The sequence below is a fragment of the Pipistrellus kuhlii genome, unplaced genomic scaffold (assembly GCF_014108245.1).
Source record: "Pipistrellus kuhlii isolate mPipKuh1 unplaced genomic scaffold, mPipKuh1.p scaffold_m20_p_13, whole genome shotgun sequence".
Taxonomy (NCBI): domain Eukaryota; kingdom Metazoa; phylum Chordata; class Mammalia; order Chiroptera; family Vespertilionidae; genus Pipistrellus; species Pipistrellus kuhlii.
In genome coordinates this window covers 35714704-35785731 of record NW_023425438.1, presented here as the reverse complement: position 1 = coordinate 35785731, position 71028 = coordinate 35714704, and the positions used below count along the sequence as shown (strand labels likewise).

Sequence of the window (71028 nt, the reverse complement as noted above, 5' to 3'; positions counted from 1 at the left end):
TGGGAGATCTTGAAGCTGAGTGTTGAAAGACAAGAAGAGGTGGGAGAGAGGGAGGAAAGTTAGGAAAGGGAGCCAGGAAGAGCAGGGCTGGTGCAGGCGCAGGCTCAGGCGCAGGCGCAGGCGCAGGCTCAGGCTCACAGAGGGCCGGCAGAGGGGCCCAGGCCAGTGTGGATGAATGACAGTAGCCAGGGATAGCCGTGCTGCATTTCTTCAGCTCTAAGATGCACTCAATTAAAACGTACACTATAAATTTAATATTTTTTTGGAGAAAGAAAAAAATAAACCCTGTAACATAAATGTATGTACCAACGGTACACCCTGGGTTAAGAAGCAGTAAAATGCGTGTGGGAGTGGTGATGGCGGAAGTGGGTCCTAACGTCCAGAAAATGATTGACATCAGCTCCATGGTGGCGCTGAAAGGATTCTGGGACTGTGTTCAGATGCAGCCAGAACGCTGCCATGATTGATTAGTGATGTCTGCCCTGGGAACAAGCGTGGAGCGTGAGTCCTGCTCCTCTGCTGTGTCGTCAGGGCCTTCAGCCTGGGGGAGCCGGGCAGAGTTGTAGGCAGGGATGTGACGTGCTGACATCTGTGCTTGTAATGCCTCTGAGCCTCAGTTCACAAACTCAGTGAGGTGTGAGGAATGTCATTTTAAAGTGATTTTCCAGAATTAAAGCTAATTATGTCCGACTCTCAGCCAGCCAGCAGAGATAGCCACTCTGTCTTCCTGGGGCCCTCCCTCCCTGCTCTGGGTTGGGGAAGGTCCCAGAGTCTTACGCAGCATCGAAGGGGGGCGGGGGGCTACCAGTCATGATGCCCAGATGCCCTCTCACCACGGCGACGCCCGAACTCCTGTCCACAAGATCCCTTCAGGCCTTGCGGCTGTGGTGCTTGTGGTGGTGGTGGGGGGGGGGCGAGGGGGGAGGACAGTGTAGAAGCTGCCCTCCCAGGTCCTGCCTTCCCAGGACACCAGCAGCCCCTCCCTGTGATGTCCTGCCGCTCCCTTAGGCTGAGCCGCTGGGTGCTGTGTGGGTGCCTGTTCTCTCTAGGACTGACCACCATCCATCTGCTCCAGCCGGACTGTCTGATCTCCTCTTACGTACCCCAAGGCCACCCCCCAAATGCCCCGACCAGGGCCCGTGAACATATTCTCACCCATGGGTTTAGGCAGAGAGAAAGGATGGGGAAGAAAAATGTCATGTCTTACAGGCAACCCTGGCTGGCTCAGCGACAGAGAGAGCCCGGAAGGCCAGGCTGCCTACTGAGATGGAAGAATCGGAGCAAAAGCACACGCTAGTTTTGTCCTGTCCCCTGGACTGGATGGAGGGAGTGGGTTGTGAAGGATTCTGACCTGGCCCCGGGGCAGGCTGAGGAGGCTCAATGAGGAAGGGCACGGATTCTATTCTGAGGTAAAAGGAGAGGAACCAGCAGGACCTGGGGCATCCGTCATGGGAGGTGAGAGAGGGGCAGCCTGAGGCAACAGTTCTCGCAGGGGACAGCTTTGCCCCCAGGGCACAGTTAGCAACATCTGGTGACAGTTTTGGTTGTCACAACCTGGGAGGCCATGCTGTTGGCATCTAGGGGGTAGAGGTCAGGGATGCTGCTGACCCTCCCACAATGCACAGGGTGCTCCCGTAGCTCCCCCGCTGGCAACACGGAATTCTCCGGCCCAAACGTCCGTGGTGCGGAGGCCGAGAAACTGGCCTGCGGTGACATGCAGGTTGCCAATTTGGCAATTTCTGATTCTCACAAAATGCCTGCAATGTCGGTGTTGTCCCCATTGAACAGATGGGGAAACTGAAACCAGGGGAGGTGAGTCTGCCCAACAGTCAATTGCTCAGATGGTCAGTGCTGAACCGAGGCTGGAGTTGAAGCCGACCTGACTTAGTGTTCGGTTCAGCTGCTGGAGCGGCCTGGACAGAGGTTCGCTCAAAACGAAGTTAGGTTGTTTTCAGCTGTCACAAATAGAGCAGGCAAGACAGAGTTGGGGACATTTGAAAGGCTTAAGTATCTAACAAATGGATCTTGTTTAACTAAACAGTGTACAAGGCATTTATAAAACTCACAAACATGGAGACATTCATTGTTATTTGATCAATTTATGAAAATAAAAAGTTCAGCCGAAACTGGTTTGGCTCAGTGGGTAGAGCGTCGGTCTGGGGACTGAAAGGTCCCAGGTTCGATTCTGGTCAAGGGCATGTACATTGGTTGTGGGCACATCCCCAGTAGGGGTTGTGCAGGAGGCAGCTGGTCGATGTTTCTCTCTCATCGGCATTTCTAGCTTTCTATCTCTCTCCCTTCCTCTCTATAAAAAAATCAATAAAATATATATATATATTTTTTTTTAAAAAAAAGAAGAAAATAAAAAGTTCATCAAAGCCCTAGCTGGTTTGGCTCAATAGATAGAGCGTGGGCCTGTAGACTGAAGGGTCCCAGGTTCGATTCCTGCCAAGGGCACATGCCTAGGTTGCAGGCTAGATCCCCAGTAGGGGGCGTGATGATACAGCCAATCAACGATTCTCTCTCATCATTGATGTTTCTGTCTCCCCCTCTCCCTTCCTCTCTAAAATCAATTAAAAAAAATATATATATATATATTTATCAACATCATCAGCCAAGCAGTGGAGACATGGCTGGGTAAAGAGAAGCTGGGAGGAAAGACTCCTGAAACCACAAAATTCAGGCCCCTCTCTCTGTTCCTTACTGTTGCGTGGTTAATTTTTCCATCACTTACATTCCTCTTTGTGTTTGTTTGTTTTGTTGTTCTTTCTACAAAAAGCAATGAGTGCCGTGTGTAGGAAAGCCGGAAAATGAGGTCACTCCAATTACGTACATAAATAAACCTCATGGAGAACGTGGCACCCACTCTCCCTCCGTAGGTCAGACGTGGCATATTTTTCCAGACCTTTCTCTTTAGACATTCATACGGATGTATTTTCCTTCTTTCGTTTTCTTTCACTCTCTGAATCTTTTTCCTTCTTAGCAAAAGTAGGATTACGTTAGTACTCTCTGTTTTATAAATACCCAGATATGATTAAACCTATCCCCCGTTTTTTGGACATTTCGCTGTTAGAAACCTCTCAGAGCAGCAGTGAGAGGAAAGGACTGCAGTCACGTACAACACACAGCCCACGGTCGGGCCCGGGCACGCACAATGGGAGTCTGTGTGTCATCCTAAAGCAAACGGGCCAAACCGAGCCACGTGCACAGAAACGCAGGCTCAGGAGGCAGAAGGATAAAGGCGAGAGTGGGCGTGCTGAGGGCAGAAGCTGGGGCGAGGCCGTGTGGGGAAGGGCTGCGGGGCCCGGGCAGCGTGTCTTCCTGCTCGCCTGCGCTGTGTTCTCCGTGTGATAATCACCAAGTGGCACATTTGCGTTCTCGGCACCGTTATGACACCTCACAGTACATTTTAAGGAATGAACAGGATTAAATAGTTGGCTGGAATATTAACTGGAAACTTAAAGAAGAGGGTAAAACACATTTAAGCCAACCACTTGAAGAGGCACAAAAGGATGCACTCCACCTCCGTGCTACATAAAAATCCCAATTAAAAACAAAACAAAACGTGGAGGAGAGTTTTAGGCCAAATGGTCCTTTGGGCTGAATTGTCTCTCCTGGCCCCCCCCCCCCCCCCCCCGCCCCGTTCTCAACCAGATTGTTTTCTATCAGGTAGCTTTTGCTTTTGACCAGTCACCTGGATTAGGCCTAGGGCAGTGGTCGGCAAACTCATTAGTCAACAGAGCCAAATGTCAACAGTACAACGATTGAAATTTCCTTTCAGAGCCAAATTTTTAAAATTTCTTCTAACACCACTTCTTTAAAATAGACTCACTCAGGCCATGGTATTTTGTGGAAGAGCCACACTCAAGGGGCGAAAGAGCCGCATGTGGCTCGAGAGCTGCAGTTTGCCCACCACGGGCCTAGGGTTTCCCCAGGCCCTCACTGTGGTGCTTTCCTACAGCCCTGATGCTGATCAAGTCCTTAATTTGCAGTGAAACCTCACTCACACTGTTTTACCATCTTCCCTTGGGGCCTGTGACATTGGCGATCACTGGTCTGCCTTAGCTCTGAGCCTGAAGTTGTCTCTGTCTCTCACCCACAGCTGTGTCTCCCTGAGCACAGCCTGTGCCCCCCACCCCCTCTCCCCACCACGTGTGGGTGCTGTTCTAGGTGTTGGGGCAGCCACAGTGACAAGTTCAGTCTCTGCTCTGGCTCAGCCCCGTTTTTTACACCAGACAGACTCAAACATAAATGCATCATGTGGTAATGAGGATGGAGTCAGGGCCAGGGGGATAGCAGGTGGATGGTGAGGAATGTACAATTATGCAAAGGGACTTAGAAGGCCTGGTGGAGAAGGGGACATCATGCAGAGACCCGAGTGAAGTGAGGGAACAGCCGGCTGTCATGGGGAAGGCATTCCAGGTGGAAGGAGTTACACGTGCAAAGGCCCTGGGGTCTGGGAACCGCACGGCCAGGGCTGGTGGGGCGGAGTGTGTGGGGGAGGGGTCAGAAGGTGACTTGCCCCTAGAGACTCAGGTGTTCTGCTGAGCGATGGAGCGCCGTAGGAGGGCTTTGTGTCAAGGGGGGCTGGGACTGACGTCTCTTTTCAAAGGATCTAGGCTTTGGGAGAGCCTGGGGGGGGGGGGGGAGGCAGAACCCAGGGGGAAGCAGGGAGACCAGCTCAGGCTATGTTGAGGCCCAGGGCTGCCCCTATCTGGGCTGGTGGCCCCTCTTTCACTTTGATTTGCTCTCCAGCTGTGCATGTGGCACAGGGGGTCTTCCCTCTGCGATGGCCCTTCACTCTTGACTCAGCGTTGAGCCCTTTTCTCTTTGACCCTCTGGCTGTAAACAGCTTCCCTTTGTCCATTCATGGCCAAGTGCAGGAGCCTCTCATCTCTGTCCAAGGGGCACCCTCCCATCAATCAGGCAATAGGGTGCCACCTTGATCCCTTGGGGTCACCCCCAGCTGTGGGGAATGTGCCATCCATACTGGACTCCAAATTACTGTATTCATGTCACAGAGGGCGTGGCTGGGGACAGTGGCAGATCAACCAACGCCCACTAATTTAATTTTGGTGGGGCCATGAGTGATTTGTTAATAAAATGCTGAAATTTGCAAGTCGCTTTCTTTTTTAAAATGTGCAGCAGAGTGAAGTCCAGGCTAGTCCTGTAAAAATGTTATTGTCGTTTATTTGCAACCCGGAGCGCTTTCTTGAACTGGGAGAAAGGGTGGTGCTCCTTCCGCCCTGCAGGTGACTCAGGCCCAGGCCAGCTCAGCGCTGCCCCCGGCCTCGGGCCTGAGGAAACCCCGGAGCCCGGTTCCCCCCTCCGGTGATCGGTGATCGGGGATTACCTCCAGCCCCGAGGCAGTTCCCTGCTAGGCTGGCGAGTTTGCTTCCCATACTTAAAAAACAAAATAACAAAACTAAACCAAAAAATCCCCACACTCTCCTTTCCTCTCCATACTCTCAACTCCAATTAACTCACTCCTGCTTAGTCAAGCTCACTTTCCTCTGCTTGTAGAAGAAAAGACCAGGAAAACAAAAAAAAAAATTGGTTTTTTTTATTGATTTCAGGGAGGAAGGGAGAGGGAGAGAGATAGGAACATCAATGATGAGAGCGAATCATTGATCGGCTGCCTCCTGGCCCCACATTGGGGACCACGCCTGCAACCCAGGCATGCGCCCCTGACTGGAATCAAACCTGGGACCCTTCAGTCCGTAGGCTGATGCTCTATCCACTGAGCCAAACCAGCTAGGGCCAGAGCATTTTTTTTTTTTTTAAATCATACACAGCAACGCTCTCATACAACCGCGTCTTCCTGTTCTCGACAAAGGTGGATTTGAGATTTCTTCCAAAATTACATGCGTTAACATAGGGGAAAAATGAAATAAAAATCAAGGTCAGAGAATTTCAGACAAAAATATACAAATCACGAGGTCTCACATCATTACCAAAGGTGAGGTGTGAATTTGGCTGTGAGCTTCCTGGCAGCCAAAGCACCAAGAGGAAAACGGTGCATTAATGATTCACCGTTTCCGAGGAAGGGAGAGCGATGGGATTCCCGGGCTGAGCTGTGAACGGTGGTTTTGCCCAACATTAAAGGACTCTTGCGATGGAGAGAAGGCAGCGCCTCACCGGGTCCCGCTGACCATCCATCTCCACGGGCGCCGAGTTGCCCCGTGCCCCATGCTGGTCTGCGCTCGGCTGGCAGCTGCTTTGACCAGAGCTGTTGACTGCAAAGTTGCAGAGATTTGTCACAACTTCTGCAGTCACTTGGAGTTGACACGTGAAGTGTGGTGTCTTCCGTGGCTGTCTGGCTGCAGCTGTCGCGACTATTGTTCTGAGTTTCCTTTCTGCTGGGAAGGCACATGCAAACGCGGGGACGTCAGGCATCAGCCACATGGCAGATGAAACACTTGGCAAATGTCGGCGTGTTAGCCAGGGTCTGTCTCGCTGAGCCACTCCTGCACCGCCTCTCTGAGAGTCTGAGCCGCCCTGCAGGGCTGGAGGGGTGGGGCTTGTGACTGTCTGAACAGCACCCAGATGAGGTGCCACCTGAAGTTGGCTCCGTCTGTCCCTGAGTCACCCTCTTCTCGAGCCCCCTTTCAGTTTAACCACTTCCTGCCCACGATCTGTTGTCTGAATAGCACAGTCAGAATGACGTATTTGAACACTCCCCTACTATCTGGTGTCATTTTCCCTTAAGGCTGATTACTTGTTCGAGTGTCAGAATTCTGTCCTCTGGAAACCTGTAGACCTGCCAGTGCTCCGACCCCTCTCCTTGTCAGTATCATCACGTAACAGCTCTGATGCACTGGGTGCGTCCTGATCGCCAGGCCCTGGGCCAGGCTCTCTCTCATCCCTTTCCTCTGGGATCCCCCTCCCCCAAAGCCCTGGAAGTAAGTACAGTGAGGCTTCTGGACGCACAGGTTTTACATCCACGAATTTAACAACCAGTATGAAAATACTCTTAAAAAGAAATCCCAGGAAGTTCGGAAAAGCAACCCTTGAGTTTGCCACGTGCTGAGCACTGCTCTGAGCCCACATGGATGAAGTGAGGTGTAGGCACACCTGCTCAGCCTGCCTGCCAATACAGGTTCACTCAAATACTGCGCCACCTTATATAAGGGGCCGGGGCATTCTTGGAATTTGGTATCCGAGGGGGAGGGTGTCCTGGGACGAATCCCCTTGGATACTAAGGGACGACTGTACCATCCTCACTTTACAGACTAGCAAAGCAGAGCCCAGGACAGTTGCCCAGGTCACCGAGTGTAAAGGGTGGAGTTGCCACTGGTCCTTAGATCCATCTGACTAGTCTGTGTGCTTGACCAGCACCCAGAACCCCTTTCCAGGTAGCTACAGGGCGTGGCAGCCATGGCACCCCTCCCCCCGGAGACTTTCATTCTACTGGGCCAGCTTGCTCCCGTTTGATCATAATGAGCTCCAGTGCTTTATGGTACCAGCATCTTCTGCCTTCTGGGGTTGGGAATATTGACGGGCAAGAGCCTGTCAGACATTCTGATTTTAACCAGATGACCATTTTAACAGATGGATATTGGGTCTTCCACTCCTCTGGCTACTCTGTGTGGCTGCGGACAGTCCCTAGGTATTACCCAGCCTGGCCATCCACGTGGCCAATAGGGCTGGTGAGCTGGTGTGTCTCTCCCTTTCCTCTGTCCCATTGGCCCTCCCAGGTGTTGTCTCTCCCAGGCCCATGGACTCCTTAAAGGAAGACACATTCTGACCCAGAGCTTTCTACCTTGGGTCACATTGCACCTCTGCCCCAGGTGAGGCCAGGAGGACCCTATACAAGGCTCCTCCCTCTTTCAGGGCCTTGGCCAGCCTCTTCGGCCCCTGGTCCCCCAGCTCTGTCTTGTCCTTGGGGCTATACCCTTTGCTTCTGTGCCCCACTAAATCCGGAGCCTGCCTTCCCGCCCACTGAGGGAAGCGCTAGCCTGGCAGAGCCCGCCCTCCTGTCTGCTGAGGCCAGTCACTCTCGCACCGTGCAGCTTTATTCCCCTCTGGATGGTTCATCCACCCCGAGGCAGCAGTCGGCAGCCCCATCCACCTTGACTGGTCTCCACAAGGACAGAGTGGGCAGGTATCTTACCACCCAGTTAGTGCCAAGCCCTGAGCAATGCTTCCTGTGCGGCCCCTGCCTGGGGGCCCTCGGTCATTGGGAGCCGAATGTCCCTCGTTGGTGGGAAAGCCCAAGAAAGCAATAATGAGGAGCTGCTCTTCCAGAGACTCTTGGTAGAGAGCCTTGATGTCCCTCCTCATCTAGGTCACAGTGACGTCAGAGAGGGAGACCGAAGAGGGACTCCGGGGCCTCAGGGGAAGTTGTGTTCAGTAAAGACCGGTTGGATAAGTAAAGGGTTGTCATGGGGTCCACAACCAGAAAGGTGCGGTGTAGAAAGAATGTCTTCAATCCCAAACAGGATGTCTTTGCCCAGGAGCATGCTGGGTGATTGCACAAGATGCCCAGGAGGTTCAGCAGCCCGGGTCATTCCTCACGATAGGCAGGGAGGGGAGTTAGGATAGAGGGAAGCGTGATGACTTAGCAATGAGAATCCACTGTTGTCTTGTGCTTTCACAATTTCTGCCCCATTAACTGAAACCTAAGGCCGTCTATGGTGCATGAGTAGCTGCATTCAAAGGCTTAAAAAAGGAAAGTTGCTTTACTTGGAAAATAGATTACAGTTGGACATCGCTCTGGCAGGAATGGAGGCAAAGGCATGGGGGTCTGGAGTCAGAGCTCGCTGGCTCTGTGACTGAGCAAATGCCTCACCTCTCTCCCGGCTTTGCCATCTGTGAAATGGGGTCAGGATGGCACTCCCCCACGCCCTCCCGAGGGCCGAGTGAGAGGTCATGGAGGCAACGAGCACTCAGGACGTGTGGGTTAGACAACATTGTGACACGGACCGTACAGTCGGTCGAAGGACACTCTTCATCAGGCGACTGTGGACAAAGTCAGGAAACCCTGGAGTAAGATTTGTCATCGTGTGGGGAGGCTCTCTGTACGTGAGAGCTGTCTCCTAATCATCTGTGGTTCAGAGCTTCCTCTCCTCAGCCGCAGAGCAGGGACCCCGGACCCCGTGGTAGAAGATAGTTTCTTCCATGTTCACTCTTGTAGTTCACTCTTTGGTGGGTTCAGTTTGGAGCCTGTCCAGAGGGGGATCCTAGAATTGCATCCTAGACAGGCCCAGCACGCGGCTGCGAATTTTTGGAGGAAGGAGAGCCAGGCACTTTCCCCAAGCAGAAGTCACAGCAAGATCCTTCCTCATAAGACCCACAGGCTGCATGCCGCCATAGTTAACTCCGAGGGCACCATAAAAACCTTTCACAAGTTTTAAGTGGGCCCAGCTGGTGTGGCTCAGTGGTTGAGCATCAACCTATGAATCAGGAAGTCACGGTTCGATTCCTGGTCTGGACACATGCCTGGGTTGCAGGCTCAATCCCAGTGTGCGACATGCAGGAGGCAGCCAATCAATGATTCTCATCATTTGATGTTTCCCTTTTCCTCCCCCTCCCCCTTTCTTCCCCCTCCCCCTCTCCCTTCTCCTCTGAAATCAATAAAAATGTATTTAAGTGGGTTTTAGGATAAGGCACTGGTCAAGGAGGAGAAAAACCCTTTCCTTCCCCTTAACTCTAAGTTTGTGCTCTCTCGGGTCAGCAGGCTTGCCAGGCTGAGGAAGGAGCTTCGTGCCCGGCAGTCCCACTGAGGCCAGCTCCAGAGAGCAGGGTTTCACGGTGTGTGCACCGGCGTGTCTTCAGCTGCGGCGCAGCCCAGCACAGAGCAGGTGTGCAGTCTCTACTTGCTAAATGAATTAATGAACCGAACGGGTTAATGTTGTAAAAGAACCAACCGGCTCCACTGGGTTCCTTCCCTCCTCTCCATGAGTTGTGTCATACACGAGCTCTTTCACAGTGTGGTGTCCTCCCTGCACGTGTCCCATCGCTCACCACACGCTCCCAGCCTCCAGGCCGCCCCGAGCACCTGCCTCTTCTTTCCCCGCAAAGTCTCCTTTCCTGGTGAATGCCCACTCTTTCCCCAGCGCCCAGCTCCAACGCCACCACCTGATTTCTCACAGCAAGTCCCTGTACAGGTTTGTTCCCCTAGTAACTCTCCTGGTGTGATCTTTCCCGTCAGACCAGCTGCCTACAGGTTTGTTCCCCTAGTAACTCTCCTGGTGTGATCTTTCCCGTCAGACCGGCTGCCTGTGTTGGAGGTGTCAGTGATGAGGGAGCCGAGAGGAGTGCAAGAGCAGGGGACATGGGTAAGTGGAGCAGCCGGTGCTGTTACTAATTCTGATCAACACACAGGCTCCACTGACGCCACACAACTGAAACTCTCAGCACAGGATCCGAGGGCCAGTGGGTTCTCCATGAAATGGAAAGAAAAAAATAAATCTGATGAACTCAGTTTTGTAAGTAAAAGGCATGAGAGGTTAAAATGGGGTACAAAACATCAAGACGACCCAGATTTCTTTAATAATGAAATAATTTATTATTTGTTAATGGTTGAACAATACAGACGTTTACATATACACAGCAAAGATTCTCTAAAACATGTAGTCCTTCTAAAAACGCATGTGCTAACTGTAGTAAAAAGCACCATTCTCTATGTCTTGACACAGGATTTACATTGGCGTCGTATTTACATAAAGAAACATCTGGAAACAGAATCGCACACTGCCATCTGCTCCCTGTTTAGACTGTGTTTATCATGAGGAAGATGGCCCCCAACACTGATGGCTCACAGCAACATTCCCAGAGCACCACGTCCAGGGACAAGGGGGAAGGCAAGTTTGGTAAAATCAAGAATGCCCCCTCCTCCCCCCAGCCCTCGAGAGAGAATAAGAAATCAAAATAAAAACCTGGATCAACATTACAATTGGGTGTCTTACTCATTCTCATCTTATGATTTTTTTGCGAGAAGACAAAGATACTTGATTTCTTCGGCCATTCAACAGCTAAGTAGCAGTGGCAGGCAATTATTTCTTCTTTCAGAAGAATGTAAGAAAATTGCCTATGTACTATTAATGATAAATCATGATCAATCACATATTGCAGCCCTCCCTACAACCCCCAGGTATCTTCAAAAACAAAGAGATCTGATCAAGTAAAATGAGAAATACCAACTCATCTAACAGGGCCTTTAGGTCATCTTCTCCCAGAAGAATTTTTAAAATCGTGAGTAGCCAGCTACCTAAACATACTGCATCCAAGAGTTAGACATAGAAAAAAAAAAAAAAATAGATTGCCATGCAGGAAACTACCTCGCAGCCTTTGGCTTCCTGGTGCTCAACACACAGGGCAGGTAAAAGGGGAAGACAAAAAAAAACAAACAAAAAAACAAAACAAAACAAAAAAACTTGGGAAAACAAGTAAGGATAGAGACTTGGGGAAATAGATGATAAAGCGATATTCTTGCCAATACCTTATGGTATAGAAACCTAAATGATAATGTATATGTATATTCTTTGCAAAAATAAGTTTTCTAATGGATGGGGAGAGGCAAGAAGAAAAAAACCACACAAAAATCCCTTAGCAAGCCCCCAAATATTGCTAGTAATTTTGAACATCACAATCCTACCTAGTTTGCACTTGTTTTTTCTCCCTACACCCTAGGATTTGCTCTTGGCCACCTGAGGGATGAAGAAGAGAGGCCCATTGGGAACCCAGGTAAGGTTCCTTTGATTCTTAAAAAAAAAAAAAAAAAAAAAGAAAGGAAATGCCCACCTTTAAAAAAACAACAAAAAGCATGTGGCCAATTGCAGGGTCAGGGCCTGTTTAGACTTAAGTGCTCAATTCTGAATGGAAAGTGAGATTATTTTAGTCTTGGGTTGACAGGGAGAAAAATCAAGGTCCTGTTAAAAAAAAAAAAAGTGATGCTCTTTGAAGCAGTCACTAGAGGAAGATGCCCGCAGTCGCTGTGAGCACCTTGAAGGCTTCATATCCCTGCTTAGCAACAGAAAACTCACACGAAACGCCCTGGTGCTCTGCCGCCATCCTAAGCCGAAAGGCACGGGCAGTTACGTCTCCTGGGTGTTGGCAGAAACACACACATCTATTCTCTCACTGCACAAAATGAAACCGGACGCCACACTCCTACTTTCCCGTTTGCATTGCAATGGTTTCCATAAGAATGTAGTTGAGATTTCCTTTTAGTTTTTTTAAAATCAATTTTCACATAAAAATATGCATGTGCCTATATTTATACACATCTCTATTTACGTACAATTGTCAAAATCTTAAAGGCTGGGGTTTATGTCTTTGCTCATCCCCTCCCCCCAACAACCCTAACGAAAAGGTTTTTCATTTTGCTTAAAAAAAAAAAAAATCAAAACAACCAAGAGGACTGTGTAGCTCTGAACAGTCAAGCTGGTGGGTCAGTGAATGAGAGGACAGACTGGCGAATGGTGCTGCCCATCGGCCGTGTGGGGAAGGGAATTAGCTGCCATGGGCTGAGTTTGCTGGTCCGGAAGGTTAGTTTTGGTCAGAGAGGCCCATCTAGCTCGCTGATTCTGTCTACCTCGAGTTCAGAAAGTAACGTCTAACCCTGGTGTCAGTTTATCAGTCTAGCAAGTTCCACATTTCTATGTTGTCAAATTGAAAAGGACCAGACAAACAGTGCAAAGGTAAAATAATTACTGTTTTATATCGGGACAGTACATTTCATATTTTAACCAAAAGACAAAAATGCAGTTTAACTCAAAGGCACAACAATTAAAACACAGAAAATAATGGCATCTCTGAGATGCCTTATTTCTAAATTAACAAATACACAGATTTTGTTCCCTTCCCTCCCCCAACGCAAGCCCACAAGCTTTTCCCAAAGTCTGGAGTATGTGATGCCGTCCGGCATCGTGGACTTGTGAGGCGCTTGAACGTAGCTATTACACAGAACGCTTGCGAGGTTTAGCGAACGGCGTTCGAAAGGGACCTCAAAGTGCAGACAGACATATCTTTTCAAACACGTTACAGGCTGAGCTGGCTCTTTGAACACTATCACTCTGCTTAAACTCAGGAAGCAGGCTTTAAAAATGCAGAAGGCATACAAGTTGTATTTCAGTGCAAATCTTCAGCTGGTAATTGGAAAAGATTCCAACGATAAAAAAATCCTTTGTGTCACCTGCCCCACCCCCACCCCAAGCTGAAATGAAGGAAAAACCAGAACAAAATAAACACAGGAGAGGTTCTACATGACTTTGGGATCACTTAGCAATCCACTGCTTCCAATTAAAAATTTGTTTTAATCATTGAGAAAACACAAAAGGAATCGGGCTTTGTTTACATTGCTCTCGTGTCTAGAATGAGCTGCTGTGCAGAGTGTGCGAACATTTGGTGTGTGGAGGTGGAGTGGTGAGGCGGTGGCATGCTAGAGTCCGCGGGGCACGGGGCGGCACCCGTTCTGGTCCAGCCGTTAGCCCTTAGGTTGCAGTGCTTCTGTGGATTTTAGGAATGTTCTCATCACTTTGTGACAGACACTCTGTTTCAGCATCACAGATTTTTACAAATGGTTTAAAAGTCAATGGAAAAGATTCGCCAGAGGCTGAAAATATCAAGACCTCAAAAATATGAATGCAAAAATATTAAGGGGGCATGGGCCAATTTGTAGATACCTACATACAAAGTTTCTAGAACATCTATAAAAGCACAAAGTCATAAGAATTTATTTTCCATTACATTAGTTTATATAAAATGAATAAATAGTCTTTATAGATTTAATGTGTCTTATGTACATATACATGTGCTCTGTTTTAGCTTAAATAAAAATGCTACAAAGTGGGAGTCCACGTAAGAGAGAAATCTTAACCAAGAAGAAAAAAAAAAAAAAAAATCAGCCTTTTAAACTATCAACCCAAAGCCTTCGTGAAGAAGTCCCGGGTAAGTCCAAAAATAACGAGGGATTCTGGTAACTGGTACCAGCCCTCCTGTTCCCCTGCCAACACAGAGCAGACACGTGGACTTACTCCTTTCTCTGGTGGTGGGCACCAGCTCAGCTAGTGCCAGCTCAGTTATTGCTGAAAGTTAAATAGGAAAATAGAATTGGACCAAATGTCACTTATTCGGGGGGGGAAAGAGGCATAATCGATTTGTGTTCAGTGGGAAATGGAGATCTAATTTATCTCTGAGGTAGGAAAAAAAAATGTTCCAGAGACAAGTAGCATAACAAACTTGGAGAAGAATGCGCATTGGGGATAGCAGTACACAGCGCAGCCCCAAAAACTTCACACAAAAATAGACGGTACTGTTTTGTTTGTGAGAACAAGCGATATTGGAACTTGGATGAGCTGTGCAACCCCAAAGCCATCTTCAGGCGCCCGTTTCGGAAAGACGCCCGTCCGCATGGGGTTCTGGGGCCGAGCAGGGGGTGCGGTGTTTCCGGGAGGTACTCTGACCCCTCCCGGGAGAGGTCTGCGGGGAAGTGCTCTTAAATGCCACTGTCAGAGCTGACTCTGGAGTTCTGAGAGCAGGCTCTCCACTTTGAAGCTTATTTCCTTCAATTTCCTAAGCACAAGACACAGTCAGACATTTCTGCTAGGCAAGTTACACAGTAAGCCAGAACACATTAAGCAAGGCCTGGTAGGCTGCGTGGGGACAGTAAATAAGGGGGGGAAATTGCTGAGATGTGAAAATTGCTTATTCGGTCTAAGAATTCTTGGGTGCTTCAAATTGATTGGAATGTACAGTCTCTCAGAGACAAATTTCTGTGGAGAGAAAGAAGCTAGTGGATGAAATCAGAAGCCCACAATCCCAAGCACTCCTTGCAAACGTTTACAGAGCTGAGTTGGTGAAGGTGGTACGCGGAAGGTGACGTGCGAGGGAACCGTGGGCGGGTCCGGTACACTACCTACTCAGATCGCCAGGAGCCCTCGGGCGGCCGCGGCGACCCCTCTTATAGGCCGAGGCACGTCTTGCGATTGTCCTGCAGCTTTATTCTCTTGATGGTGGCGCTGGAGTAGCCCTCGTCACTGCCCAGGCTCTGCATGCTTCCCCGCTCGTCAGAATCACTCACGCTGCTGCTGCTCCAGTCCAACTCGCCCGTGAGGTCGTCTGTGCTTTCCACATCCACATCGATTTCTTCTGTGGGAGGACGAGAGAGAGAGAGAGAGAGTGGTAAAGGCACCCTTCAGAGAACTCGGCCTGAAAACCCGAGGGACTCCGGGCAAGCCCTTTGGACACTGGGGCCTCGCTACTGAAGGTCAGCTCAACTTCCCGACATCGCACGCAGCCCCTCAGTTCCCTCTGTCCTGCCTGTGGCCATTGGGGGAGGGGGGCGGCGAGGACACAGACGGGGCTCACCCCTGTCGGAGTCGGAGCGCTCGGAGGAGACCGTGGAGCCGATGCTGTCCATTCGTATCCTCTCGATGCCCAGCTTCTCCAGCTGCCTCTTCAGGTGCCGCTGCTCTCGCTGAAGCTGGTCTATTTGGTGAATGGCTTTCCTGTCACAATCTTCAAGTTTCTGCAAGTCAAAGGGGTAGTTAGAGCCCACAAGCAGATTTCAAAATTGGCAGATTTCATTCATTTATGTGAGCAGCTTCGCACAGAGACAGGAAGTTGTCAGTGCTGTCATGAGGACTCTAGGGAGGATCTCCGAGACTAGCCGCCTGGTGCCCCTCAATTTTGATACAGGAAAGGCTGCAGGCAGGAACCAACCTGGTCTCCGGTGCCTGCAGAGACACCCTGGACACCTAATCTCCCAACTAGAGCAGTGCATGTGGAGGGAGCTTAGGAAACAGACTTCTATTTAAATGTGTTTATTCAAGTGCATGGCCCAATTACATAAGCGCTTTTTGCATCATGCCAAATCTCAATTAACTTCTGTTTGTTAGCAGGAAATAATAGTCCCTTTTGAAGCCCTGATTTCAAATTGTCCAAAATAAGAGCTTTGAAAACATATTTCCGTAGACCACTTGTTTTTACAAATCTGTCCTCTAGCTTCTCATATTCTTCAGATAATTAAGAAGATGGTTTAATTGTGATTGTTTTGCTCTAAACAGACATTCTTCTCCTCCTACCCCCCCCCGAATTGTCATTAATGTAGGCTACTAACCATAATTAAAGTGACATTTTCCAATCCTATATAATAAAAGGGTAATATGCAAATTATCTCCTCAACTGGTAGTTTGACCAAAGTTCAACTAGTGGGCGGGGCCAGCCACACCCCACCCATGCACGAATTCATGCACTGAGCCTCTAGTCATGACTATAAAAACATGCTGCACAGTGATCTGGGCTGTGGGTCTCAAGAGCCTGAAGAGAACTCACTCCCCCTCTGCTAGCCCAGCCCAGGACTGAGGCTACCTCTGTGCCCGCCCTCTCGGAAGGCCTGGGGACACAGGTGACTACAGACACCTGGTCCGCTCCCGGGGAAGTCTATGTTCTAAGGATAGTCACAAACCACTGCTGGATGCCAACTATGACCAAGTGCTGAGAGAATCACCCAGTAATAGGACCACCTGTCACAGAAGGTTACCAGGTCAGGGAAGGTCCCTGAGCTAGTGGTATCTGTGCTGAGATAGGAATGATGACAAGAAGTTCCGTAGGTAAAGAAAGAGGGGGGAAAGCATCCAAACAGAGGCAACGGCATGTACAAAGGCCCTGGGGTCTGAGAACATGACAAGGGCTGGGGCACAAAGGGGGATGCTGCACACAGGTGAGGGGCAGGCCTGGTGGCAGAGCATGTTCTGAGCCACAGACTTTTAAACAGGGTGACAGAAGATGAGCTTAGGACTGATTGTTCTTGGGAAGATCAGCTCAGAGGAAGGCACTGCGGGATTTATTATGGTAGATGATGGGTGAAAAGGGAAGGAGACAGCTGTGAAATATTTAGGTGTTGGAGACAACTTAGATATATGGCTAAGAAGCAAGAGCTAACAAGGATGGCCCTGAGTTTCTGGCTTGTATAATTCGATGGGCAGTTGGATGGACCACTTAAAAGTTCTGGTGCGTTGGGGTGAGAAACACTCGGATGGGTCTGGACGTGTTGCGTTGGGGGTGCCTGTGATTCACCCAAAAGGCGGGAAGGAAGAGCTCAGGGTCCTGCGGATGTGCATGTGCTGCCCTCGTAACAAGCCCTACTGCTCAGGCAAAGATAAACAGGCATCTCAAGGATACACTTACCTTTATGTGCAATTTGGCTTTTGTTAATAAACTCAACGTAGTGTGTCGATTGGATTCAGGCCCGAGTGGCACTAACCCCTTCAACTTCTCCAGGCACAAACGAAGATGGGCCCGTCTATAAAAACAAGATCACAGTAGCATTTCAGAATCTCATGGCAGGCCACAGGTACACCTCGAGAACAAATTCTGAGAGAGAATGAAGTTGCCCAGGGCCAGTGATGTCAGAGACCACCAATGACCTCTGGCCCAGTTTACATCTTTTGAAAACAGACAACTCTGGTGAAAACACCAAGGAGAAACAAAATCCAGGGTTTTCTACAGTTAAATCTATTTAAGATACCTGTGTTGAAATAGGGACTAACATCTAATGTTCATCAGGCAAATTTATCAGGTTATCTCCAGGCTTGTGAATAGAGAATATCCAAATTCAGAAAATAATGACATGCCAGGTGATAATCCTTTTAAACCATACTCATCTTTACTCATTCAGGACAGTAAGTCACTATAGTTATAGCACTGCTGTAGACAGTATTCCTACATGTGAATGACATATTATTCATTAGTTTTATCTGAAATAGCAAAGATAGAAACAACCCAAATTACCATAGGGAATAAATAAATTAGGGTACATCCATGTAGTGGAGTACTATGCAGCTATGAAAAGAGAATATGTTCTATGTGCTATTAGGAAAGAACTCTCAGGTATATTAAGTGAAGAAAAGTAAACTGCATATAACATGCTATCTTTGGTAAAAATGGAAAAACTATTTGTGTTTTCTTGTATGGACATAAAATCTAGAATGATACATAAACTAGTAACAGTAGTTGGGCAGAGAGAAGTCAGGGAATAGACTGGGAAGAGGAAAGGGGATAAATTTTCACTAAATGTGTTATACTTTTTGGTTTTTCAATGATGTAGACTACTGCTACTCAAAAGATAAATATATATATATTTTTTTAATGAAAAGTACCACTGGTACTACATGAACAAGCATGCTGAACAGCTGGAGAGAAGCACGTGTATCTCTTGGAGAGTGGTGGAACGGAGCCATGGGACAGAGAGGAAGAAGAGAGAGGCTGGATGAGGCAGAAGCCACATCAACACCCTGAAGAGAGGGCCTTTCGGCAGAGACTGGCCAGAAGCGCAAAAGTCCCTGAATTTTTGGAAGTTAAGACTTCCTTGAAATCTTGGATTGGGTGTTATTCTAGAACAGAGGTGAGGAACGGCCAGCTCGCGAAATCATTGGGTCTGGCCCTGCCAAGGCATTAGGGGAGAGTTAATGAAATGTTTGACCAAATACAGCAGGCTAATTTTTAATGATGTTATAAACAAATGACCCTGGGGAGGAAAAAGGTTCCCCATCCCTGTTCTAGAACATGGCCGATTTCACAAACATGGCCAAGATTCAGTGTTGTTTTTTTTGTTTTTTTCTTCAGCCTCCAACCTCCTAAAGCCTTCCCAGACCTTCCAGCCCATGGAGATGCTGTCTTCTGAGACTAATTTGTTCATTCTGTTCACTGAGTTTACGGGCTGATGCACTGTCTGTCAGGTACTTAACCATTCAGAGCAAACTCCTTACAAAGTGGGGACTGAGCGTCGTCACTGCTGTGTGCCCACCGAGCCTCCCCCTCCCACAGGCTTGGGGCTGCTGCGTGGATTATGCTATCTATCAACTGACGGGAAGCCCCTCGAGTAGAGTCCATCTCTCCTCTATCTTTGCGCCTTCACAGTGCGCAGGACCCGGGGTTTCAGACACAGAGCCATTACCGACACACAACCATCTGAGCAGAGCTCCGAGGAGCCAGGGAGCCTGTTCTCAGCTGAACTTGAAGAAAACCTTAAAGCTTAGTTTGCCCTTTTTCTCCCTCTTAAAAATGTTACTGTGTTACCGAAACTTGGGAATGCAGGCCAAAAGAAGAAAACTGCATCAGAAAGCTCTGTGATCGGTCAATATGCAAGGAAGTCAGTTCACACCCTTCGCATCAAGACTTCAGGTGGTCCCCAAGGCAGATCTGGCCCGCGGTGCACTCCACAGGCTTCTGAGCCCCTGCCTCATCTGCTTCTGGGCCTCCTTCCCCATCCTACATTCTCGAAGGGCCCTCTAAGCCTTAATAAGCTTGAGAACAGCTCTCATTCCTGAGCCAGGAAGGTTTAATGGGACAAATGCCTAACTATAAGGCTTCCACTTGCTCCGAAAACCTGTCCATTCATTATGGTCACAAGCAAAAACTCACATTAGAGGTCTTTCGGAGCATGGGTGTATAAAATGTACTCGTTCACCGTGGATAATAAACTTCAAAAAGAGCAGGGAAAATCGATCATGTTACTAGAAACACCATAAGAAAGTATACTTAGCCGAAACCGGTTTGGCTCAGTGGATAGAGCGTCAGTCTGCGGACTGAGGGGTCCCAGGTTCGATTCTGGTCAAGGGCATGTATTAATACATTGGTTGCGGACACATCCCCGGTGGGGAGTGTGCAGGAGGCAGCTGGTCAATGATTCTCTCTCATTGACGTTTCTAACTCTCTATCCCTCTCCCTTCCTCTGTAAAAAATCAATAAAATATATTTTTTAAAAAAAAGTATACAGTTACCCAACTTATTTCTTATTACAAAGTTTATAGACTAATTGTCGAGTTAGGAAAAAACTCAAATTAAAAAGAGTACGACATTTTTTAGTTGGCTTGTTATTTGCAAAGACTGCATGATTCAGAACAGTCACATTAGTCTTTATGACGTAGGTTTATCTACAGATGAGTATGTAAATTTTTTAGGAAGTTTGTCTACTGATAAAAATATAATAAAGTCATCTTTCCATGCACCGTCATTCCAGTTAGAGAGTCTAGCCCAGAAAGTATTTTCACTACCCAAATGTGGGTTTCCAAAGAACACTCCCAGTTGTGAAACTAGAAATACTCAATTTGACTAACTTGAGCTGAGGGTAGTACATGTTCACTGGGTGTCCTCTGGTCTTGTATGAAAATAGGACAGCAGTGCTTTCTGGCCTTTCCCAGCGCCTCTGCTCCAGCCCAAGGCCGCCCTGCCCACCTGCCACCTGCCTGCAGACACACCCTTGGTGCCTGGCAGGCTCAGTTCCATCACAGAGCAATGAAACTCAATTCCTCAACCAGATAAAAAAAACACAGACATCTCCGTAACAACTCCCCCTGAGGGTCCTCCACTCTGAGACACAGACTCCTCCACCCTGGGACCCGGAGGCCTGCAGCACCCACAGAGCTCCCAGGTCCAAAGCCAGCAGAACAAGCATGCGTCCCAGCTCTCCCCTCAGGCCTGCCTAGCCTCCTGCCCAGGGCTCTGGGTTTGTAGGTGGGGCCTGGTGACCAATTTTGAACCAGGTCCAACTCCCTTTTGGGGAACTGGCAGGGGTTTTGCCACATATCCTCAACAGGAAGTCACTAGACATCTTCTCATATCTCCTCCCCTCACATCTTCTTCACACAGTCCCGCCTTCTGCTGCCAAGAGCTGCCTCCCCACTACCTTCCCCGCCCCCTGCCCCCAGCAGAAGAGGGTTTTGACAAATCCTGGCCTCCTTCGGCCCCAGACTGCCTCCTCTTTTTGTGACGATCCAACTGCTCTGTACCTAGGTCATGAACTTTGACAACTTCGCCTGCTGACTCTTCAGAAACATTGCTTTAGTTATTCTGAATGGGCTGATACACCTTTGATCTATGGCAGCATAAAGAAACCAATCTTTGATCTGAGCTATAATCAGTAACACTCGGAATAAAGTGTGGCCTATAACTAAATTAGATATAAACTCTAGCTTCTTGTCACTAAGTTTTTAATATCAATTTTATTTTGTTTTTAATTTAAAAACTAAATCTGCCAATCTATACAACCCAATAATTAGTATAGTGACTAAGAGTTAAGTTTTGGGACCCTGACTTTGCCCCTTCCTCCCTGTGTGACCTTGAGGAGTTTCTTTATCCACAGATCCTTCATTTCCTCAGCAGAAGGTGACAGTCCCACCTGAGGGCCGTGTGAGTGTTAACTGAGACAAGAAGTCCCCGGGCCAGGTCTGACATGGAGTGCCCCATATACAGCAGCAGTTACTCTTCCAATCCCCACTTCCTCTGTGGAAGAGTAATTACGGGAGCAAACACGTAACTATAGCTCTGTAATATTCCCTTAAAATCAGTAGGGAACTCCATATCTCACTAGGTAGATAGAGGCTATCTGATAAAATCCAATCACTAAACTCATCCTTAAAGAAAATAGATCTCTTTTGCCATTAAAAGATGGAAAATCTTACCCATTTTCTATGGGAACACAGGTTATGCTAAAAGCACTTGTTTTACATTATAAAATTAGCAAGGAGTTCATAAAGCTATCACATGCAAGAGGAAAGGATTCCTTTGGGCCACTCATATCCTGTAGAGACAGGGGGAAGAGGGACTCAGGCGGAGGGCCCGTCCCAAATGCCTGGCCTCCCTCTTACCCCTCCACTGCGAGGCCCCAGGAAAGTAAAGACAGGGGCAAAGTGTCACTCTTGGGACTTCTAGCACATCTCTCATGTGTTTCCAAATCCAGAGACCCTATGACACCTCTGCCCAGAGCATGCTCCAGAACAAACTTAAATCAGTCTGGGAAGGATCTCTGGGAAGAAAACGACCAAACTTTGCTGAGAGATGTAAGAAAAATTTGAATAAATGGAAAAAAGCAGCAAATTCCCAGATATGAATCCTCAAAGTAAAAATGTCAGTCTAACATAATTCCAAGAAAGTAATTCCAACAGTATTCTTTATAAAACTGGGAAATTAGTTTAAACTTCAGCTAGAGGAAAAAATGTGTGAGAGAGACTGCCAAATTTTTTGAAAAAGAAGAGTAAGGAGGAAATGTGCTGTACTAGATACTGAATTGTATTATAAATCTTCAATAATTAAAACAGTATACACTAGCCGAGACCGGTTTGGCTCAATGGATAGAGCATCGGCTTGGGGACTGAAGGGACCCAGGTTCGATTCCGGTCAAGGGCATGTACCTTGCAGGCATATCCCCAGTAGGGGGTGTGCAAGAGGTAGCTGATCGATGACTCTCTCTCATCGATATTTCTAGCTCTCTATCTCTCTCCCTTCCTCTCTGTACAAAATCAATAAAATATATTTTTTTAAAAATAAAAAATAAAACAGTATACACTAATACAGGACTAGAGAGACAAATCAAGTGAATAGAATAAAAAATTCCCAGGAACAGACCCAAGAAAAGATATAAATTTAGCATTTAGTGGGAATAGCACTGCAAATCCTTGGGGGAGGGGGAAATGGATTAGTCAGAAAATGGCAGGGAAGTGGGGAGATTAACATAAAAATAGATTCCAAATATATTAAAGATTTAAACATGAAATGCATCTGGATGCCATGCAGTTCTGTTGTTAGTTTTCCTTAACTATTGTCAGCCATAAACCTGAGAAAATAAGCAAGTGAAAAGTCACTAATGGCGAGGTTCGGGCTGCTGAGGCGTCATCCCCGGAGCCCTGGCACTGGCAGAAGGCACAGGCTGACCAGCGTGCTCTTAGACGACCCTCAACGCTGCCTTTTTTTTTTTTTTTACAGAGAGGAAGGGAGAGGGATAGAGAGCGAGCTAGAAACATCATGAGAGAGAAACATCAATGAGCCGCCTCCTGCACACCCTCCACTGGGGATGTGCCCGCAACCAAAGTACATGCTCTTGACCGGAATCGAACCTGGGACCCTTGAGTCTGCAGGCCGACACTCTATCCACTGAGCCAAACCGGCCAGGGCAATGCTGCTCTTTTTATTTCTGCCTCCACACTCTAGCTTCCTTGACTCTATCCATGTGTACCTCAGGCCAGCAGGTTTGGTAAGCTGGGGAACAGATGCAACAAGAGTAGTAAGAATCTAGGTAGATGGTGCCATCTGCAAAGAGTGCTCCTGAATTTGCTGTGTCAACTCTAAAGCTCTTCCTCACATGGATGTGGAGACCGGGAATGGTAACAGGTCAGTTCCCTATGTCTGTGCGTGCTTCTCTGTTGTGAGGGAGGCATTGTCACCAGAGATTCGTCTTCTTTATTGAAGGTGTGACTGAGCTCTCTCCCTCAGATTTTCACAGTACAGAGAAAATGATACAAAAAATGGAAGCCAGTGAGTGAAGAGGGTAGATAATAAGGGAGCTTATAGGGGGACCTTGAAACACACACTGAGCCTTATTCATGCATTTACTCCACTCGTATTTCTCAGAGGACAGTGGTCTGTGCACTGCTGCCTTCCTAGGAGCAGGGTGTGATGTTGAGTAAGACCAAGTCCCTGCCTTGGAGGTACTTAAAATCTAGTTGGAATGGTCAGACATGTAAACAAATTATTGCAGGATCATTTATCTGAGTGACCTTCAGACCATGACCAATATCAGCTCCCACTGAAAGTTCCAGAATGGACCCCCTTGCCTTCTACCAAACACATTTCTTCATGTTTCTCAATCATATCTGGTTTGACTTCACTTCTCCATGAAGGTTTTTAAGCTTTTGCGTATTGTAAGCTTTTCTTTTTTCAAATGATCACATTCCTGTATTCACATGCTACAAACTTCCTATGTATCTAACTGTTCTGTTTCTTTTGTTACCAAATAATGGAAGAGACCAAGTCTTCTGATTTATGTTAAATAGAAAAGACAATGTGTCTGCAGATATTGAACTAAGAGTAGAATCTGATGTCTGCGATCATTTATATCCCTTCTCTTTGAAGAAAGCTTTCTTACTTAACAAACATGATACACTGAGTACTAGTTTTCATTCAAGTTGGGCCTCAGATTATTAACCAAAGAAGAAGAGTTATATAAACAATAGTCTACTTAACGTCAAGGCTTTGCTATTTTATCTCCTACCTTTGTATGCACACAGAGTTAGCCAATTCAATAGCCTAATAAATCCTAAAGGATAATTGGAGGGGAATAAAAATAATTTCAGACATAGGTATGTAGCAAGAAAAAGAGGTTTTTCAGGATGAAGTAAGAAGAAACACATCTTAAGGGGTCAAAAATTACTCCCTTAAAGTGATGATAGGGCCTAACCTTCTCCAGAGTTTGGTTTTAGAACAAACCTTACTGGGTTAAACAAAGAATCCCGATGAAGGTATAAGTCATGCTTTGAGAAAAAAAGAAAAAAAAGAAAAAAAGGACTTTTTTCCTTTTTCTAAAATGATCCCTTTATAAAAAAAAATTTCCAAATGCTTCATTATTACCATCTTAATTAAAACTTTGTAAAGTCTTGGAGATTTTTCAGGATTGTGATAGTAATCTTTATAAAAAATTACAAAGGTAGTTATATATGCTAGCTGTACAGGAACATGGCACTCCATGAACAGTGAATGCTAAATGAATTGGTGGTTACATTTAAGTTATAAAATCACTTCTCTATTAAAAGTATGAAATACAGCCCTAACCGGTATGGCTCAGTGGATAGAGCGTTGGTCTGCAGACTGAAGGGTCCCAGGTTCTATTCTGGTCAAGGGCATGTACCTTGGTTGTGGGCACATCCCCAGTAGGAGGTGTGCAGGAGGCAGCTGATCGATGTTTCTCTCTCATCGATGTTTCAAACTCTCTATCCCTCTCCCTTCCTCTCTGTAAAAAAAACAACACAATAAAATATATATTTTTTAAAAATATGAAATACATAAGTATGCCTCATTAATATTTCCTTTCCAGAGCCCAATATATATATATATATATATATATATATATATATATATATATATATATATATATATATAGTAACTAGTACTTGCTTGCTGTATCTCATACTTTTGACTATTAATGCCTATGATTAAAAAGTCAGGGAGTGGCCCAATGTTCCAGGTAGGGGATTGGAAACTGATTGAATAACCAGCATGTATCTCTTCTCCAAGTTCTTCCAAGGGCAGATACCACTGACCCAAGAGGAAAGATGGATGGATTCTAGGATACAAATCGGAGTGCTCCTCCACACCATCAAATACTGCACACTGATACCTATATACTTCCTGTGTAATAGCCAGGTCGTGCCCTTAGCCTCATGTGGCAACCAGGCGATGTGGATGTGTTACAACATCCTACAGTGAGATCTGAATGTACTTGAGGGAGTTCAGGCGCAGTAAGAGTGGTGCAATGCACACAACTCAGACCCCATGCAAAAGTCAGTCCCCTCTCCCTGTGACTGAAGGAGCTTAGCCATTTGAAAAGCCAAAACTCGAAAGTAACAACTACAGGGGCCTGCGATGAATTGGAATATCCTGCTAGAAAGGACCTGACTGAAATGTTTCACGTGCCAGACCAGATGCCACTGAAATACTGTTGGACAAAACGAAAATAACAGCTTACATCAGGCTGCCGAGTCCTCCCCGCGGAGCACACACAAAGGTCTTCGTCATGGGGTTCAGAAGACTCTGGCAGAGGTAATCTCTCTAGACCAGCTGCCTGATTCCAGCAAGGCCTGCACATGCACCATTCCAGAAAACCAGTGTCTGCTACAAAAGGAGATGCTAGAGCCTTCTTTTCGCGGGGGTGGGGGGGGAAGAAGAGTCCATGCTAGCACCTGACTCCTGACAACGCTGCCCGCTTATATGCATTCCCTCAGGCTCCATTTGCTAAGGGCTCATTGAAAGGGATTCAAACCAGAAGAATTTCCAGTAAAAAGAAGGAAACAGCAGAATTACCATCAGAAAAGAGAATATAATAACAAAGGATTAAAATGTTTTCTTTTTCCAATAAAAATCAATGAGTAATCACAATGGGAAACCAATAGCAATAAAAAAATATGTAAATCAGGAAGGAATATCTTTTACAAAAAAATGTGCAAGATGTACATGGAAACATTTATAAATAAGAACTTTTTAAGGTGAACTTATATGGGAACTATTTAGTTCTTATTTTGAAAATCCCAGAAGTAGTTAGGGGATGAGGAGTTGATGGACTGATTATAAAATCACCAGGAAAAAAAGCCCTGATGAAAATAGCTAAGAGCATGGTTAAGTAAAAAAAGAAGGGGAGGAGAAGAGAGATTTGCTTTGCCAGATCCTGAAGTGCACGATAAAACCTCAGTGATTAAAACAATGTACACTGGCACGGAAAGACTTAGCCATAACCTGGTTGGCGGGCAATCAACCCAGCAGTCAACATCAAAACCCCTATCAACTTGTATACCATTAATTCCACAATTACAACTTTACCCTAAGGAAATAATTATTGTGTTGGACAGAGATTTATCTACAAGGTAAATTAAGGAAGCGTTGCTTACTTTAGCAAAATACTGAGAAGAACCTAGCATAGGTGATTGGTTATATGAATTATAGCACATTCATATGATGCTATACTGGGCATTCACTAAAAGTAATGTTAGGAAAGGAGATTTAACAACAGTGGAAAATGTTCATAATGTAAGATTCAAATTATTTACTATATGATCTGATGTTAATTTTTAAAAGTATGCACAAAAGTCTAGATAAATATATAACTTAGCTGGAATGTTAGCAGTTTTTACTGCTGCAAGGTCTATTACAGGCGATTTTTTTTTTTTTTTACTATTCTCTTAAAAAATTTCTTTTCTGAATTTTCAAATTTGCTACATTGAACTAGATTTTTAAAGTTATTTTCCAAAACCAATTGGAAAGATACATTTCAAAGGTTCCTTGGCTTCCTCTGGCTGCTTGATTCATGGATGATTTAATTTTTAGTATGATTTTTCTATATTTCTTAGACACTTACTTCTACAAGATTAGTTTTTGACAAAAAGAAACACACCATCTACTCACCCAGGGTGTTTCCTCAGGAGGCTAGACGCACAGCGTTAGTTAACACGCACCCACAGGGACACTGACAGAGCCCTCCACCCCACGGCCAGGTGGGTCTGCATGGCTCTGGGTTCCAGCCTCTTTGGAGGTCACGGCACCTGGTCCACTGAATGGAAACCCCAACTGCCTCCACCAGCCTAGGTCTTTTTCTCTCCCCACCAATGCCAGGATTATTTAAGCAGTACACTGAATACAGTCTCCTCAGAGTGGAGTCCTGATGAACACCAATTATTCAGAATCTCAAAAGTGCCACAGAAAAGATTCAAAGAGGAAAAAAAATCCCAGGTAGAAGTTTTTGTTTTTGTTTTTCTAAATTGTTACCTCTTTTTTTTTTTTTTTTTTTTTTTTATTTATTTTTGAGAGCTATGCCAGTCTTTGTAATGGGACGGTAAGGTAAAAAATGCCTCACATGTAGTAGCATTTAGCAAAGCAGTGTTCTCTTATGGCATCCAGTTACTAAAACCAGGGAGGCTGTAAGCACAGTTGTTCAACTGACCTCAAAACCCTAAAATCTTAAGCAACCGCACCACTGAGGGAGAAGTGGCGACAGCTTTAATCTCCTCCCTGGACTGCAGCAGCCAATGCGCAGCTGAATTACGTAAATGTGAGTCCTTACTTCCTTCTCTTCTGTTCACAGGCTCTAGGCTGCAGGAAGAATTATCAAGACCTTACAAGACCAAATTCCAAAAATGAAAAGACAATAAGGAAACGAGATAAGTAACCCTTCAACGAACAGAAGTTGACTAGTCATACAGAAGCAGCCTGAGTTACAAGCAGCCTGCCCAGTGGTGACTTCAACTCCAGTTTTCTAGAACTTTTGCCTCCAGTCACTTGCGCATACCTGCATTTCAGCACTCGGTGTGTTAACTCTCTGTGCCTTTCTCACGGACAAACTACATGTCTCTAAGGTGGGGACCATGCTGAGTTAATGCCCCAGTCTGAACTCACTTAACACCAGTGCCCAGCACAGGTTCTTGGGCCACTGGGGGTAGAAAGCAGACATCTCGGAGCTACTATAATAAATGATAAAATTGACGTTCTGGTGGCATTCCTGCAGAGGCGCAAGGCACAAAGCTGTAGCAAGGAAGCCTAAGAGCCCTTACATGGAGGGACGAAATTTCAATAATTAAAATAAAGGCCTAAGTAAAATGTTAGAGGGGAGAAGGAACACTAGAAGAATTTCCAACAGAAAAATCCCAATTTACCCAGTTCACTCCAAAGGAGCAAGAGGGGAAAGAATCTAAAGATGGAAAACAAAAGCTAGGCTCCCTTTCCACCTTCCGAAGAGACACTTTGGAGTTTCCAGTTCATGGTATATAAACCCCTAAAGCATAAAGGAAGCTCAGACTTTAAAAAGCTCCAACTTAAAACATGGCCAATCACAAGAGAGAAATGAAAAGAGAAGAAGAGATGGGGAGAAACGTGTGTCCAGCAACACACTCGCTATCCATCCCCCCCCCCCCACCACACACACACACTTACATAATGGGATAATACTGTTTGCCCTGTTCCAAGATTTGCCTTCCCAGTAAGGGTCTGGTCTGCCCTTTCATTGAGAAACATGTCACTCAGTCCTGCCTTTCACAGTCAGGCTCGGCTCCCTCATCAAAGAGGGTAAGCATGATATTGTATGTCACCTTGTTCATGCAGGGCACCCAGAAAGCCAGCCAGTTTGGATCGGAAGCCCACATTTCAAACGGAAGGGAGCTCCGCAAGTAGAACGAGGCTTGTTCAGTGGTCTTAGCCCCGAATGGACGTGAAAATCACCTTGGAGCTTTAAAAACAACAGCAGCTAGTGTACACTCTCAACCCAAACCGATTAAATCAGAATGGCTAGGGGTGATGCCTGGGTGTTTGTTTTTTTTAAGTTTCACAAAGGATTATTATGATTCTTCTGCATAGTAAAAGCAAGTGGTTATGTTTTGTTTTTGTAAAAAGTCTACTAGAGATAGATTTGCTTTAAAAAATCCCACGAAAAGGGTGGTGTTGGTTATACAAGATTGGCAGAAGGTTGATACCTGTTGAAGCTGGGTGATGGGTACATGTGAGTTGATTACATTATTTGCTCTATTTTTGTAAATTTGAAACATTCTATAATAAAAAGTTACTTTATAAAATTAGCAAAGATAACAATTTGTTCTCTTCCTCCAAAATATATACCTGTATAAGTATAATGTATTTAACATTAAAAATAATTACTGTGGGGGGAATGGTAAGATACAGTATGTACACAGATAATAATTTAATAAAAAATTACTAAAACATTATTAAAACATAAAAGCTCTGCAAATGATTCTAATGTGCAACCAGAGGCGAGAGCCATCAGGCCGTGTCCCTGTGGTGGACAACAGAGGTGAACGCGCAGCACGGGGAGATCGGGGAGAGGGACTGAGGCCGGGGCAAGAGCCGGGGAGGCGCAGCTCCTCTGCGAGTCGCTGATCCAGTGTCTGCTCTGCATCTGTTTGCCCGCATCTGAGAATCTCTGTTCACAAGTACTTTATAACTACGCACACCCATATTTGTATATATATAGTATTATATATATATATATATATATGTATATATATGTGTGTGTGTGTGTGTGTGTGTGTGTGTATATATATATCTATATATCTGTGTGTATGATTTAAACAGCTCTGTCAATTACATTCAGTAGCATGTAATTTAAAAAAAAAAAACACCTTTTGGGAAACACTGCCTAGGACCTAAAATGCTCTGGCCTGTGGAACAGTCACACGGAAAAGCATTCCTCAGGAGGCCGGGGTGAGGGTGGGGTGTGGTCTTTAGAACTAGCAAGCCCTTCCTCCTCCACCTAAGTGACTTCTGGGCAGAGCTGCTTAGAGGCTCAGAGTGAGCTCTTACACCAGGTCCTACCTGTAGGAGGAGCTAAGAAGAGCAAACAATTCCTAATTTAGTGAATAGAAAATGCATCACAACTCCCCCCATCCCATCCCCAAACCCCAACTCACCGGTTCTTCTCCATCTCATTGTGAGTTGATCTGAAAGAGGGAACGATAAGAAAAGGGTAAGATTATTTTTTGTTAAAGGACTACTTCAACAGAAAAAAGGGAGCATAACTCAGTCCCTTTGGGGGTCAGATAAATGTAAATACCTAAAACAGAGTTCAAGGAGAAGTAGAAAAGTAAGAGGCATGCATTCCCTAGTGGAAAGGTAATCCATTTTAAGAAAGGAAAGAAAAGAAGTCTATTTATACAAAGACAAAAACAGCTGCACAATGTGATGTGAATTTGGCTTATATCATTCCACAAGCTCACTTTAGGCCGAGGGTACAGCAATGGAAGTGGCACCCCCATTCCGGCCCTGGAGTTTTTCTAGATGAAGTACTCACCAAAATTTTATGCTAAGCTGTTTGACTACAGGATTCAGTTAAAAAAAATAAAAAAAAAATAATAAAAAAAAAAAATATATATATATATATACACACACACACACACACACACACACACACATATTGAGAGAGAGAGAGAGAGAGAGAGAGAGAGAGAGAGAGAGAGAGAGAGAGAAAGAAAGATGGAGAAACATCGATGAGAGAGAAACATCGATCAGCTGCCTCCTGCACACCTCCTACTGGGGATGTGCCTGCAACCAAGATACATGCCCTGGAGAGGAATCGAACCTGGGACCTTTCAGTCTGCAGGCCGATGCTCTATCCACTGAGCCAAACCGGTTTCGGCAGGATTCAGTTTTAAATGGGTAAAAATCACCCTTCTTCCCTCCATCTTTGTAGTCCCTGAAGTAAATACCATATTTTTCAGACCATAAGACGCTCTGGACCATAAGACGCACCAGTTTTTAGAGAAGGGAAATGAAGAAAAAAAGATTCTGAAACAAATAGTGTCCTAAAATATTTTATGTGCATTAAAACCCAACATCACAGTCATAAACACATGTAATCAACCCTGTAAAGTAAACAGCAGCATTTAGAACCATTTTAGAGCCGGGCAAGCACACAGAGACCACACAGAGCTGGGCAAGTAAAAATTTTTTTTTAAAGTATATGTGTAGGCTATATTTGGACCATAAGACGCAGGGACTTTTTCCCCCCCACTTCTGGGGGGAAAAAAGTGCATCTTATGGTCCGAAAAATACGGTATTTTATCATATAGAACCTCCTGGAAGGATTGTATTGAATATCTCTGAAATGACTTTAGGAAGGGCTTCCAAAACTCATTTCAACATACAGACAATAGACTGGTTAAAGCTTTGCCACTGACTGGTTCTGAGGAAGAAATAAAACTCTTTACCGCCGAAACCGGTTTGGCTCAATGGATAGAGCGTCGGCTTGGGGACTGAAGGGTCCCGGGTTCGATTCTGGTCAAGGGCATGTACCTGGGTTGCGGGCATATCCCCGGTAGGGGGTGTGCAAGAGGCAGCTGATCGATGACTCTCTCATCGATGTTTCTAACTCTCTATCTCTCTCCCTTCCTCTCTGTACAAAATCAATAAAATATATTTTAAAAAAACAACAACAAAAAAAAACTCTTTGCCATTCTGTCCTTGGTTAACCCCTCCGTAAAATGGGAATAAAAAGTATTGCTAATTATCTACTGAACAAGCACGGATCAATGAGGTAGCAACTGCAAAAGTGATTAGAGAGCCCTGGGTGAAAGCTGTGGTGGATGTGAAATCAAATTATTAGTGTATTTATAGCTGACCTTGAGTGTAAGGCCTGGTCTAAAATTTATGGACAGGTTTCACAAGAGTCACAAGCAGTTAGTCAAGTGGTCACTTCAGTGTCCTGCTCACACAGTTCCTCCCTGACTGGTTATAAATAAACCGAGGAACTCCCCAGGGTTACCAAGGCCTGGGTCCTGACCTTCCTTATGGAAGCCCTCTAGAATCTAGCCACCTCAGGAGATTAGGGTTCAAGTCATGAAATTCTGGGGGGCCATAATTAGAACCTCGCTGTGCCTAGGAGATAAATTCTCAGAGTAATTATGAATCACTACTTCCATGAATTCTTAGCCCCTCATTTACATGGGGTGGGCATCAAATTTGTTCACACCAAAGACTAGGGGTGTGTGTGTGTGTGTGTGTGTGTGTGTGTGTGTGTGGTGTGTATGTGGTATGTGTTTGTGTGTGGTATGTATGTGGTGTGGGGAAGCATGTGTGGTGTGGGGAGGTGTGTGTGTATATGTGCGTGCGTGTGCGTGTGTATGTGTGCGTGTGCGTGTAGTCTTGAAATGGGACATTTCCAACCTGGCACTTAAACAACTCTTCCACAAGGAAAAAACTAGAAAATGACAGCACGTTCAGTTTTAGAATATTTCTTTTCTTGATAAAGGATGCGTGAACTTTAAGACTGGTTAACTTAAAAGCTTTAGGTTGAGTCCCTTGGTTCCCCCTCTGTATCCTTCAGTTGCATTTTCCTGAAGGTTTATTTCTGTAATGGCCAGCAGGACATCACAGTTAACAAGAATCTGGCTTACAGTGCAAACCTCTGGCTTAAAATCACGTGACATTTTAGTTTTAACAGGGAATAACAAGTTCAAAGTCTGACAGATTTTTTAAATGGATGGAAGTATATGGCCACAGCTGGCAAAGATTTCCCCATTTAACCGCAGACGAGCACCATCCTCAAGTGCCATTCTTGGAAGTGGAGGAGGAGGAGGGTGGATATTTGAAAAGAACATGGTCTCCTGTCAGAGAAAACAGCAGCACACGGGGCACACTCACCAGCCATTTCTGGATTCTTTAAAGACACATATTTAAAAATTCTGAATCCTTAGGACAGACTTACTAGATTCCATAGGAACCACAACTCCTTCAAACTTTGAAAAGAATTTTGGAAACTAAAGATCTTATTTGATTCTTAGGGGTGCTGAACACACTGTGATGTTTACAAGGGGACTTAGACCTAATGGCTCAGGCATTACTGAAGTGCATTTGGTTTACTGAAACCGAGTTTCTTTTTAATAAAAAGCAGACCTTTTAAGAAATAACCAGTTCAGAGATTGCCTCCAACTCTGTTGATAGGTCAACATTTATATTTTTAATTACAGCATTAGAAGAGTCAGATACTTTGTATCACAATGATTTTCCCCTGTGATTGATAAATCTGTAATCATTAAAGGCCCAACGTCCCCATTTAAAAATAGATTCTAACAGAAAGATAACTAAGCCAAACTACATAGTATCTGAGAATGAGAACAGTCCTTGGCTCAGACTCCCCATGTCAGGTCAGCTACACAGCCACTGTCTCATAAAAGAACTGGGTGGCAAGTCCTGGACTTCCTCTTTCAAATGAGTGCCAAAGTCTGCTTTACCAATTTAACATGCTTTTAAAGCCTGGATTTCAATTCTACATTCTCAGTAACTTATTTCAAAAACCAGCAGGAAAGGGGGAAAAAATTTAAAAAAAGATTCCATCTCCCTGTATGCCAGTAGTTCTCTGGATGATTCCAAAACAATCAATATTCACAATTTCACGTGTTTTTGTTGTTGTTTTTTTAAAAACAAGCAATCAGAAAAAAACTTCAGATCTGCATTTTCAGTTCCCAAGAAATGTGATATGTGGCTAAATCTCATTTTTTATTGTCCAAGGAGAAGTACTCCCCCACCCCAGCTCTACAAACAAAGAGCACAGCGTTTCAGCCCGAATTAACAAGAATAAACTGTTACCCAATGGTTATGTAAACCAGTAGCAATCTCCCTGCAGCCTTCAGTTCAAAATCCCAGCGATACAGAGCTTTGGGTATAAGTCTAATTCAAATCAAGGGGTCAAACTGCATTCTCTTGGGGGGGGGGAAGGGAGGAATGGCTCTCTGCTCAGGTCAGGAAGGAAATGATTACATTTACATAAAACAACTTGCTCCTGCTTCATAAGATCGCTCGGCATCTTCTCCAGGTTTAATCATGGTCTCTCAAGAGATCCTCACATCACTGAAGGTATTGCACTCATTCACGACTAGTCAAGAATATGGGCAACCGTGACGGCCTCCTATTTCTAACCTTGGAAAGCAAACCACATCCTTGAAGAGGACAGAGCTTTTCAAAAAATCAGGAGTTGCAGCCATTCCCCGCCCCCCCCCCCCCCCCCCCCAATAATGCTTCAAAATAAAGAGAAGAGAAAGGCTGTTTTTTGGCTTGAAATTCTCAACTTTCATTATTTTTCTTTCCTAATCACGTTCCGGGACCAAGCCACTCCTCTTCAACATCCTCTTCTTTTCCTCTCCCAAACACTGAGCATCCCCTGACAACTCTCCTGTGAAACTGGGGGGGAAATTAATTGCTGAGGACTATCCTGGAATATTAATATGGACAATTCTTCTCTCATCCTGAGTAGACAAGAATAAATGAACTACTCTTTTCTAGAAAAATAACCCAAAAGGCTTCCAAGTTCTTAGAAACAAAACTTTAAAAAATTAACACTGAAACAAAATGCAACCTTGCTAAATTGTTCTATAACGTTGTGTAATCCAATAAGTATTAGCATCCTTATTAAAGACCCAGGTAGTATCCAGGCACAGATCTATTAGCTACCACTTTCAGGTAATTGCTAGAGGAGGAGGGAAAACAAAACAATCACCAGGTAATCAGTGACCAGGCTTGTGCTTCACCAAGTGCCTTCCTATTCAAGAGCTCAGCACCTGTGTCCTGCCCACATCCCGTGGTTCTACCAACACTGAGGACACTGGGCTGAACCAAGGGCAGAGGAGAGGCAGGAACAAATGAGTTAGGTGTAAGTAGGAACCTCTGGTTTTCGGGGGTCTGTATTATACCCCAGAGGCTCACGAAATACAGCTCCTCTCAGGGGGTTATTCATGAGGATGGGAAAGGGATAAGGATTCCAAGTCAGCAATGAAAATGCCAATGGTTTTAATTTACTGGAATGAAAGGTGTAGTTGAATGGATCTAATAAAAGAGATTTCCTAGCTAACGTATTTTAAAAGGACAGCAGCATTATCAGAGTATTCCTATGCGCCAGGAGCTGTGTTCAGGGCTTTAACATGGGAATTCACTGACCACTAATCCAATGCTTCCTAGTGAGAGCCACATATCTTAAGAACTGTAATAAGGCTAATTAATATAAACGGGCTGTGGCATATTAATATTTTGATGTTATATGTTCCTCGTCACCAAAAGGCAGATTTTAACCTCACTCATTCCTCTTTGCCATTATAAATAGATAGGACAAACTAGATCATCAGACAAACCATTGTATTACATTTACATGTAAAATATGAAAACCTACTACCAATGCCAAGCCATGTTTATACATTTTTCATGATGAAAGTGAAAGAAGTGAATAATGTCCATTTCTCGTTTCAATTCCCTCCACCCAAACAGAGGGCTGCTTCCTCCAGTGGCTTAAGACCATGTGTGCCTTACAGAATCATGATCGCCGCCACTTAATTTCCCGGGTTATTAGCACAACAGGTAACTTCCATTCTGCAGGTTGTGTTATCTGCTGTATAGCCTAAAAGGGGAAGAGAAATATTGACCAAATTACCTGCTGCTGCTGTTATTCTTCTTGGATTTGTTCCTCCGTTTTAAGGCTTCTCTGTCCTTGTTATTGTATGGTAACATGGAGGCATACCCGTGTTCAGCTTCTAGAAAACCGGAGGATCCAGTTAATGAATGAGCCTGGAACACTCAATACCCTCTCTTTTCCATAGTATTTCCCTTTAACATTTTTACCTATGTTTCACTGAAGGAACCTAATGGAATAATTAAACGCAGCCAGGTGGAATTCTTAGAACAATGATTGTTTTTTAAAATTGTGTGAATGCCCTCAGTTCGGAGCAGGTGTAAGGAGCATTCCAGCTGCTCATTGTTGAGAAAAGACCCGTCAAGTCGCTGAGCGCATGGAGCCTGGGCTCCCCACGGGCAACGTCCAGCAGGTGTGCTCGGTGGGGCCGGCCGCAGGGGAAGGTGCGGGGCAAACGCCGGGCGGGCGCGGGGGGTGGGAGGGTAGGGGAGGCGCTGCTCCTCCACCGAGACGGGCCAGCTGCGAAGAACCCGAGGAGGTGGACCAAGGGCCTGGGCGAGGGGGGTCCCCGGCACCCCACCCGCGACGGGGTGGGGAGGGTGTGACATTCGGGACCCCGGGGTGCAGGGGCTCCCCTTTTACCCCCCCCCCCACTCTTGCCTGGGGGTGGGGGCAGCGGGCGTCCTCCCTCCGGCCAGCGCGGAGGGAGAGCCGGAGGGGTTAGGAGCGCTCGCGGCCGCGCTCTCTGCGCCTCCAACTACCCCCGGAGCGGCCGGGCGCCCGGACCCGCAGCGGGGACCTTCAGAGCCCCCGGCCCCTGGTGGGGTCCGACCCCTCCCGCCCCCGTGCACCTCTCTCCCGCCGCTCCAGGAAGTCAGCCGCCTCCAGCAGCATCTGGATGTTCATCCGAACCGCCGTCGCCATTCTGCACCGGGGGCCGGAGCCGCGGGACCAACCCCCACTGCCACGGGCTCGCCGCCGGACACCCGCGACCCGCTGCGGACCCGGCAGAGCCGGGCTCCGAGAGCCTCTCGGGCGACCACGCTGGCCGGAAGGGGGAGGGGGCCGCTGAGCTGGGCACCGCCGACGCCGTGACAGAACCCGAAGAAGAGCAGCAGCCGCCCCCGCCGCGGAGTGTTTATCCCCGACTCACCATCCCCCCGCCCCCAGCCCCTTCTCTTGACAGGCCCGCTGCGCCCGTGTCCCTCATTGGGCACCCCGAGGGCCGCCCCGCCTCCGGCCCTGCTCGATTGGGGGAGGGTGTTAACACCACGCCCCCCAGGGTCCGCTCCTCTCGCTGGTTGGCCATGCTTGACAAGGCCCAGGCTCCGCCCCCTCTTCCCAATTGGTGACAGGATTCGCAACTCCGCCCTGTGCTCCTTCCCAGCTCCCCATTGGCTCTACACCTCCCGCCGCTTGGCTAGGATTGGCCGAGAGCTACAGAAAGCGAGCCCCTGCGCTGCCTCCCATTGGCCGGCTCCCGAAACCTCCCAGCTACAATGACGTCACCCTTCCCCAGCCGGGCGATCCCGGAGCGGCTGGTAGTCACGGCCCCCGCTTCCCCTCCCTGGCACTGGCATCGCCCGGGAGGGCGCCCCGGCGCCCGACGGCGCTGATTCACCGGCCGTCGCGGAGCTCGGCTCCACCCGGCCCCTCCCTGCTCCCCTAGGACCTGTTGCCAGGACCTGCCCCGGGGGAAAAGTTCCCTTGGGTGTGAGGCTGGCACCAAGCCTAGCCCAGGCGATCTGCCCCGCGCGGGGTCGGGTCGGAGCCGGGATGAGACCAGTTCCGGGGATTACACTCCCTCTGAAGGGAGAGCGATGCTGGCAGTCCGGCAAGTGACCAGTGGGCTCCAGGCTCCCGCGGGTGCCACGTATCTGTGGTGATTGAGGGGAAAAGCCTGGCTTTTAGTTGAGTTAAATGCTCGCCTCCCTGCATTTCTCTTGTCCAGAAAGCGCTGGAATCGGGCGGCTGTCTGCAGCGCTGAGCCCTCTCCAGAGGCACTATCTCCCCAAGTGCTGGTATAATTACCCCTTACAAGAGAGGTGTTCAAAGCTCAGAAACTTCCTGTACCCGACGTTGAATCCCGAGATTCTCTGACCTAAATATCTTAGGGTTTTTCTTTCCCCTTTGATTCTAGATGAAAATATTTTTAAAATACTTTTCAAGATGGCTATAAATGGTGTGTTTGTGTGTGCGGTGGTAACCAATAGAAATGTATCGAATTAATAAATTCATTAAGGATTGTCCCTAAGCCTGTCAAGATTACTGAAAGTTAGAGACCCAAATGACATTGTTAACATGACACTTCCATTTTTAAAAAAGTATAAATAAAGCTCAGTAAATTGAGAGTCGTGAATATAGAAATGAGTGAAGCAAGAACATATTTCACAAAGCTTTTTTTAAGTTTGTAATTGTTGCCAATATATGAAAATAGAGCTACTTTGTGTCAGGTAGTTTACATGAACTATCTCTAAACCTCACATCAAGTAGGTTAATTATTTACATTTTGCAAATGAGGAAACTGAGGTCCACAATAATTGAATTACTCTCCTACTCATCCAGCCGGAGATGGGAACTGTACCTTGATCTGCTTCACCCACCCATGCTACACCAATGCTCCCTTTAGTAGTTTGTTCTAAAGACAATAGATTTCTAGATAGGACACAAAACACACTTAAAACTCTGAGGAAAAAGAAAGAAGAGCATTTAAAGGTAATTTTGGAAAATTTAAAAAGAGTTCTTTTCCATGGTTGACATCCATTAAAATTAAATAAACCTGATAGAATTAATAAGTAGAATAAACACTGTAAACTATGCCTAACATATAGGAAACACTCTGGTTTTAATGGTTAATTGGCTCTAAAAGCTGATTCTTTATAAAAACACTAGTAAATACACATACTAAAGGCAAGGTTTTCAAACAAGCATAAAAAATTGGAGATGAGAATGATATAACAATTTTAAAGACTGTTTTTAAGAACTATTTTTAAAATTACAACTTATTTGTAAAATTAGGAAATCATAATGAATAAAATTCGACTAAAGTACCAAAACTGGTAATGGTAAAAAGACGCTTTAATATCATCTTAATTTTGTGTTTTGTATACTTAAAAAAAAAAAAATCCTCACCTGAGGATATGTTTTTGCTGATGTGAGAGGGGAAGGTAGAGGGAGAAAGAGAAACATGGATGGTTTGCTTTGGGGTCAAGCCAGCAAACCTGGAATGTGCCATGACCAGGAATAGAATCCGAGACCATTTGGTGCCCAGGATGACACTTCAACTAACTTTCAGCATATCTCTTTATTCTTCCTCTTTTACCCTCAATTCTTTTTTTCCCCCCTAACCTATTCTTACTTTTGTATCATGACCCTTTCCCTAAAATAACCCTGAATGAAAATCACACTTGTAAAAAATAAAGGAGAAAACGTCAAAATCTGAGTCAGAAATAGCAAATTAAAATCTGAACACCAACAGGTCTATCTTACACTCCACAAAAAACACGAAGTTATGTAACAATCAGAGAATCAGACCACAGAACGGGTCATGACTGTTCCCTGGTGGCGGTGGAAGAAACATGAATTAGCCAGCAACACCAACTAGGAATTGGTATCATTAAGAACTTTAAAGGGTATTTGGTGCCATCTACCGGGAACTAAGCAGTAATACAAAACAAAGGTTTGGTTTGGCTTTTCGAGAAATTATTTTACACAAATGTACACAATGACCAGTCAAGTAAGATAGCTTTAAGGTGAAGATTTTGAAGTACTGAAAATCCTAAAAAAGTAGAAGTGGTGACCCCCAGCACCTAGGACCTCAGAAGCATTACCTAAGCACTGACTGATAGGCACAACCCCCCAAATAAAAATAGGAAATTCCAGAATGTTTGAACCTGACTTTTGTTATCAGGAATTTATACAAATTGATGTGTTACAGCATAAATATGGCATGACAATAGTTTATATATCTTAGAGTAGACATTCAGATCAACTAATAGGTTTGGGAAGTAAAAAAGAAATGTTGAAAATGGGAAAGCACAAAGACATAGCTATGTTACCTGTCATATAATCTTTACTGCAGCTTTTATTTATGTAGGATTATTTTAAAATATATTTCTTTATTGATTTCAGAGAGGAAGGGAGACAGAAACATCAATGATGAGAATCGTTGATCTGCTGCCTCCTGCATGCCCCCTACTGGGGATCGAGCCTGCAACCCAGGTATATGCCCTTGGCCAGAATCGAACCTAGGACCCTTCAGTATGCAGGCTGATGCTCTATCCACTGAGCCAAACTGGCTAAGGCTTTACTGCATCTCTTAGAAAGCTAAGACTCAGTCTCCTGACTTGGAAGGGCTTACATACCCAGGTGGGCATAGGACAGTACGTAAATGCTGAATAAGCAGCAGGTTTATTAAATGCTATGGGAGTTCTGAGAGATAATTCTTCAGTGAGTACCTCAGAGTGGCAGGGAAAAGACAACTGGTGTATTATAATCTTAAATGTCTAAAAAGTTCCAAAATGAAGTAAAACACCTTATTTATAACTGAGTTTGACACTCCCTAACCTGACAATAAAATAAAATTTTGTAAATAAATGTTGGAGGAACTGATTTTTTCTATGAAGTGTAAAAATCAGGACTGGAATTTCCTACTTCAGTAATATTAATCCTCATCTTTATGATTACTTTGGACACCTCAATGCCATGACATCTAATATCATGAGTTTGTTTTAAAACCTTTAAGAACACTGCTTTGCAAAAATTAGCTCTTCGACAAATATTTTAAAAACAAATCAATGGCTGACCAAGTGATATATACAGTGCACACACAACACTATGTAGCAGCTTTAAAAAAAGGGGAAGTAGAGGTACATAAGCTGGCATAGAAACATTTTCAAGGCAGTATTAAATAATTAGTTGTAAAATGATCCCTACAAAATATTATCTGTATTTTTAAAATCCCAAACAATGTATATTCCTCATTTCCACCTCTAACTCTGTTACTTACATGTATGCATAGACAAAGGTCTCGAAAGATACAGTGCAAAGAAAGTGCAATAGGCCTAGCATTGAGGGGTTCTGTGCAAATGGGATTTAGCTTTGTCATAATGTTTTAAAATGTTTACAGGGAAATTTATCTATTCCTTATTTATTACTTGGGTAAGTAAAGGTTAACATAAAAATGAAGGGAAGTGGTGAAGTGAAAAAAGGTCACTGAACTATATCTACAAATTCAACAGAGATTTACTGATTGCTTTGCTCTGTGCAGGCACTGAGTGGTGCTGGGCCTACAGTGGCAAACAAGCCATGGGCCCCATTTCTTTTTGTCTAGACGTAGGGGTGTCGAACTCAATCAGAGAAAGGGCCAAAATCTAAAATCCAGCCTAAATCGCGGGCCGAATGGTTTACTGAACAGTCAAACTGTCATTGTGATGGAAACGCAGCGGAGTGCAGTGATGACAGCGCGGTGCGGGCCACATTGCAAGGCCTGGCGGGACGGATTTGGCCCGCGGGCCTTGTGTTTGACACATGTGGTCTAGAGGAAGACCCACAAAGTAACAAATGAATGTAGAGTGTGTTAGGCAGTGAGAAGCTATAAGGAAAAGGAAAGTTTGCAAAGTATGTAGAAAACTGGACCCTCATATATTGCTGGTGGGAATATAAGAGAGTACAGCTGTTTGGGAAAAACAATTTGACAATATTTCAAAAACTTAAACAGAATTATTATGTGACCCACTGCCACTCTACTTCTAGTTATACACCCAAGAGATTAAAAACATATTCATAGCCGAGGCTGGTTTGGCTCAATGGATAGAGCGTCGGCTTGGGGACTGAAAGGTCCCGGGTTTGATTCCGGTCAAGGGCATGTAGGGGGTGTGCAAGAGGCAGCCGATCGATGACTCTCTCACATCGATGTTTCTAACTCTCTATCTCTCTCCCTTCCTCTCTGTACAAAATCAATAAAATATTAATAAATAAATAAATAAATAAATAGTTAGCCTTAAAAAAATAAAAATAAAAAAAATAAAAACATATTCATAGAAAAACCTGTATAAGAATGTTCAAAGCAGCACTATTCATAATAGCCAAAATGCCCCTCAATTGATAAACTATAAATAAAAATGTGATTACAAGGTCAGGAAAACCAAGATGGTGGCATAGGTAAACAAACACCTAAACTGCTGCCTTGCACAATTTCAAAACTACAACTAAAAGACAAAACAGACATCATCCAAAACCACAGGAAGGCTGGCTGAGTGGAAATTCTACAGCTAGAAGGGAAGAGAAAAGCAGACTCACAGGAGCTGCAGAGGGCACAGGTACGGAGGCGCACGTGTGTGGAGTGGGCTGGCATCTGAGTACGTGGCTGGCTTTCTCAACTGGGAAGGAGACAAGAGCTCCTGACTGCTCTGAATTCCAGTTCTGGGCAAGACTCTGGGGATTCAAACTCATACAGGGAAAAACTGGACTGTGGCAGCAGGCAAAACTTGAGGGCGGCTTCCTCTCAGAGGTGCTTGCAGTGATTACCGTGGGACACTAAGACCCAGGGGCCTCTTAGGGCAGAGATGACAGGAAGCCATTGCTATCTGCTCCATCCAGAGACTCTGCCCCATCCAAGCTGAGCACAGAGGTTTTTGCATATGAATGGCATGGTCCTTTGAATTCTAAACTTACCTAACAAACTGCAGCCGAGTCAGTGAGACCCAGAACATCCAAAAGAAGGCCCAAGGCCCCATAGCAGCTTGCATTGCTTCACAGGCTCCACAGCAGCTTGCATTGCTTCACAGATGGGCCTCATCTGGGCACCTCCAAAACCCAAACAAAGAAGAGGAATCTGCAGATCTCTCTGTAGCTCCTGCTGGGTGGACTCAGGCAGAGGCTAAATTAGCACCTCCTTGGAGATCCAAGAGCCAGTGTACACAGGGGTCAGAGTGGGACCATCCAGATTATAACTCCTCAGATCCCATGAGGGACACACTCAGGGGGCAGACTCAGTAAGCACTAAAGCCCCTTTGAAGCAAGTCTCATAAAGGTGTCTCCAGCACAGAAGTTCTTCCAGCATAGACAAAACTGATCCTCACAGCCAATTGACCTGGAGGTCAATTCCTTCCAGTGATACCAACAATTATCAAGGCTTAACTACAACAAGACTGTACACACAGCCCACAAAGGGGTGCACCAGGAATGTCCACCTCAGGTAACTGGGAAGCTGACCCACTGGGCCCTATAAGACACCTAATACACAAAGCCACTCTATCAACTCAGGGAAGCAGCCAAAATGCAGAGACAAAGAAATAGGTCACAAATGAAAGAAATGGAGGAAAGCAAACGAATGGATATAGAGTTCAAAACCACGGTTATAAGGTTTTTCTAAAATTTTTCTAGAAAAGGCTGATAAATTTAGCGAGACCCTTGAGGATATGAAAAAGGACCAACAAAAATTAAGCATACACTGACTGAAATAAAAAAATAATATACAGAGGTCCAACAGCAGACTAGAGGATCACAAGAATCAAGTCAAAGATTTGAAATACAAAGAAGCAAAAAATACCAAACAGGAAAAGTAAAAAGAATCCAAAAATATGAAGATAGTGTAAGGAGCCTCTAGGACAACTTCAAGCGTACCAACACTAGAATTATGGGGGTGCCAGAAGGAGAGAGAGCGAGCAAGACACTGAAAACCTATTTAAAGAAATGACTGAACACTTTCCCCACCTGGTGAAAGAAATAGACTTACAAGTCCAGGAAGCGCACAGAACCCCAAACAAAAGGAATCCAAAAAGGACCACACCAAGATACATCATAATTAAAATTCCAAGAGCAAAAGACAAAGAGAGAATATTAAAAGCAGCAAGAGAAAAGCAGGTAGTTACCTATAAAGGAGCACCCATACGATTGTCAGCTGATTTCTCAACAGAAACCAAGCAGGGAATGGCAAGAAATATTTAAGGTGATGAATAGCAAGAACCTACAGCCAAAAATACCCAGCAAAGCTATCACTCAGAATCAAAGGCCAGATAAAGAGCTTCACAAATAAAAAAAAAAGCTAAAGGAGTTCATCACCGCCAAACCAGAATTATATGAATTGCTGAAAGGGTTCTTTAGGAAGATAAAGATAAAAATTATGATCAACAAATACGTAACTATCAACAAGTGAAACTAAAAACCAAGGGAATTAAAAAATCCGATGAACAATATGTTAACTGTTAAATATAATAGAATCAGAGGTATGGAAGGGGAATGAACTGACAATTCTCAGGGAAAAGGGGAGTGGGGGGTGCGGGAAGAGACTGAACAAAAACTGTGCACCTATGGATGAGGACAATGGGGGATGGGGAAGGGCAGAGGGTGGGGTGGGAACCTGGTAAAGGGGGAGCAATGGAGTGGGGGGGAAAGAGGAACATTTGTAATATCTGAATAATAAAGATTTATTTTTAAAAAAAAGTAAAGATTAATAAAAAATTATGGTACAATTAGAACTACCTCCGAAAAGCTAAGTTTCGAAAGAATATTTAAGAATATTAAAAAGATATTCACAGCTCACAGGTGAAAAAGAATTAGCAAGAGAACTACATTCTGATCTCATGGTTGGGAACAGGAAATATACACTCATAGGATCCTGGAGAGATATATGCCAAAATATTAACAACGTCGTTTCTGGGGGTAGGCTGGCTTTTCTTTTACTGTTTCATTTTCCCAAGGATTTTTTGTTTGTTTGTTTGTTTAAATAATAAGCATGTATTGCTTTTTAAAAAGGGGATAAAGAAATTAGTGATACTGAGGAAAAAACCCTCAGAAGATACAAAAATCCAGTTATACTTTTTCATTCTTTTAAATTTTTAACTGCTAAGAATCATATCTAAATCTATGCATGAAAAAATAAAATGTACAGGGAGATATTTTATATAGTAATAAAATATTTAGCAAATACAGAGAGGTAGAAATAATTGCTTTATTTGAGACACATCCAAATTACTTTTATGTGTTTTAAAAAATCCTAACGAGCATCCAAGAAGAAAACATATACAGCTTCCACAGGAATAAGACAAAAAAATGGGGTTGATGATTGCCCCAAATGATACTTCCTAAAAGAAAAAAATGTGATATTTAACATTTCTTCTTCTGAGGCAGGGTAAGTGAACTGCACACATCAAAGATAAAATATTCTTACTTTACAAGGAGGAAGAGCTGTGATCCTGGCCTGTTTTGATGCATATGAAATACAAAATACAAAATCCACTCTTCTAATCATGATGAGGGGGGGGAAAATCATTCTTCAACATTTCAACTCTCACGCAATGAAATCCAAAGGTCTGTTGAATCCACCTTTGCGATTCATGTACTGCCTATGACAAGAAGAAAAAATTCAATGTTCATTAAAAAAAAAAATTCTGGACTCTTCTTGCAAAAAAAATATTCATGGTCCTGGTCAGGTTGCTTAGTTGTTTAGAGCATCGTCCCAATATACCAAAGTTGTGAGTTCTATCCCCAATCAGGGCATATACAAGACTAATATTGTATTAATTGCAACAAGTACAAAAAGCAAATTAAATTTCTTTCACTTTTCCCCCCTTTCCTCTCTCTCTTTATAAAAAATCACAAGCTTCAGAGATTGTACCTATAAATAACCTTTAAGATGTCAAATATAGAAGAAATATTTAAGACTATTTAAAGTACAGTAAGAAGAGATTACTTCACCTTCAAAATAAGCAACAGCATTATAGATTTCTGTAAAATCCAAATAGAAGTATGGAAATCTACTTTCAAAATTATTTGAAAAGATCCCACAGACTTAAAACAATAAATTTATTTATTTTAGGTAACACCAAACACCTGGTTAAAGGATTTAGAGCAGAGTTCAAAACAGGTACTGGTTTTTTCTATAACACCTTATTTTAAGGTAACTTTATAAAGGAATGTCAATGGTGATTCTGGTTCCTTAACTCACCAGCATTCTCAAATCACATTATTCATTTCCTAAATTAATTGGAGTATTAATCTTTTATCAGTGATAAAGGTAGAGAGAAAAGCAATGTTTGAAGATGTCTTCTTGACTTTTCAATTCATTAGGTATTCAGTAAGATTTCAAGTATGAATTGTCCCATGCTATTAATAAAATGTGTGTACTTGATATATATTTATAGTTGAAATCCTTACATAATCCAAGTGAATAATTAAGGAGTGATCTATTTTTTAAATCTATAATTATAATGAAATAAAGTTAAAAGACTTTAAAAATGTTCTGAAGATCTATATAGTTGTAAAAGATTTAAGTCAACTACCATTCTCTATAATAATTAGTTCACATGTAAATCAGAAATTCACACACCAGAATATAAGGAAGATTAAAACAGGGACTGTAAGGAAGATTGCTACATTTCCTACAAATAATTATCCTATAATAAATTCTTTTCCAAGCACACAGTTTATATAATTGGTTTAAACATAATAATCGGGGTAATGCATACCTGTACTTCCTCTTCTGAGACACATTTATGGCATAGGCATTTACAGAACCATCCAACTTTTTCCCCTGGAGAAAAGCAATATACAAATTATAAAAACAGGAAGGATACATTAAATGCCTTGATCAAAATTGCATCCTATAGAGAGACTTACATGGCAAGATGCATCTAAGAATGAGGTAGGCCAACGAGAAAAAGAATTTTCAGATCCTGATGACATCTCATGAGCTCCCAAGTATTACACTTCTGTTCACCTTTTTATAGTCACACATAAGCAAATAATATAATATTCAAATCAAGAAACATTCCTGGTTTATGTATTATGGGCAAGGCAGGAAGGGAAATAGTGTAGCAGATCCTAACCTTTTTTGGTCAAAGAATGATTTGAAACCATATATAAGTCAAGGGTATTTTCTCTATAAAAATTCACGTTTTTCAAATTATGGCTGGATCAGTCACTATTCATCTAAATCCCATTTCTTACACAGGCCTTGCAATTTGGGTTTTTAAATCAGAAATGAGAATACAGAATAACATATGCTAATGTTGAGTGTCACTTGTACCTTGGCCTTTTCTCATGTGGCATCTACCCTCTTTTTCATTAATTCCTTTATGGGTCTTTTGATTCAGCCAAGTTAACTCACCACTTGCTGTTCCTCATGCCTGAATTACCATCCCTCCCATTCAATCTTCAATTATGGGGAGCTTATACATTGTTTAAGGCTCAATTCAAATGATCCAGCAGCATTGATACCCTCCATGTTCCAACCTGCATTATCATGATGTATACACTTGATGTCATTTCCCCTATGAGACTGCAAGCTTCTTGAGGGAGGGTATGCCCGAGTCACCTTTGCATACTCACATCCTAGGCCACTGCACTTCCAGGTGTTCAGAAAATTATTGTTAGATGTATGAACACCATCGGTTAGCACTCACTTGCGTATGCTCTCTGTCTTTGTCTGTCTGTCTGTCTGTCTCTCTCTGTCTCTCTCTCTCTCTCTCTCTCTCTCTCTCTCTCTCTCACACACACACACACACACACACACACACACACACACACACGACCCTCAATCCCCACCTTTCCTCATTATTACTCATGGGATTGTGCCCCACCTGTTTTGAGTTAGGGCAAAAAAAGGATTCTTACTCACTGGCCTAAAGTCATATACAAATGAGATACATATTTGAAGTGGAGCTAAAATAAATATACTTGATCTTATTTTTTCTATTTTCACTACATTATGGGGGAGGGAAGATCAATGGGTAAAATTACTTGAGGTGTGCAGAATTTTGACCTCCCAAGAACAGTAGGTAGGAATGACTTGCACACATTGGCTTGGAAAAAAGAAAATGATAGTAACCTTTTTACTAAGCTCAATTCCTAAAGGCTTAATAATTTTGAAAATTATTTGCTGAGTTATATATAAAAGTCCTATTTTCATTTACATGCTGGAATAGAAAATTATCCATTAATAATCATAACCAAACTTTGAATTTTTCCAAAATGTTAAAATGGAAGGGCTACAATGGCATATGAAAAGGTTTCATCATAGATCAATATGATATCACAATAAGCACATTACTGAACAGCACAAGTGAGCTACAACTGAAGTAACTACATACAAACTAAAATAACACTCTTGAGGATGTCATTAAAAAACAACTGATATTATTTATTCTGGTGGTACTCCATAATTCTCATGGGACTTATATTCACCTAATTTTTCCTTTAGAAACAAACATCTTCAGCAGACTATATTTAAAATCTAAGTGAGACTTAATCTTCACATATGATTCTCATGAATTTCAAAGAATACTGGGGATAACCCTCTAACCCTCAATAAAGAAAATAAGTCACCTCTATATTCTTCTAAAAAGAATAAAAATACAGTTGCTTTACTTTGAAGATATTTTTATTCACATTAAATTCCAAAATGGGGTTCACAAACCATTTGTGAAAAGCTCATTCTTAATTTTTTCAGTTCTAAACAGTTCTCTTAGTTTATACATTGTCATCTTAAGAGTATGTGGAAAGAAAAAGAATATTTAGCTCCATACAACCACATCCGTTAGAAACTTTTAGAACATCTGAAATTATCCCACTCCTTTCACAACTCAATGGAATACAAGATGAGGGGAAATGGATTTTCTCAAAAAAAATCTCAAATTCCATTTACAAAACTAAAAAGACTTAAAATTCTAGAAAATTAAGTTTTTAAAAAACATTCTCTCTCCACAAACTTTGTATGTCCTTACTAGCTCTCTCCGTCCTTCTTCTCCCATACATTCCCCTCCAACTCCCTTTCCCCTATTTTTTTTTACCTCTCCACCTACCTCTTTCCTACTCTCTTCCCTCTCCCTATCTAAACCTCTGACTTCACCTACATCTCCACAATCCATCTTTCCTTCCCCTTCCCCTTCTTCTTTCCAGTATGATGGTTACACACTATTCAATCTCCAAACCACAACCTCTCTGAGCTGTGAGATATGTGTGCAGCTACCCAATATCATCTTTATGTGCAGCTGACTTTTCTTCTGTTTCACAGCACTTCCTCTTCCCATTATCCTTTCTTGGTTAACCCTACCACCCAGTCTTTCAGCCTGTCACCTCAATCATCACTGACTGCTCACTCCCACTACCACCTGAATGGTTCTCAATATTCTGGATCCTCTCAGTTCATGCCTTCATCATCTTTCACTTGCATGATTCAGTTCTCCCTGCCTCCAATCTACCAGGTGTACCAGTTAATAATGCGGATTTTGTAATCAAAGAAAACACAGTAATTTCAAAAGAAACAAAATAAAGAAAAGTGCTTTATTCAAAGAATTGTCCATTGCTAGCTACATATTTCCCCCATCTTTCAGGTAATTTGTGGATAAACCATCCCAATAGAACTTTTTTTATTTTGAGGCAAACCATTCAGAGATCCAATTTTCCACTTCTTTGTACGTTTTAAAGTGCTGCCCAGAAAGCGCATGTGCTGCCGAAACCGGTTTGGCTCAGCGGATAGAGCATCGGCCTGCGGACTCAAAGGTCCCGGGTTCAATTCCGGTCACGGGCATGTACCTTGGTTGCATGCACAACCCTGGTAGGGGGTATGCAAGAGGCAGCTGATCAATGTTTCTGACTTTCTATCCCTCTCCCTTCCTCTCTGTAAAAAAAAATCAATATATTAAAAAAAGGAAAAAAAAGAAAAAAGAAAGCGCATGTGCTATCTATTGGAACAAGTGGTAATCTTGTTCCGATCAAGAACAAGGAGCAAGGTCTGGTGAATATGGCAAGGGGTGTTCAATACTTCCCGGGCAATATCTTTTAACTGGTTTTGAAGAGTGTGATGGTGTGTCATCATGAAACAAAAATACTTTGCCACATATTCTGGCCCATTCTGGCCGTTTTACAATCAAAACATGGTTCAAATTGATTATTTGTTATAGGTAGCGATCAGTATTAATGGTTTCACCTGGTTTTAGAAGCTCATAATCACCACACCTTCCTGATCCCACCAAATGCAGAGCATTGTTTTCTTTCAGAAACGAGTTAGTCTTGCAGTCGATGTTGATGGTTGACCTGAATCAATCCACGATTCTGTGTGTTTGGGATTCTCAAAATAAATCCACTTTTCATTGCCAGTCACAATTCAATGATAAAAAGACCTCCTTTCATGACGTTGAAGCAACATTTCACTGATGACTTTTCGGTTTTCCATTTGTCTTTTGTTCAGTTGATGTGGCATCCATTTTCTTTCCTTTAAAATCTTTCCTATTGCTTGTAAACAATCGGAAATTGTTTGCTGAACAACATTTAATCTTTCTGCAAGTTGTTTTTAAGTTTGATGCGTATCTTCATACAATAATGCTTGCAATTGTTGGTCTTCATACTTTTTCGGTTGTCCTGGATGTTGTCTTTCACATAGAAATAATCACCTTTAAAGCATCTAAACCAGCATTCACAAGTATCTGGAGATGGAGCATGTTCAACATAAGCTTCCCAAAATACACAATAACTTTCAGCAGCACTTTCCTTCAAAATAATGAATTAAAACTTCCTGCAAATGCTCTTTTTTTGGGCACAAAATTCAACAATTTTAAGCGTAAAAATATCTATGATGTTAACACCTTTAGAAAATTTGACATGTAAAGTTTTGAAGCATATTAATACAACAAAATAGCATACATATTAACATATGTGTAACTCCATCTATTGAAAAGAATCTGCATTATTTACCGGTACATCTGGTAAATGCATCTCATCTGTGCTCCAAGGCTGCCCTAGGCCATCTGTCTAAAACACATATAAATCCTACAATTCATTTTCTTAAAAATCTTTGCTTTCTCTCAACCACCTAAAGAATTATCTCTTGAGAGGACAGGAGGGAAAATTGGAGATACCTGTAATACTATCAATAATAAAAAATACATTAAAAAAAAAAAAAAGAAACAATTTTAACTCCTTCGCATGGCAAAGGGCAGCAGAAGTCCGTTATGATTTGCTTCCTACCTCTATTTCCAGCCTCATTGTAGTCACTGGCCCATCAGCCTTTTAAACAGTCACTGAATTTGAAATTCCCACAATACACTATGCGACTTCAGTCTACATGGCATTTTCACGAACTTCTTCGTACTTAAATTGATCTTCCTCTTCTTTGTACTGGCCCTTTAAGATCTAACTGGACACCATCCCAGGTGAACACTCCCTGGTTTCCAATGGCACCTCATTGCTTCCTTCTCTGTACCCTCAAACCCCTTCACACAGCCAGTTATTATCTTTTAATTGAATAAACTTGTATCAATGGAAGCAATTACATAGTCAACAGTAAACAAACATGAAAAAATGGGACAGTCATAATTCAAATCAAACTGCTTAACTGGCTTCAAGTTTTACTTACTTTTGTTGAGTCAAAGGAGGCAAATCCCATTATCTTCATCATTTCTATTTCTTCTTCTGTTTTTCCCTCTAAATCTTCCTCTGCAAAAATAAGTGAAAAATTTAAAAACTCTATTATTTAAATATATTAAAGCAAGATGGCACTAGATTAACAGTCACTCCACCTTACCAGCAAAAAACATACAAAATAATCAGCTAAAGACTTACGTGTGGCTTAGTGGTTGAGCGTCAACTATGAACCAGGACAGTGGTTGGCAAACTCATTAGTCAACAGAGCCAAATATTAACAGTATAATGATTAAAATTTCTTTTGAGAGCCAAATTTTTTAAACTTAAACTTCTAACGCCACCTCTTTAAAATAGACTTGCCCAGGCCGTGGTATTTTGTGGAAGAGCCACACGCAAGGAGCCAAAGAGCCAAATGTGGCTCGTGAGCCGCAGTTTGCCTACCACGGGCCTAGGAGATCATAGTTTGATTCCTGGTCAGGGCACATGCCTGGTTTTGTGCTCAAACCCCACTGAGGGTGTGCAGGATGCAGCTGATCAATGCTTTTTCATTATTGATGTGTCTATCTTTCTCTCCTTCTCCCATCGTCTCTGAAATAAATTGTTACACACACACACACACACACACACACACACACACACACACACGACTTAAGTCTAATGAAAAAAATTCCTCTTCAACTTGTAATGTAACTTTAAAAAAATTCTTTATTGTTTAAAATATTACATAAGTCTCCTTTTCCCCCTCTGTCCTCTCCCTGGCCAACCCAAACCCTAGGACATGCCCTCATCTCCCTACTGTCTGTGTCCACTGGTTATGCTCACATGCATGCATATATTATAAGTCCTCTTACCCTCTCACCCTCTGCCTTCCTTCATAGGTTGGACAGTCTGTTTGATGGTTCTATGACTCTGGTTTCAATTTTGTTCATCAGTTTATGTTGTTCATTATATTCCACAAACGAGTAAGATCATGGGATATTTATCTTTCTCTGCCTGGCTTATTTCACTTAGCATAATGCTTTCCAGTTCCACCCATGCTGTTGCAAATGGTAAGAATTTCTTCTTTTTTACAGCAGCATGGCATTCTGTTGTGTAGATGTACCATATGTTTCTAATCCACTCATCTGCTGATGGGCACTTAGGCTGTTGCCAATCTTAGCTACGGTGAACTGTGCAAGCAAAATGTAACTTGAGGTACAAGGAAGGAATGTGCTTGTCACCTTCCAACAGAGGAAACTGCTTAAAAGGACATACTGAAGCTTTAGGCAGGACCACCTTTAATATCAGACATGACACTTGTTTGAAGGTGCTTCCATAATAAAAGATGCTCACATTTTTAATTGTCCTTTCAATATCAGGAGCACCACAGATAACCAGGAACTCAAAAGGTACAATTAAAACAAAACTCAATCCATATGCAATGAATATTACAATATATCTTAATGGTCAAAAATTATAGTTTTATAATGTTACCATGCCTGAAGTTATCTAAATAAGGCTGCACTCTTCCTACAGCTATTTATTCTTTTTTTCCCATTTTTTTAAATTAAGGTATTATATGTGTACATGTTTTACCATTGTTCCTACAGTTATTTAACTAATAACGTTACCAGTTATCTGACGTTCTTTGCTCTTTGTTTCTTTCTTTTCTTCATCTCTTCTTTCTTTCAGTCGAGAAGGAGAAGGAGATGTGGATCTATGACGTCTTGGGGATCTAATATTTAATAAGTAAACATGTCAGAAACAGACATAGCTGGCCACTGTGCCAATCAGCACGGAAATGCCTGAGTGCCTGGAAGGTAAAGGCTGAACAAAAGCTGGGCTGCAGAGAACCACGAGCCCATTTCCTACGGAAGAGTAAGTGAGAAGGTTCTGCCTACTCCGACTGTTAACAAAGAAACAAACCAAATACAGTCTTGCTCAGTACAGCTAGGGCTAAAAAATGTTCTGCAAGGCAGAAAAATGTAACTAAAGAGTTTCTAACAATTGGACATAAACACACACAAAAAGTTGATTTAAACAGCAATAGATGCTTAACAGGAAATCACGAGTCCATTCTAAGGTACTTCCAAGATCTCACATTTTTTATGATATACTTGAATAAATCTTTATCTCCAAAAAGTCAATAAAAACAAAACAAACACTTATTTCTTATTCTTGCCAAGCATCATGTTAAGTGCTTTTCTGGTATTATTTCTCTTTTACTCCTAAAGGCAACTCTAGGAGTAGAGACTTATTAACCCCTTTAACCCATGGAAATGTTAGGGTTAGAATAAGATGGGCTTAAGTCTCCCATTTCTTGGCATTGTAAATCAAGCATGTCAAACTCGAGGCCCACAACGAATATTTTTTCAGCCTAGCAAATATAATGAGATGTAAAAAACGTTTTGCCAAAACCGGTTTTGCTCAGTGGATAGAGCATTGGCCTGTGGACCGAGGGGTCCCAGGGCATGTACCTTGGTTGCGGGCACATCCCCAGTAGGAGATGTGCAGGAGGCAGCTGATTGATGTCTCTCTCTCATTGATGTTTCTAACTCTCTATCCCTCTCCCTTCCTCTCTGCAAAAAATAAATAAAATGTATTTATTAAAAAAAAAAAAAAAAAAAAAAAGAGCCCTAACTGGTTTGGCTCAATGGATTGAACGTTGGCCTGCAGATTCAAAGGTCCCAGGTTCGATTCCAGTCAAGGGCATGTACCTTGGTTGCGGGCACATCCCCAGTGGGGGGTGTGCAGGAGGCAGCTGATAGATGTTTCTCAATCATCGATGTTTCTAACTTTCTATTCCTCTCCCTTCCTCTGTAAAAAATCAATAAAATATATTAAAAAATAATAATAATAAAATTAAAAAAAGAAACGTTTTAATAAAAATTTTATAACTTAAGTTTTACATTATTATATAGTACATAACTATTAACAAGAAACTACAATGTTCACTAATGACTGACCACCATAATCATGTTGACTTCATTTCCATTACAATCCTTAAGTGCAGGTGCACATTTCTCTCCACTAATGCTGCAAATATTTTAGCAGCCAATTGTCACGTTATTAGTCTTGGACTGACTCATTTGGTGTGTGCAACAGGAAATATTTCGCTTTTGAAGAAAAATAGGTTTATATGCGTTACACTTATTAATTTGTGCAGTTTTTGCCGAAACCGGTTTGGCTCAGTGGATAGAGCATTGGCCTGTGGACTGAAGGGTCCGGGTTTGATTCTGGTCAAGGGCATGTACCTTGGTTGCGGGCGCATCCCCAGTAGGGGGTGTGCAAGAGGCAGTTGATTGATGATTCTCTCTCATCGATGTTTCTAACTCTATCCCTCTCTCTTCCTCTCTGTAAAAAAATCAATAAAATATGCTCTGGTTTCTCTTCAGATCGCATAAATCTTTCGGCTTTTAAAAAATCAATAAAATATATATTTTAAAATAATAATAATTTGTGCAGTTTCAATGTCTGGTAAGTTAAAGTTCAAGAAAAAATATTGTTTTATTAAAATGTTCTATTATTTGACTTAATTGGTTTGGATCAGTGGATAGAATATTGGCCTGTGGACTGATTCCAGTCAAGGGCATGTACCTTGGTTGCAGGCACATCCCCAATAGGGGGTGTGCAGGAAGGAGGCAGCTGATCCATGTTTGTCTCTCATGGATGTTTCTAAATCTCTATCCCTCACCCTTTCTGTGAAAAAAAATCAATAAAATATATTTTTAAAATAAAAATAAAATGTTCTATTATTTTGTTAACAATTACTCATTTATTTCAGCTCTTTGTATTTAGCATGTCTCTATCGAAATAAACCTACATTTCTATGAAAATTGAAGCTTTTGTTTTTTTGCACTCCATAAACTTAAACCTTGTTTATTTGGCCCGTGTTAGCCTTTGAGTTTGACATACTTGTTGTAAATGGCCTTATAAGTGATAAAAACAAAGTAAAGGGCAACAGCTAGTTTCTTTGGGACTTGTGGTAAAACCTCTGCCAACGATCCCCACTTACCTGGAGCGTCTTCTGTGCGGGGATCGAGAGCGGCTCCTTCTCCGATCTCTCTCCCTGGACCGAGACCTTTCCCGGCGCCTGCGTTCTCTCTCCCGCGAAGTGGACCGGGACCGCCTACGTTCTAACACAAGGAACAAAATTGCAGAGCCAAAAATTACCTCAAATATTTAGAACTGGATTGTCTAATAGGAATATAATGCAAGCCATTTCTAGCTGTCACATTAAAAAATATAAAAAGCAGGTGAAATAAATTTTAACAGAAGTTATCTGACTAAATATATATACCCTGTTTCCCCGAAAATAAGACAGTATCTTATATTAATTTTTTCTCCCAAAGTTGCTAGGTCTTATTTTCAGGGGATGTCTTATCTTTCCATGCGCTAGGTCTTATTTTCGGAGAATGTCTTATTTTCGGGGAAACACGGTACTTCCAAACTATTATCATTTCAAAAAGTACTCAATATAAAAAAGTATTGAGATTATGTTACTTTTCCCGTACTGAATCAAGGCAGCCGGTGTATAACCTTCAATTAAACAGCACGTCTTAATCCTGATAAGACACATCTTTATTCTGATTGGGATCCTCCTCAACAGCTATATGTGGATTCCGGCCTCGTTTAACTTTTAAGAAAATCACGTCTTGACAAGTTGAAGGTGGTAAAACCAATCAGGGGCAGAACCGAGGGTCCAAGTTAGAGTATGGGGGGGGGGGGGGGGGGGTGTCGGATCAGGAGACCTTAGGCGGTGAGCTCTCAGGATACAAGATTCCTTATTATAATAAACTGAAGAAACTACATGGAGCATGTAAGACACAGGCAGTATAACAGGCTGAGTGCTATGGAAGGTGCCATTAATTCTCACATCAGTTTTTAAAGGTAGGTAATATTACCCCCAATGTCTGTCTATGGGAATTCGGACTCAAAGGTTGGATGATTTACACACGGTCACCCAGAAATTAAGTGAAAAAACCCGTGGTCTGATTGTAACTTACCAGGCACAAGAATTACAAAAGTTACTATTGGAGGCTGATAATGAGCGAAACGCCAACTTAGAAGGGGGAAAAAAACCAACTTTGGAACCGAAGGGCGGAGTTCTTCGTTCCCCCATCCACACAGACAGGGTTTGTCCTCCCTCTCCGTGGCGCTCGCACAGAAAATAAGCGGGGACAGGAAGCGCCTCTAGCCGAGCCCCAGACCCTCCAAACTGCTTCCAACTCACCCCTCCGCGGAGATCGGGAGCGACTGCGACCCATCTGGAGCGCTCCTCTCCCTCACACCGCCTCGGAAACGACCGCGCAACAACTTCCGTGAGGGCCGGAAGTGCGCCTTCACTGCCGGCTGGAAAACCTGGAAACCACTCACAAGGGTTCCGCGTCTAGCGAAGTGCGGCTGCGCAAAGCCAGCCCAGAATCCAGGGCCCCTGGAGCGCGGGGAGATGCAGCTGAGGACCGTTATTACTTCCGCTCCTCCAGCTCCATTTTCGCTGAGGCTTTTGTTTCATGGGCATTATTAAGGTGTGCTAGTTGATGTTATAGAAATCTTAAAAAACCCATATCCCACCATCCTAACAGTTTTCATCCCCCCACCACTTATCTTGGTAGTTCTTGTTAAATGCACAAGATTTTTCATATCAAATAAATTCTAAACTGCAAGCAGTTTTAAGTCCACACCAGGAAGCACCAGGGTGGGTCAAGAGGCAGAAGAAGCCAGGGAAAAGCATGGATAAGAGACAATGATTGTGCTTTTTGCAGGAAGGAATGGGAGAGGCAGGATAATCAGGTTACTTGTGATTGGCGAATCTGTATAATTTCAGCCGATTTCTGGATGTAGGGCCTGTGCAGATTTGTTTGGCTCCTGGCCCTGGAGTCCTTAGGGCAGAGGAATGTTGCCTGGCTTGTGAAAGTTTGGTAAAGAAGGTGGTTGGAGGATGTAGGCTGCCAATTGAAAGGCACTCTCCCAAGGCCCCAGGTGTCAAAACATGAGAAAATAAAAAAGCACAAGTAATACAATTATTCACACCTGGGTGCCAGAGGATTAGTGAAAAAGGCATGCCTGCTCTTGAGTAGACTGCTGGCCACTGAGAGATACAAACTAGTAAACAGTGTGAAAGTGCATTGATGGGGAAGAACATTATGAGGGCACATAGACTGGTACCTAACTGGTTTTGAAGGGGAGGGTTGTTAAGAGAAATTTCCAGAATGAAAGGATGTCCAAACAAGACCTTAAGGATGAGTACAAATTAGCTAGGTGAAATGGGGTGACGCTTGTTGTGGTAAAAGATGGAAGAGGTTGTCAAGGTTACAAATGTGAGAATAGCCTGGGCTGTGCAGAGAACTAAAAGTATGGAAGCCACTCGGGGAACAAGGAGCTGACATCTAAGGACAGGGCAAGAATAGACTTGTAAACTATGGCAGCTATCCTGAGACAAAGGATGAGAGGGAATTAGGTTGAACTTATTCAGAAAACACTTTTGAGTAATGTGGAGGCTTCACTCGGGGGAATAGAATAGGAGGCTGGTACAATAATCTAGACAGAAAATTACAGTGGCGGGTAGTAGAATACTGTCAGGTTTGGTGGAATGTGCTTAAACTTGATAAAGTTGGTGAAACTAGGATAACTGATGTTTAGATGCAGAGGATGAGGGAATTAGAAGATTCAAGACAGACATCCAGGTTTCAGGTTTGTGGAACTAGGTAGATGGTAGCATCATTTGCTAAGTCATGTAGGATCAAATCTGGAGAAAGAAGATACCTTCAGGTCAGGACAAGGTAAACTGAGGTGCCATCTTGAACACCCAAGGGGAGATGCCAACTAGATGTATTTCTGGAACTCAGAAGAAAGATCTATGCTGGAACCACAGAAGTAGGAATACAGATGTTCAATTGAAGCCCAGTGCATGGAATCACCCACCTGGTGCAAGCTCAGGGAAAGGGTCTGGAGACAGCCAGAGGAAGAACCCACAAAGACTAAGAAATGACCAGAAAAACAGGAGGAAAACGGGGTGAGTGTGATATCAGAGTTTGAGAGAAGGCTGCTTTTTAAAAGGAGAACAAAGAGGTAGTTTTAAACGTTAAAAGAAGTGATAAAAAAAATCCAAACACATGGAGACTGTAACAGATTGCAGAAAAAGTCATTGTTGACTCAGGAAGTTTTAGTGGAGTTGTCCATGGCTTTTTAAGTGAATTTGGAGAACCCTTTGGAGTTTGGTGGTGTTGGCAAATCATATAATGGGTAGAGGTAAATGTGTCACTGAGGGTTTCTCAAAGATGAGAGAATCTTTGAAATACTGGTGTGAATCAGTATAGAGGAGTAAAGAAAGGCAAAAACCAAAGGATTAAGCTCTGTAAAGGAACCTTAGCTCCTCCCCTTTAAGATGTGGGATGGAAAGTGGGTTCTGCCAGGACTTTCCTATCTACTGATCAAGTTGCCCTAAGGATGTTCTGTACATTATCCAGCAGTGTCTTCAGCATTGTACCTGGAAGAAAATCCTGTATATTTCCAACTCATGGCTTGAAGTTCTCTCATTCTAAGGCCATTGGGATAGAATTTGAGTGGGGAGGTAAACACTTGTGATATTTGTGATTCTTCCCCAACCAACCAGATGTCCTGTATTTAAAGCCAAATTGTATTTAAATTGTGTGTACCGCCGAAACCGGTTTAGCTCAGTGGTAGAGCATTGGTCTGCGGACTGAAAGGTCCCAGGTTCGATTCCGGTCAAGGGCATGTACATTGGTTGCGGGCACATCCCCAGTAGAGGGTGTGCAAGAGGCAGCTGGTCGAGGTTTCTCTCTCATCGACGTTTCTAGCTCTCTCTCTCCCTTCCTCTCTGTGAAAAATCAATAAAATATATTTTAAAATAAAAAAATAAAAAATAAAAAAAGTGTGTACCTTATGTAAGAACCAACATGAACCATCTGTGATTCTCTGCAAATGTACTATCTCTAGCCTTGTTAAATTTTGTTTTACCTTTGCAGTCCTGTTTCAGATAATCCTTTACAAAAGTATCCTACCGTATATTCCGGTGTATAAGATGACCGGGCGTATAAGACCCCCTAATTTTACAGTTAAAACATAGGTTTAGGTCTATATTTGCTGTATAAGACTACCCCCCACTTCCGAGGCAACACCAGTTCTTTTTCCAATAGACCACCTCTCTGACTCTGGCCAATCTGAGCAGGCTTTTTTGTCCGTTTCAAAGGTCGTCTTATACGCCGGAAAATATGGTACTTTACCATTCCATATGGATGCCTGCTATTCAGTAATTTCCCCTAGTTATCAATAGATGTAGTCTGACCACTCTTTAACAGTGACTGTTGTTGGAGACTTGGCTTTTTTACACCTGTACCCTAAACCTTGGGAAGAATTTCAGGCTCTAATTGGGGAGGGAACTTTATTATGCTTTTTTTTTTTTCTTTTAAATTCCATCAAGCGATTAGATCCACATTGCTTGAAATATGACTGAATCTATATATCATTTTAGGTGACTGGCAAATCACCACCTAATTTGTACTCTGGCTCTATTATCTTTACATGGGTTCACCTTTAAGGGAATAAAACCTTTGGCATAGTTTTATATTGACAGTCTGATATTCTAGACCAAATCTATTTGATAGGCCTTTCTGCAATGATGGGCATATTCTATCTGCACTGTCCTATATGGAAGTCAGTGGTTGTGTGTGATTCCTAAGCACTTGCAATGTGACTGAGAAAGTAAATTTTATTTTAATGAACTCAAATTTAGATACCCACAGTGAGTCTTGGTATATTATTTGGACGTCATCTCTAGCAACCAAAAGGTGGCTGGTTCGATTCCCAGTCAGGGCACATGCTGAGCTCAATTCCCAGTAGGAGGTGTGCAGGAGGCAGCTGATCCAGGTTTCACTCTCTCATCAACGTTTCTCTTTCTCTTCCCTTCTAATCTTTCTAATAAATAAATAAAACACACTAAAAAACTAACTAAATAAATTCTGCACAATACTGGTGGTGTATAAAATGGGATGGCTCATACTATACTGGTCAGTTGTTATCTTCCTAGCCATTTACATGTATCCAAATCCTTAAAACATGCACCCACACCCCTTTATTTTACATCTAAGAACCGAACTTGAAAAAATAATGCAACAAGTTCGAAAAGGTATGTGTGACAGGGATACTACTCACAGCAAATCATGGGAGAGAAGTCAATGTTCACCAAGTAAATGGTTAATTAAAAAATTATGGTACAATTAGAATTACCTCCTAAAAGCTGTTTGCAAAGAATATGTAAGAATATTAAAAAGATATTCATAGCACACGGGCAAAAAAGAATTAGCGAGAGTACTGCATTCTGATCTCATGGTTGGGAGTAGGAAATATACATCCATAGGATCCTGGCGAGATACATATAGGTGATTTTGGCTTTTCTTTTACTGTTTGGTTTCTCCCGTTATTTTTAATAAGCATGTATTGCTTTTAAAACAGGGGGAAAAGCCCTGTCAACATGGCTCAGTAATGTTGACCTATAAACCAGGAGATAACGGTTCAATACCTGGTCAGGGGTTATCTCCAGTGTGGTGTGTGCAGGAACCAGCCAATCGATTCTCTCTCATCATTAATGTTTTTCTCTCTCCCTTTTTGAAATCAGTAAAAACACATAAAAATGGGGGTAAAGTAATAAATGATATTGAGGTAAAAAACTAAGATACAAAATTCCAGTTGTTTTTTCATTCTTCTAATTTTTTAACTAAGAATCATGATATCTAAATCTATGTATGAAAAAAGAAAATGTATAGAGAAATACTTTCATATAGTAATACAATATGGTATTATAAAATACGAAAGGGTAGAAATATCGCTTTATTTGAGAAGCTTACATCCAAATTACATCTACGTGTTTTAAGAAGTCCTATCAAGCACCCAAGAAGAAAACATATACAGTTTCCACAGGAATAAAAACAAAACAAAAAAAAAATGGGGTTGATGATTGCCCCAAATGATACTTCCTAAAAGAAATAAATGAATCTTTAACATTTCTTCTTTTGAGGCAAGGTAAGCGAACTACACACACCATAGGTAAAATTTTCTTACTTTACACAAAGAAGGACTGTGATCCTGTTTTGATGCAATGAAATACAAAAAAACAAAACCCACTCTTCTGATCAAGATGAAGGAAAAAACAACCATTCTTCGACATTTCAATTCTCACGCAACGAAATCCAAAGGTCTGTTGAATCCACCTTTGCCATTCAAGTCCTGCCTATGACAAGAAGAGAAAGTTCAATGTTTATTTTACAAAAAATTCTGGACTCCTCTTTAGAAAAAATCATCATGGCCCTGGTCGGGTAGCTCAGTTGGTTCGAGCATCGTCCCCAAATGCCAACGTTGAGGGTTTGATCCTCAGTGCACAAAGAATCAATTAATGATTTAAGTGGAACAACAAATACATGTCTCTTGCTCTTCAAAAAATAAAAATAATGATCACATGACTCAGAGATTACGCCTGAATCACCTTTAAGATGGCAAAGTATAGGGTAAGAAGTATTCAAGATTATTTAATGTGTAGTAAGATGGTATTATTCACTTTCAAAATAAGCAAAAGCATTTTAGACTACTGTAAAATCCAAATAGAAGTATAGAAAACTCTTGACTACATACTCTACTGGTGTTCTCCAGAACACTTTATTTGAAGGTAACTTTACAAAGGAAATGTCAATGATGACTGGTTCCTTAACTCACCAGCATTCTCAAATCACATTATTCATATTCTAAATTAATTGGAATGTTAAGTCTTTTATTAGTGATAAAGGTAGAGAGAAAGACAATATTTGAAGATGTTTTCCTGACTTTCCAATTCATTAGGAATTCAGTAAGATTTTAAGTATGAATTGGTTTGACCTGTGGTATTAATAAAATGTTTCCACTTAACAAGATAATGTATTTACAGTTAAAATCCTTGCACAATCAACTAGGAGAGTAATTTAGAAGAGATATATTTTACATCTATAATTTTAGCCTTGGCCGGTGTGGCTCGTAGTCCCGTGAACTGTGGTGTCTCCGGTATGAATCTCGGTCGTGGCGCATGCTTGAGCTGCGGTATCGGTCCCTGGTCGGGGTGCGTGAGCGATACCGCCTATTGTTTCTCTCTCGTGCTTCTCTCTCTCTCTCTCTTCTCTTTTCCTCTTCTCTCTCTCTAAAATCAGTAAAAACAAGATTTAAAGAAAGAAAAATCTATAATTATAATAAAAATAAATTATAAAGACTTTTTAAAACCGACGTTTTGAAGAACTATCTATACAGTTCTAAACCATTTAAGCCAACTATCCTTTTCTATAATAGCTATTAGTTTACCTATAAATTGGAAATTAAAAGCCAGAACATAAGCAAGGAAAATTAAAACAAGGGAATGTATGGAAAATCGCTATACTTCTTACAAATATATAATTATCCCATAACAAATTTTTTCCAAAGCACATAATTTATATCATTGGTTGAAACATAGAAATGGGGCCAAAACCGGTTTGGCTCAGTGGATAGAGCATCGGCCTGTGGACTGGAAGGTCCCAGTTCCATTCCGGTTAAGGGCATGTACCTTGGTTGCGGGCACATCCCAGTAGGGGGTGTGCAGGAGGCAGCTGATCGATGTCTCTCTCTTATCAATATTTCTAACTCTCTATACCTCTCCCTTCCTCTCTGTAAAAAATTAATAAAATATATTAAAAAACAAAACAAAACAAACATAGAAATGGGGATTATGCATACCTGAATTTCTGAGATATATTTACGGCATAGGCATTTACACAGCCATCCAACCTTTTTCCCTGGAGAAAAGCAATAAACAAATTATAAGAACAGGAAGGATACATTAAATGCCTTGATCAAAAGAACCGGATCTTACAGACAGGCTTACATGACAAGATCCATCTAAGAATGAGGTAGCCCAACGAGAGCAAGAATTTTCAGATGCTGATAATATTCCATGAGCTCCCAAGTATTAAAACTCTGTTCACTTTTTTTATAATCACATGTAAACAAATACAATATTCAAAACAATATTCATTCATAGTTTATGTACTTTTTAAAAGGATAGTCTATTTTTAGAGAGTGAGGAAGCAAGAAGATATAAACATTAATGCTCCAGCAGGTTACTGATCAGCTGCTTTCTGCACTCCAGAAAGATACCTGTGACCCAGCCTGCATCCTGACCAGAATCAAAACAGCAACAGTTGAGTGCAGAGGTGGACGCCCACTGAGCCACTCCAGCATGCCTTAAATTTTTCACTTCAAACAGTCATGCCTCAGTACTCCTTAGTTTATACATTGTCATTTAAAACATACATACATGCCCCAGGGCCAAATATCAACAGTACAATGATTGAAAATTTCTTTTTAAACTTAAACTTCTAGCACCACTTCTTCAAAATAGATTCGCTCAGGCCGTGGTATTCTGTGGAAGAGCCACACTCAAGGGGCCAAAGAGTCGCCTGTGGCTTGCAAGCTGAAGTTTGCCGACCACAGGCATGGGGGGTTGGCCCAGTTGATAGAACGTCAGCCTATGGACTGAAGGGTCTTGGATTTGATTCCAAACAAACCTAGGTTGCATGTTTAATCCGTGACCCTGGTGGGGGCCTCTCCCCTTCCTTCCTCTCTCTCTAAAAATCAATGGGGAAAAAAATCCTCCGGTAAGGATTAATAAAAAAAATTTAAAAAATAGTAAAACACACACACACAAAACATTCAAATGTGAGCCCTACACAATCACATCAGTTAGAAACTCCTATAGCAAGTGAAATCACCCCATACCTTTCACAACTCACTATTTTTCTCAATATTCTCAATTTCCATTTATAAAATTAAAGATATAAAAGGAAGTTTAAAAAATATATTCTCTCTCCACATATGCTTTCCCTGTCTATCCTTATTAGCTCCCTCAATCGTCCTCCTCCTATCCCTTTCCCTTCTCCAACACTTCTTTCCCTTATTTCTCTTTACCTCTCCCTATTCCTCCACTCTCCCCCACCCCCTCCCTATAATCCCTGACTTCAGCTCCGTGTCCACCATCCCTCCCTTTTTCCTCCTCCTTTTCCTTATTCTTTCCAGTATTAGAGCATTCAACCCTTTGAGCTATGAGATATGTGTGCAGCTATCCAATGTCATCTTTATCTAGCAGCTGACTTTTCTTCTGTTTCACAGCACTTCCTCTTCCCATTATCCTTTCTTGGTTAACCCTACCACCCAGTCTTTCAGCCTGTCACCTCAATCATCACTGACTGCTCACTCCCACTACCACCAACTTTGGCTCCTGAATGGTTCTCAATATTCCAGATCCTCCTCTCAGTTCATGTCTTCATCATCTTTCACTTGCATGACTCAGCAGTTCTCCCTGCCTCCAATCAAATGCCTCCCATCTGTGCTCCAAGGCTGCCCTAGGTCTTGTCTAAAACACACATGTAATCCAAACACCCGTTTTGTTTTTAATCTTTGCTATCTCTCACCATCCAAAGTATCAACTCTAAATTCCTTAGCGTGGCCAGGGCAGCAAAAGTCTGTCATGATTTGCTTCCTACCCCTATTTCCAGCCTCAATGTAGTCAGTGGTCCATCAGCAGCTTTTAAACAGTCACTGAATCTGAAATTCCCACAATACACTATGCTACTTCATGTCTACATGGCATTTTCATGAACCCCTTCTACCTCAAATGCTCTTTCTTCTCTTTTTTGTACTGGCCCTTTAAGATCTAACTGGACATCATTCCAGACGAACACTCTCTGAATTCCAGGGTACCTCACTGCTTCCTTCTCTGTACTCTCAAACCCCTTCACACAGTCTTTTAACTGAATTAGGGGGGAAAAAATTGGAAAAATGGGACAGTCATAATGGATTAATTCAAATCAGAATGCTTAATTAGCTTCGAGTTTTACTTACTTTTGTTGAATCAAAGGCGGAAAATCCCATTACCTTCATCATTTCTATTTCTTCTTCTGTTTGGCCCTCTACATCTTCCTCTGCAAAAATAAGAGATACAGTAATTTTTAAAACTACCATTTTATATATTAAAGGAATGGTGGGACTAGATTAATAGTCATTCCACTTTACCAGCAGAAACATACAAAACAATTAGGTAAAGACTTGAGTCTAACAGAAAAAACTTCTCTTCAATTTGGGCAGAATGTAACTTGAGGTGCAAGGAAGGAGAGTGCTCTCAACCTTCCAACAGAGGAAACTGCTTAAAAGGACATGCTGAAGCTTTAGGCAGCACCACCTTTCATATCAGGCATGACACTTGTTTTGAAGGTGCTTCCAAAATAAAAGATGCTCACATGACCCTCCTACATCAGGAGCACCATAGATAACCAGGAACTCTCCAAGATACAATTAAAACAAAATCAACAACCTGATACTTTCATAATGTTATCACGCCTGAAGTTATCCAAACAAGACTGCACTCTTGCTACAGTTATTTATCTATTGTAATAACAGTTATCTGACCTTCTTTGCTCTTTGTTTCTTTCTTTTCTTCATCTTTCCTTTCTTTCGGTCGAGAAGGAGAACGAGAAGTGGATCTAGGACGTCTTGGGGATCTAATATTTAATAAGTAAACATGTCAGAAACAGACATAGCTGGCCACTGTGTCAATCAGCACGGAAATGCCTGAGTGCCTGGAAGGTAAAGGCTGAACAAAAGCTGGGCTGCAGAGAACCACGAGCCCATTTCCTACGGAAGAGTAAGTGAGAAGGTTCTGCCTCGCCCAAGGTTCTGCCTCGCCCGACTGTTAACAAAGAAACAAAAATACAGTCTTGCTCAGTACAGCTAGGGCTAAAAAATGTTCTGCAAGGCAGAAAAATGTAACTAAAGAGTTTCTAACAATTGGACATAAACACAAAAAGTTGATTTAAACAGCAATAGATGCTTAACAGGAAATCAAGAGTCCATTCTAAGGTACTTCCAAGATCTCACATTTTTTATGATATACTTGAATAAATCTTTATCACCAAAAAGTCAAAAACGAAACACTTATTTCTTATTCTTGCTAAGCATCATGTTAAGTTCTTTTCTGGTATTATTTCTCTTTTACTCCTAAAGGCAACTCTAGGAGTAGAGACTTATTAACCCCTTTCACCCATGGAAATGTTAGGGTTAGAATAAGATGGGTTTAAATCCCCCTCATTTCATGGCATTGTAAATGGCCGTATAAGTGAGAAAAACAAAGTAAAGGGCAACAACTAGTTTCTTTGGGCTTTGTGGTAAAACCTCTGCCGACGATCCCCACTTACCTGGAGCGTCTTTGGGGCGGAGACCCAGAGCGGCTCCTCGGCTCTCCCTCCCCGGCCGGAGACTTGTCCCCACTCTTCTGCTCTTTCTCGGGAGAAGCAGACGGGGACCGCTTCTGTTCTGGCTCTACCACAAGGAACAAAGTTGCAGAGCCAAAAATTACCTCAGATATTTGGTGCTGGGTTGTCTCATAGGAATATAATGCAAGCCATTATAGTAGTCACATTAAAGAAGTAAAAAGCAGGTGAAAATTAATTTTAACAGAATGTTTTTGACTAAATATATATACTTCCAAACTATTATCATTTCAACAAGTACTCAATATAAAAAAATTGACATTTTTAGATTTCTCTGTACTATATCAAGGAAACCCAGTGTATACCCTACAATTAAATAGCACTTTTAAAAAATATTTTTATTGATTTCAGAGAGGAAGGGAGAGGGAGATAGAAACATCAATGATGAGAACCACTGATTGGCTGCCTCCTGCACGCCCCCTACTGGGAATCTAGCCCACAACCCGGGCATGTTCCTTTTACCAGAATCAAACTTGGGACCCTTCAGTCCTGCGCTCTATCCATTGAGCCAAACCAGCTGGGGCTAAACAGCATTTCTTAATCCTGATTGGGCACATCTTTATTCTGACTGGGATCCTCAATAGCCAAATGTGGATCCTGGCCTCATTTAACTTTTAAGAAAATCACCTCTTAACAAGTTGAAGGTGGTAAAAACCAATCAGGGGCAGAAACGAGGGTTTAAGTCAGGGTATGGGGGATGGGGATCAGGAGTCCTTAAGAGGTGATTTTTCTGGATGGAAAATTCTAAATATGAATGTCCAACCCTGGCCGGTGTGGCTCAGTTGGTTGAACACTGTCCCACGCATCAAGAGGTCACTGACTCAATTCCAGGTTGTGGGCTCCATCCCATGAAGGAGGCAGCCAATCGCTTTTTCTCTCACCCTCTCCTTTCCTCTCTCTCTAAAATCCATAAAAACAGACCTGGCCTGTGGGGCTTAGTTGGTCCAGAGTCACCCCATGCACCAAGGGTTTGCTGGTTCAATTCCACTTTGGAATAAGGAGCTGAAGGGTGTGTGCAGGAGGCAGCAAATACATGTTTCTCCTTCTCCCTTACTTTCTCTCTCAAATCAATGTCAAAAATTAAAAAATAAAATCGACAAAAACATATTTTTAAAAAATATACATTTCCCTATTATAATAAGCTGGAAGAGAACCGAACCTTGAGCATTCACGTTACAGGCGGTTATGACATGCTGAGTAGTTATGGAAGGTGCCATTAATTCTCACATCGGTTTTTAAAGCTAGGTAACATTGCCCCCACTGCCTAATTCCGGGAATTAGGACTCAGAAAGGTTGGATGACTGCAAATGGCCACCTTAGAAATTAAACGAAGGAACCGCGGTCTGATTCTAAATTGCCCGGTCACAACAATTAAAATAAAAAAATTTACTACTGGAAGCTGAACGAAGCTTCAGTTTAGAAGGGGAAAAAGCCTACTTTGGAACCGGAGGGCGGAGGTGTTCGTTCCCCCTCCCCTCCCCCCACCCCCGTCCCGCTCCTCAGGCGTAGAGGGCCTGCCTCTCCGTTGCGCTCGCAGAGGAAATAAGGGGGGATAGATGCGCCTCTAACCCAGCCCCAGCCCCTCCAAACAGCTTCTAACTCACCCCTCTGCGGGGAGCGGGAGCGGCTGCGGCTGCGGCTGCCGCTGCGGCTGCGGCTACCGCTGCGGCTGCGGCTGGGGCTCGGGCTGCGGCTGCGATCCATTAGGAAGGCTTCTCTACCTCACTCCGCCTCGGAAACGACCGCGCAGCAACTTCCGTGAGGGCCGGAAGTGCGCTTTCACTGCCGGCTGGAAAACGATACAACGACTCGCAAAGGTTCCGGCGTATGGAGAAGTGCGGCTGCGCAAAGCCCGCCCAGACTCCAGGGGCCCAATGGAGCGGGGAGATGTGGGTGGGACCAAGTTGTTACTTCCGCCCCTCCAGCCCCATTTTAGCCGAGGCTTTTGTTTCACGGTGGACATGAAAGTGTGCCAGTTTATGTTGTTATAGAAATCTGAAAAACACACACAAAAAAACCCGTATACTTACCACCCAAACTCAGTTTTCATTCCCCCTACCACCATTTATCTTCGCAGTTCTTGTTAAATGCGAAAAATGTTTCTTTAAAAAGTATTTTTCTAAAAAAAAATTATATATATATATATATATATATTTTTTTAGCCCTAACCGGCTTTGTTCAGTGGATAGAGCGTAGGCCTGCGGACTGAAGGGTCCCAGGTTCGATTCCGGAAAAGAGCATATACCTTGGTTGCAGGCACATCCCCAGTGGGGAGTGTGCAGGAGGCAGCTGATAGATGTTTCTGTCTCATTGATGTTTCTAACTATCTCTCCCTTCCTCTCCGTAAAAAAAACAAAATAAATTTAAACAACAATAAATGAAAAACCATTTTTATTTCAGAAAGGGAGGGAGGGAGAGAGAGAGAGAGAGGGAGGGAGGGAGTTTGATGATGTTGGGCAAATCATGGTAGAGGTAAATGTGTCACTGACAGTTTCTCAAAGATGGGAGAATCTTATACCCAAATAAATATTGGTGTGAATAGTCAGTATAGAGGGAAAAAGTAAAGAATAAAAAGGAAAAACAAAACAAAACACCGAAGGATTAAATTCTATAAAGGGGATCAATCTCAGGGACTAAATGGCTCCTCCCCTTTAAGATGTGGGATAGAAAGTGGGTTCTGCCAGGACTTTCCTATTTACTATAATCAAGTCGCCCTCTCTTAGGATGTTCTGTACATACCCAGCAGTGTTAATCTTCAGCATTGTACCAGGAAGAAAATCCTGTATATTTCCAATCCATGGTTTGAAGTCACCTCATTTGAAGCCATTGGGATAGAATTTGAGTGGGGAGGTCAACACTTGTGATCGTATTTGTGTTTCTTCCCCAACCAACCAGATGTCCTCAGTATTTAAAGCCAAACTGTATTTAAATTGTGTGTACCTTACGTAAGAACCAACATGAATCATCTGTGATTCTCTGCAAATGTACTATCTAGCCTGGGTTAAATTTTGTTTTGAGTCCTGTTTCAGATAATCCTTTATAAAAGTATCCTACTTTACCATTCTATATGGATGCCTGCTATTGAGTCAGTAATTTCCCCTAGTTAGATGTAGTCTGACCACTAGTTAACAGTGATTGTTGTTGTTGGAGACCTGGCTTTTTTACACCTGTACCCTGAACCTTGGGAAGAATTTCAGGCTCTGGTTGGAGAAGGAACTGTACTACAGTTTTTTTTGTTTTGTTTTAATGCCATCAAAGCTATTAGATCCACATTGCTTGAAATATGACTGAATCTATCATTCTAGGTGATTGGCAAATCATCACCTAATTTGTACTCTGGCTCTATTATCTTTACATGGGTTCACCTTTAAGGGAATAAAACCTTTGGCATAGTTTTAATATTGACAGTCCGATATACCAAATCTATTTGATAGGCCTTCTGCAATGGTGGGCATATTCTATCTACGGTACACTGTCCCATATGGTAGCCAGTGGTTATGTGTGATTCCTAAGCACTTGCAATGTGCTTACTCTGAGAAAGTAAATTTTAATGAACTCAAATTTAGATACCCACAGTGAGTCTTGATAACCTTATTTTTGCATGTGATGTCATGAATTGTTCATTAATGATGGTAATAGTATTCAAAGGCTTGAAATCCAATAAAATGTTGGCTGTTAAACACTTGGTAAAAAAGTTAGTAACTAGCCTTAGCCTGTTTTGATCAGTGGATAGAGGGTCAGTCTGTGGACTGAAAGTTCCTGGACAGGGGCACATGCCCAACTTGTGGGCTCAATCCCCAGTAAGGGGCATGAAGGAAGCAGCCAATCAACAATTCTCTTATCACTGTTTCTCTCTTCTCCTTTCCTTTTCTCTCTGAAATCAATTTAAAATAAGTAACATTTAAAAAGCTAGTAACTAGCACTGTTCATTTAATTTTGGCTTGTTAAATTTCAAGCCAAATATATGTATTTATGTATATTTTAAAGGAAAGGTACATTCATATCCCTCTTTAATACTGTAGCATGTGACTCTAGAACATTTTTCTTCGGGAACTTTTCTTTATTGATAGTTAAACAAAAATAATTATTACTGGGTATTTTTTTCTATTCATTGCATGTTAAAAGACTTTGCAAAGGGTTTAAGGCACATGTGTGAAACACAAGGCCCGCGGGCCAAATCCGTCCCGCCAGGCCTTGCAATGTGGCCCGCACCACGCTGTCATCACTGCACTCCGCTGCGTTTCCATCACAATGACAGTTTATGACTGTTCAGTAAACCATTCGGCCCGCGATTTAGGCTGGATTTTAGATTTTGGCCCCTTCTCTGATTGAGTTCGACACCCCTAGTTTAAGGCAATGGCTTTTACATATAGTAGTTTATATGATGTCAGCTGATAGATTCCTATTGAAGAGTAAAAATGCTGAAGCTGGTTTGGCTCAGTGAATAGAGCGTTGGTCTGCGGATTGAAGGGTCCCATGTTCGATTCTGGTCAAGGGTATGTACATTGGTTGCCGGCACATCCTCAGTGGGGGTTGTTTAGGAGGCAGCTGGTTGATGTTTCTCTCTCATCAATGTTTTTAGCTCTCTATCTCTCTCCCTTCCTCTCTGCAAAAACTCAATAAAAAATATATATTTTTTTAAAAAAAGAGTAAAAAGTATGCAAACATTAAAGTATTGGGTCAGAAAACAAAAGAAGGTCTTTACTATCAGTATGAAAACAATTCCCAGTTTCTCAAATGAGAGCACAACCTTCTTGTGACTAAAGTAATTATTTAGTGGATGACACAAGCAATTTGGTCAGGAAAGAACCAATACGCAAGAACCATATATAATTAAAAAAAAGAGAGAATCATATATAATTCCAATTTGATTTATATAAGTGCAACAAAATAGCTAATTTGATTCACTAAGATACTCAAAACCTTAATTATGTTTACTCCCAAGATTTGTAAAAATTCAATTAT

At 42.9% G+C, this 71028-nt stretch overlaps 3 protein-coding genes across 8 annotated transcripts; all 3 read right to left on the bottom strand.

Annotated features, from left to right (window-relative positions):
* Nucleotides 1–12640: 12640 nt before the first annotated feature.
* Nucleotides 12641–36540, bottom strand: MXD1 (MAX dimerization protein 1). The gene is made up of 6 exons (XM_036435639.2): nt 36235–36540; nt 35405–35504; nt 29901–29930; nt 17134–17248; nt 15313–15472; nt 12641–15093 (listed from the first exon to the last, which is right to left on the bottom strand). Exons 1-6 carry the CDS (start codon nt 36305–36307, stop codon nt 14906–14908), a joined length of 666 nt encoding a protein of 221 aa, XP_036291532.1. The 5' UTR covers nt 36308–36540; the 3' UTR covers nt 12641–14905.
* A 7782-nt stretch (nt 36541–44322) lies between these two features.
* Nucleotides 44323–56136, bottom strand: SNRNP27 (small nuclear ribonucleoprotein U4/U6.U5 subunit 27). Of its 2 annotated transcripts, XM_036435640.2 has the most exons (8): nt 55959–56136; nt 54741–54861; nt 52357–52460; nt 50739–50818; nt 49805–49872; nt 47126–47159; nt 45853–45917; nt 44323–44730 (listed from the first exon to the last, which is right to left on the bottom strand). In XM_036435640.2, exons 1-8 carry the CDS (start codon nt 55990–55992, stop codon nt 44676–44678), a joined length of 561 nt encoding a protein of 186 aa, XP_036291533.1. In that variant the 5' UTR covers nt 55993–56136; the 3' UTR covers nt 44323–44675. The 2 variants fall into 2 exon arrangements, with proteins under 2 accessions (XP_036291533.1, XP_036291534.1); XM_036435641.2 differs by lacking the exons at nt 47126–47159; nt 49805–49872 and having other exon boundaries at nt 55959–56111.
* Nucleotides 56137–60561: 4425 nt separating this feature from the next.
* On the bottom strand, nt 60562–67849 carry LOC118717494 (U4/U6.U5 small nuclear ribonucleoprotein 27 kDa protein-like). Of its 5 annotated transcripts, none has more exons than XM_045580862.1 (7): nt 67668–67842; nt 65989–66112; nt 65192–65295; nt 64640–64719; nt 62477–62535; nt 61675–61907; nt 60562–60974 (listed from the first exon to the last, which is right to left on the bottom strand). In XM_045580862.1, exons 1-6 carry the CDS (start codon nt 67765–67767, stop codon nt 61718–61720), a joined length of 657 nt encoding a protein of 218 aa, XP_045436818.1. In that variant the 5' UTR covers nt 67768–67842; the 3' UTR covers nt 60562–60974; nt 61675–61717. The 5 variants fall into 5 exon arrangements, with proteins under 5 accessions (XP_045436818.1, XP_045436817.1, XP_045436821.1 ...); XM_045580861.1 differs by having other exon boundaries at nt 61716–61907; XM_045580865.1 differs by lacking the exon at nt 61675–61907 and having other exon boundaries at nt 67668–67849.
* Nucleotides 67850–71028: the final 3179 nt, after the last annotated feature.

Bases quoted from the DNA above. Each gene is read 5' to 3' on its own strand.
- SNRNP27 (XM_036435640.2), bottom strand. From the start codon at position 55,992: ATGGGTCGCAGTCGCTCCCGATCTCCGCGGAGGG. The intron at 49,873-50,738 runs GTAAGTAAAACT...TTATTTTGAAGG, and splicing joins CCTCCTTTGACTCAACAAAA to AAAGTGCTGCTGAAAGTTAT. The intron at 44,731-45,852 runs GTATGCATTACC...TTCTTGTCATAG, and splicing joins TCTCAGAAGAGGAAGTACAG to GCAGTACATGAATCGCAAAG.
- LOC118717494 (XM_045580862.1), bottom strand. From the start codon at position 67,767: ATGGATCGCAGCCGCAGCCCGAGCCCCAGCCGCAGCCGCAGCGGTAGC. The intron at 65,296-65,988 runs GTAAGTGGGGAT...ATTAAATATTAG, and splicing joins CCGCCCCAAAGACGCTCCAG to ATCCCCAAGACGTCCTAGAT. The intron at 64,720-65,191 runs TTATTACAATAG...TTATTTTTGCAG, and splicing joins CAAAGAAGGTCAGATAACTG to AGGAAGATGTAGAGGGCCAA.
- MXD1 (XM_036435639.2), bottom strand. From the start codon at position 36,307: ATGGCGACGGCGGTTCGGATGAACATCCAGATGCTGCTGGAGGCGGCT. The intron at 35,505-36,234 runs GTGCACGGGGGC...CCGGTTTTCTAG, and splicing joins CCTGGAGCGGCGGGAGAGAG to AAGCTGAACACGGGTATGCC. The intron at 15,094-15,312 runs GTGAGCCCCGTC...GTCCTCCCACAG, and splicing joins GCGCTCCGACTCCGACAGGG to AAGAAATCGATGTGGATGTG.